The sequence below is a fragment of the Hordeum vulgare genome, chromosome 1H (genome assembly GCF_904849725.1).
Source record: "Hordeum vulgare subsp. vulgare chromosome 1H, MorexV3_pseudomolecules_assembly, whole genome shotgun sequence".
Classification (NCBI taxonomy): Eukaryota; Viridiplantae; Streptophyta; class Magnoliopsida; order Poales; family Poaceae; genus Hordeum; species Hordeum vulgare.
The window spans coordinates 24,241,941-24,313,486 of record NC_058518.1 but is presented as its reverse complement, the minus strand read 5'-3'; the positions used below and the strand labels follow the sequence as shown (position 1 = coordinate 24,313,486).

The 71,546-nt window shown below is 45.8% G+C and overlaps 4 protein-coding genes and 1 long non-coding RNA gene across 7 annotated transcripts in view; 3 read left to right on the top strand and 2 right to left on the bottom strand.

Moving 5' to 3' along the window:
• The window catches only part of LOC123396690 (ABC transporter G family member 1-like), a 2,357-nt gene extending 842 nt beyond the window's left edge, over positions 1-1,515 (top strand). Inside the window, exon 1 of the mRNA XM_045091579.1 lies at positions 1-1,515. This exon is cut by the window's left edge and continues 842 nt beyond it. Within this exon, the coding sequence (XP_044947514.1) occupies positions 1-1,352 (1,352 nt within the window). The 3' untranslated portion in view covers positions 1,353-1,515.
• Positions 1,516-19,308: 17,793 nt separating this feature from the next.
• On the top strand, positions 19,309-28,033 carry LOC123396597. 2 transcript variants are annotated; one of them, XR_006609923.1, is made up of 11 exons: positions 19,309-19,561; positions 19,712-19,768; positions 19,858-19,941; positions 20,029-20,337; positions 20,451-21,143; positions 21,251-21,318; positions 21,992-22,124; positions 22,226-22,295; positions 24,054-24,132; positions 24,334-24,414; positions 27,350-28,033. It is a non-coding gene; the product is annotated as an uncharacterized LOC123396597 (long non-coding RNA). The 2 variants fall into 2 exon arrangements; XR_006609920.1 differs by having other exon boundaries at positions 19,310-19,561; positions 27,355-28,033.
• Positions 28,034-38,585: 10,552 nt separating this feature from the next.
• LOC123395949 lies at positions 38,586-40,286 on the bottom strand. The gene has a single exon (XM_045090976.1). It carries the CDS (start codon positions 40,284-40,286, stop codon positions 38,586-38,588), a length of 1,701 nt encoding a protein of 566 aa, XP_044946911.1.
• A 6,326-nt stretch (positions 40,287-46,612) lies between these two features.
• On the bottom strand, positions 46,613-47,633 carry LOC123405395. Its single transcript, XM_045099098.1, has one exon. The coding sequence runs from the start codon at positions 47,584-47,586 to the stop codon at positions 46,753-46,755; it is 834 nt and encodes a 277-aa protein (XP_044955033.1). The 5' UTR covers positions 47,587-47,633; the 3' UTR covers positions 46,613-46,752.
• Positions 47,634-52,106: 4,473 nt separating this feature from the next.
• Positions 52,107-62,249, top strand: LOC123396434 (nuclear pore complex protein NUP107). 2 transcript variants are annotated; one of them, XM_045091445.1, is made up of 25 exons: positions 52,107-52,437; positions 53,143-53,483; positions 53,994-54,063; positions 54,312-54,427; positions 54,509-54,540; positions 54,650-54,775; positions 55,593-55,751; positions 56,184-56,276; positions 56,356-56,523; positions 56,705-56,803; positions 56,921-57,123; positions 57,204-57,261; positions 57,673-57,761; positions 57,851-57,982; positions 58,297-58,419; positions 58,811-58,909; positions 59,017-59,208; positions 59,522-59,693; positions 59,824-59,980; positions 60,155-60,357; positions 60,559-60,700; positions 60,794-60,954; positions 61,078-61,194; positions 61,326-61,427; positions 61,831-62,249. In XM_045091445.1, exons 1-24 carry the CDS (start codon positions 52,340-52,342, stop codon positions 61,401-61,403), a joined length of 3,228 nt encoding a protein of 1,075 aa, XP_044947380.1. In that variant the 5' UTR covers positions 52,107-52,339; the 3' UTR covers positions 61,404-61,427; positions 61,831-62,249. The 2 variants fall into 2 exon arrangements, with proteins under 2 accessions (XP_044947380.1, XP_044947332.1); XM_045091397.1 differs by having other exon boundaries at positions 57,842-57,982.
• The last annotated feature ends 9,297 nt before the right edge of the window (positions 62,250-71,546 follow it).

Sequence of the window (71,546 nt, the reverse complement as noted above, 5' to 3'; positions counted from 1 at the left end):
CCATCGCACGAAGCGGCAGCGTCGTCGTCATGACCATCCACCAGCCCAGCGCGCGCATCCTCGGCATCCTCGGCCGCCTCCTGCTGCTCTCGCGCGGCCGCACCGTCTACGCCGGCACGCCCGCGGGGCTCAAGCCCTTCCTCGCCGAGTTCGGCACGCCCATCCCGGACAACGAGAACCCGGCCGAGTTCGCGCTCGACACCATCAGGGAGCGCGAGGGCCAGCCCGACGGCACCGCGGTGCTCGCCGACTTCAACGCCAAGTGGCAGGCGACCCACAAGCTCATGGACGGCAACGGCGCCAAGAGGGTGAGCCCGATGACGCTGGAGTACGCCATCGCGGAGAGCGTGGCCCGGGGGAAGCTGGTGGCCGGGAGCGGCACGGGGACGGTGTCGCTGCAGATGCCGACGTACGCGAACCCGATGCCGGTGGAGGTGTGGGTGCTGATCAAGCGCGCCTTCACCAACACGCGCCGCATGCCGGAGCTCTTCGGCATGCGCCTCGGCACCATCATGGTGACGGGCCTCATCCTGGCGACCATCTTCCTTCGCCTCGACGACACGCCCAAGGGCGTGCAGGAGCGTCTGGGGTTCTTCGCCATGGGCATGTCCACCATGTTCTACGTGTGCGCGGACGCGCTGCCGGTGTTCGTCCAGGAACGGCACATCTACCTGCGGGAGACGGCGCACAACGCGTACCGCCGCATCTCGTACGTCCTCGCCAACGCGGTAGTGTCGTTCCCGCCGCTGGTGGCCTTGTCCCTGGCGTTCGCGGTCACCACGTTCTTCGCCGTGGGGCTCGCCGGCGGGGCCTCGTCGTTCCTCTACTTCTCGCTCATCATCCTCGCCTCGCTCTGGGCCGGCAGCGGGTTCGTCACCTTCCTGTCGGCGGTGGTGCCGCACGTGATGCTGGGGTACACGGTGGTCGTGGCCATCCTGGCATACTTCCTCCTCTTCTCGGGCTTCTTCATCAACCGCGACAGGATCCCCGACTACTGGATATGGTTCCACTACATCTCCCTCGTCAAGTACCCGTACCAGGCCGTGCTCCAGAACGAGTTCGGCGACGCCACGCGGTGCTTCGCGCGAGGGGTGCAGATGTTCGACGGCACGCCCATCGGCGGCATGCCGGAGGCCATCAAGATGAAGGTGCTCGGCGCCATCGGCAACGCGCTGGGCACGCGCATGACGTCCCACACCTGCGTGCTCACCGGCGCCGACGTGCTCGCGCAGCAGGCCGTCACCGACCTCGGCAAGTGGATGTGCCTCCTCGTCACCGCCGGGTTCGGCTTCTTCTTCCGCGCGCTCTTCTACGTCGTGCTGCTCGTCGGCAGCAAGAACAAGAGGAAGTGATAATGGCTCGATCCCTCGATCGGCATGCATTATGTTCCTGTATCTTATTTCAGTTTTCGTTTTCATGTAGTCAAAAAGAGGCCGATGAATCAGTGTACATGTATCAAATGTTAAGTACTATTGGCTCGTTTATGATCATAAATTCAGTGTATTTGTTCAGTCATTCGAGCAGTGACAGCCTACTGTTAAAAAAACCACTCTTCAGTTTTTTTTTTGAACTGTCAAAAAATTATATCTTCAGGAGATCTTGCTTACTGCATCTGGATGGTCAGAGTAAGACTGAGACCTGTGTCCGAAGACCTTACTTTGTGACTATAAAATCTCATGTCTGCAAATCAACGACACCTGAACCCAACTCCTTTCTAAATCATAATCTAATGACCCTCGCTTCCAGTTTGAGCAGCACCTAATTTTGTACGTACCCAGCTGCTACATTGTCTTAACCAGACTCCTGAAATTTCCAGACAACCTCCTCTGCTCTGCTCTGTTCTGATTCAGGCAAGAACCTTGGAAGCATATGATCAAGTTAGGCAACCGAACTTCCTGAATCGTGCTGCCACGTATCATAGACAAATCTACTTCCTAGAAGATTCGCAAGCCTCAGCAAATCCAAATACTTACCGCGCTTTGTTGACAGTGAAAAACACTGTTCCTCGGACACGAGGCTGTAAGAAAACTCTGCAACCGCAGGCAGTATCTTGTACTAGTTGCGGTGCTTCACGAAATGCACGTACGTGGCGGTGGTCAAATACCTGTCCTGACACTGACAGCAACACTGGGAGACCATTGCCGCACTCGGCATCTCTCTTATTGTTACCCGTCAAAGTCAAACACGAGGCAGGCAACCCATAACATACGCTTCAGGCTGAATTGGGTGCCGGTTTGGCCTGAAATCACTGGGAAGATGTGAGGACAGGTGACAAGATGCCAAGGCCAGATGGAGAGATTGTGATCAAACATATATCTATCTGCCTACCTACCCATCTACCTTTCTCTCCATCAGAGATATCTCAGCTCATCACGCTTCTCCATTGGGATTGGCTCCAATTGGCTGCGCCCTGCTTGTTGGAGCGTTTGGGCTACCTCTGATATGGCCTCTGCAACCAACATGGCCGTGTTATATTTTTATTTTTATATTATTTTTCTTGGTCTCAGGAGGGTCTTAGTACTAAGCAAGATTCTGGCTAGTTAAATAGTGAGAAAATTAACCTGGGTTGATAAGATGTCAACAAGCGCAGGTGTGTCCCCTTGTGCATATCGATCGCTACTACTCCTAATCACGGTGATGTTGCTAGCTTGTTCTTTTTTTTCAAGAACACCTCGGGAGGCATTGAGAGGAAGAGAATTGGTCAAGTTTATAAAAAAACCGGATTCGAAAACCTAACATTTTTTTATAAGGGGTCCATTTCTTGACCTCGCGACTCCCAGACCCCGTGCGGCCGACGCCGGGCCGCACCGGGTTGTCTCCAACCAACTCCCCTCGACCCCCGCGCATTTCACTCCCTCTGCCGCCGCCAGCAACGTCGTCGGGCGAAGGCCCCGTGGCGCGGCGGCGGCGGACTTCCTCTCGCGTCCCAGAATCTAAGACGGCGGCGGCCAAACCTGGACCCCTTATGACGAGGATGGCGGGCAACAGTTGTTGGGGAACGTCGCATGGGAAAAAAAAATTCCTACGCGCACGAAGACCTATCATGGTGATGTCCATCTACGAGAGGGGATGAGTGATCTACGTACCCTTGTAGATCATACAGCAGAAGCGTTAGTGAACGCGGTTGATGTAGTGGAACGTCCTCACGTCCCTCGATCCGCCCCGCAAACAATCCCGCGATCAGTCCCACGATCTAGTACCGAACGGACGGCACCGCCCCGTTCAGCACACGTACAGCTCGACGATGATCTCGGCCTTCTTGATCCAGCAAGAGAGACGGAGAGGTAGAAGAGTTCTCCGGCAGCGTGACGGCGCTCCGGAGGTTGGTGATGACCTTGTCTCAGCAGGGCTCCGCCCGAGCTCCGCAGAAACGCGATCTAGAGGAAAAACCGTGGAGGTATGTGGTCGGGCTGCCGTGGAAAAGTCGTCTCAAATCAGCCCTAAAACCTCCGTATATATAGGTGGGAGGGAGGGGGCCTTGCCTTGGGGCTCAAGGAGCCCCAAGGGGGTCGGCCGAGTCCAAGGGGGAGGACTCTCCCCCCCCCAAACCGAGTTGGACTAGGTTTGGTGGGAGGGAGTCCCCCTTCCTTCCCACCTCCTCCTTTTTTTTTCTTTCTCTCTTGATTTTCTTTCCCTTGGCGCATAGGGCACTTGTGGGCTGTCCCACCAGCCCACTAAGGGCTGGTGTGTCTCCCCCAAGGCCTATGGGCTTCCCCGGGGTGGGTTGCCCCCCCCGGTGAACTCCCGGAACCCATTCGTCATTCCCGGTACATTCCCGGTAACTCCGAAAACCTTCCGGTAATCAAATGAGGTCATCCTATATATCAATCTTCGTTTCCGGACCATTCCGGAAACCCTCGTGACGTCCGTGATCTCATCCGGGACTCCGAACAACATTCGGTAACCAACCATATAACTCATATACGCATAAAACAACGTCGAACCTTAAGTGTGCAGACCCTGCGGGTTCGAGAACTATGTAGACATGACCCGAGAGACTCCTCGGTCAATATCCAATAGCGGGACCTGGATGCCCATATTGGATCCTACATATTCTACGAAGATCTTATCGTTTGAACCTCAGTGCCAAGGATTCATATAATCCCGTATGTCATTCCCTTTGTCCTTCGGTATGTTACTTGCCCGAGATTCGATCGTCAGTATCCGCATACCTATTCCAATCTCGTTTACCGGCAAGTCTCTTTACTCGTTCTGTAATACAAGATCCCGCAACTTACACTAAGTTACATTGCTTGCAAGGCTTGTGTGTGATGTTGTATTACCGAGTGGGCCCCGAGATACCTCTCCGTCACACGGAGTGACAAATCCCATGAGTGATCCATACTAACTCAACGAACACCTTCGGAGATACCTGTAGAGCATCTTTATAGTCACCCAGTTACGTTGCGACGTTTGATACACACAAAGCATTCCTCCGGTGTCCGTGAGTTATATGATCTCATGGTCATAGGAACAAATACTTGACACGCAGAAAACAGTAGCAACAAAATGACACGATCAACATGCTACGTCTATTAGTTTGGGTCTAGTCCATCACATGATTATCCTAATGATGTGATCCCGTTATCAAGTGACAACACTTGCTTATGGCCAGGAAACCTTGACCATCTTTGATCAACGAGCTAGTCAACTAGAGGCTTACTAGGGACAGTGTTTCGTCTATGTATCCACACAAGTATTGTGTTTCCAATCAATACAATTATAGCATGGATAATAAACGATTATCATGAACCAAGAAATATAATAATAACTAATTTATTATTGCCTCTAGGGCATATTTCCAACAGTCTCCCACTTGCACTAGAGTCAATAATCTAGTTCACATCACCATGTGATTCCAACGAATCCAACACCCATATAGTTATGGGGTCTGATCACGTCTTGCTCGTGAGAGAGGTTTTAGTCAACGGTTCTGAAACTTTCAGATCCGTGCGTTCTTTACAAATCTTTATGTCATCTTATAGATGCTGCTACTACGTGCTATTCGGAAATGCTCCAAATATCTACTCTACTATATGAATCCGTTTCACTACTCATAGTTATTCGGATCACTGTCAAAGCTTGCATCGACGTAACCCTTACGACGAACTCTTTAACCACCTCCATAATCAAGAAAAATTCCTTAGTCCATTTGTTACTAAGGATAAATTTTGACCGCTGCTAGTGATTCAATCATGGATCACTCTCTGTACCTCTCAACAGACTTTGAGTCAAGGCACACATCAGGTGCGGTACACAGCATGGCATACTTTAGATTCTACGGCTAAGGCATAGAAGACGACCTTCGTCTATTCTCTTTATTCTGCCGTGGTCGGGTTTTGAGTCTTACTCAAATTCACACCTTACAACGCAACCAAGAACTCCTTATTTACTGATCTATTTTGAACTCCTTCAAAAACTTGTCAAGGCATGCATCTTGTTGAAACCTCTATTAAGCGCTTTCGATCTATCTCCATAGATTTCTGATGCTCAACGTTCAAGTAGCGCAATCTAGGTATTCCTTTGAAAAACTCCTTTCAAACAACCTTGTATGCTTTACAGAAATTCTACATTACTTCTGATCCACAATATGTCAACCACATATACTTATCAGAAATACTATAGTGCTCCCACTCACTTCTTTGGAAATACAAGTTTCTCATAAACCTTGTACAAACCCAAAATCTTTGATCATCTCATCAAAATATATATATTCCAACTCCGAGATGCTTGCACCAGTCCATTGAAGGATCGCTGGAGCTTGCATACTTGCTAGTATCTTTAGGATCGACAAAACCTTCTGGTTGTATCACATACAATGTTTGCTCAAGGAAACCGTTGAGAAAACAATGTTTTGACATCCTACGTGCAATATTTCATAAATAATGCATCAACAACTAACATAATTCTAACAGACCTTTAGCATCGCTACGAGTGAGAAAGTCTCATCACAGTCAACTGTTTGATCTTGTCGAAAACATCTTTGCGACAAGTCGAGCTTTTCTTAATAGTGACTTATCACCATCATCGTCTGTCTTCTTTTAAAGATCCATCTTTACTCAATAGTCTTATGACCATCAAGTAGTTCTTTCAAAGTCTACACTTTGTTTTCATACATGGATCCTCTCTCGGATTTCATGGCTTCCAGCCATTTGTTGGAATCTGGGCCCACCATCGGTTTCTCCATAACTCGTAGGTTCACTGTTGCTCAACAACATGACCTCCAAGACAGGGTTACCGTACTACTCTGCAGCAGTACGCGACCTTGTCGACCTACGAGGTTTGTAGTAACTTGATTCGAAGCTCAATGATCACCATCATCAGCTTCCACTTCAACTGGTGTAGGCGCCACAGGAACAACGTCCTGCGCCCTGCTACACACTGGTTGAAGTGATGGTTCAATAACCTCATCAAGTTCTACTACCCTCCCACTCAATTCTTTTGAGAGAAACCTTTCCTCGAGAAAGGATCCGTTTCTAGAAACAAACACTTTGCTTTCGGATCTGAGATAGGAGATGTACCCAACTGTTTTGGATACCCTATGAAGAAGCATTTATCCGCTTTGGGTTCGAGCTTATCAGACTGAAACTTTTTCACATAAGTGTCGAAACCCCAAACTTTCAAGAAACGACAGTTTAGATTTCTCTAAACCTCAGTCTATACTGTGTCATCTCAACGGAAATACGTGGTGCCCTATTTAAAGTGAGTGTGGTTGTCTCTAATGCATAACCCATAAACGATAGTGGTAATTCGATAAGAGACATCATAGTATGCACCATACCAAATAGTGCGTGGCTATGACGTTCAGACACATCATCACACTATGATGTTCCAGGTGGCATGAACTGCGAAACAATTTCCACATTGTCTTAACTGCGTACCAAAACTCGTAACTCAGATATTCATTTCTATGATCATATCGTAGACAGTTTATCCTCTTGTTACGACGAACTTCACTCTGAAACGGATTTAAACTTTTCAACATTTCAGACTTGTGATTCATTAAGTAAATACTCCTGTATCTACTCAAATCGTCAGTGAAATAAGAACATAATGATATCCACTACGTGCCTCAGTACCCATTGGACTGCATACATCAAAATGTATCACTTCCAACAAGTTACTATCTTATTTCATCTCAATGAAAACAAGGCCTTGCTCATGTGGTATGGTTTGCATGTCACTAGTGATTCTAAATCAGGTGAGTACAAAGATCCATCAGCATGGAGCCTCTTCATGCAATTTATACTAACATGACTCAAGCGGCAGTGCCACAAGTAAGTGGTACTATCATCATTAACTCGTATCTTTTGGCACCAATATCATGAACATGTGTAACACTACGATCGAGATTCAATAAACCATTGAAGGTGAATATTCAAGAAAATAGAGTAACCATTATTCAGCTTAAATGAATAATCGTATTGCAATAAACACGATCCAATCATGTTCATGCTTAACGCAAGCACCAAATAACAATTATTTAGGTTTAACACCAATCCCGATGGTAGAGGGAGCGTGCGACGTTTGATCATATCAACCTTGGAAACACTTCCAACACGTATCGTCACCTCGCCTTTAGCTAGTCTCCGTTTATGCCGTAGCTTTATTTCGTGTTACTAATCACTTAGCAACCGAACCGGTATCCAATACCCTCATGCTACTAGGAGTACTAGTAAAGTACACATCAACATCATGTATATCAAATACACTTCTTTCGACTTTCGCCAGCCTTCTTATCTACCAAGTATCTAGAGTTGCTCTACCTCAGTGACTGTTCCCCTCATTACAGAAGCACTTAGTCTCGGGTTTGGGTTTAATCTTGGGTCTCTTCATTAGTGCAACAACTGTTTTGCCGTTTCACGAAGTATCCCTTCTAGCCCTTGCCTTTCTTGAAACTTAGTGGTTTTACAAACCATCAACTATTGACGCTCTTTCTTGATTTCTACTTTCGCAGTGCCAAACATCGCGAATCGCTCAAGGATCATTGTATCTATCCTTGATATGTTATAGTTCATCACGAAGCTCTCACAGCTTGGTGGCAGTGACTTTGGAGAACCATCACTATCTCATCTGGAATATTAACTCCCACTTGATTCAAGTGATTGTCATACTCACACAATCTGACCACACGCTCAACGATTGAGCTTTTCTCCTTTACTTTGTGGACAAAGAATCTTGTTGGAGGTCTCGTACCTCTTAACAAGGGCACAAGCATGAAATCACAATTTCATCTCTTTAGAACATCACTTATGTTCCGTGACGTTTTACAACGTTTTCGGCGCCTTGCTTCTAAGCCATTAAGTATTTTGCACTGAACTATCGTGTAGTCATCAGAAACGTGTATGTCGGATGTTCATAGCATCCACAGACGACGCTCGAGGTGCAGCACACCGAGTGGTGCATTGAGGACATAAGCCTTCTGCGTAGCAACGAGGACAATCCTCGGTTTTACAGACTCAGTCTGCAAAGTTTGCTACTATCAATTTTCAACTAAATTTTCTCTAGGAACATATAAAAACAGTAGAGCTATAGCGCAAGCTACATCGTAATTCGCAAAGACCATTAGACTATGTTCATGACAATTAGTTCAATTAATCATATTACTTAAGAACTCCCACTCAAAAAGTACATCTCTCTAGTCATTTGAGTGGTACATGATCCAAATCCACTATCTCAAGTCCGATCATCACGTGAGTCGAGAATAGTTTCAGTGGTAAGCATCTCTATGCTAATCATATCAACTATACGATTCATGCTCGACCTTTCGGTCTCATGTGTTCCGAGGCCATGTCTGCACATGCTAGGCTCATCAAGCTTAACCCAAGTGTTCCGCGTGCGCAACTGTTTTGCACCCGTTGTATGTGAACGTTGAGTCTATCACACCCGATCATCACGTGGTGTCTCAAAACGACGAACTGTAGCAACGGTGCACAGTCGGGGAGAACACAATTTCGTCTTGAAATTTTAGTGAGAGATCACCTCATAATGCTACCGTCGTTCTAAGCAAAATAAGGTGCATAAAAGGATTAACATCACATGCAATTCATAAGTGACATGATATGGCCATCATCACGTGCTTCTTGATCTCCATCACCAAAGCACCGTCACGATCTTCTTGTCACCGGCGCCACACCATGATCATCCATCAACGTGTTGCCATCGGGGTTGTCGTGCTACTTATGCTATTACTACTAAAGCTACATCCTAGCAAAATAGTAAACGCATCTGCAAGCACAAACGTTAGTATAAAGACAACCCTATGGCTCCTGCCGGTTGCCGTACCATCGACGTGCAAGTCGATATTTCTATTACAACATGATCATCTCATACATCCAATATATCACATCACATCGTTGGCCATATCACATCACAAGCATACCCTGCAAAAACAAGTTAGACGTCCTCTAATTTTGTTGTTGCATGTTTTACGTGGTGACCAAGGGCATCTAGTAGGATCGCATCTTACTTACGCAAACACCACAACGGAGATATATGAGTTGCTATTTAACCTCATCCAAGGACCTCCTCGGTCAAATCCGATTCAACTAAAGTTGGAGAAACCGTCACTTGCCAGTCATCTTTGAGCAAAGGGGGTTACTCGTAACGATGAAACCAGTCTCTCGTAAGCGTACGAGTAATGTCGGTCCAAGCCGCTTCAATCCAACAATACCGCGGAATCAAGAAAAGACTAAGGAGGGAAGCAAAACGCACATCACCGCCCACAAAAACTTTTGTGTTCTACTCGAGAAGACATCTACGCATGAACTTAGCTCATGATGCCACTGTTGTGGAACGTCGCATGGGAAACAAAAATTTTCCTACGCGCACGAAGACCTATCATGGTGATGTCCATCTACGAGAGGGGATGAGTGATCTACGTACCCTTGTAGATCGTACAACAGAAGCATTAGTGAACGCGGTTGATGTAGTGGAACGTCCTCACGTCCCTCGATCCGCCCCGCGAACAATCCCGCGATCAGTCCCACGATCTAGTACCGAACGGACGGCACCTCCGCGTTCAGCACACGTACATCTCGACGATGATCTCGGCCTTCTTGATCCAGCAAGAGAGACGGAGAGGTAGAAGAGTTCTCCGGCAGCGTGACGGCGCTCCGGAGGTTAGTGATGACCTTATCTCAGCAGGGCTCCGCCCGAGCTCCGCAGAAACGCGATCTAGAGGAAAAACCGTGGAGGTATGTGGTCGGGCTGCCGTGGAAAAGTCGTCTCAAATCAGCCCTAAAACCTCCGTATATATAGGTGGGAGGGAGGGGGCCTTGCCTTGGGGCTCAAGGAGCCCCAAGGGGGTCGGCCGAGTCCAAGGGGGAGGACTCTCCCCCCCCAAACCGAGTTGGACTAGGTTTGGTGGGAGGGAGTCCCCCTTCCTTCCCACCTCCTCCTTTTTTTTCTTTCTCTCTTGATTTTCTTCTCCTTGGCGCATAGGGCACTTGTGGGCTGTCCCACCAGCCCACTAAGGGCTGGTGTGTCTCCCCCAAGGCCTATGGGCTTCCCCGGGGTGGGTTGCCCCCCCGGTGAACTCCCGGAACCCATTCGTCATTCCCGGTACATTCCCGGTAACTCCGAAAACCTTCCGGTAATCAAATGAGGTCATCCTATATATCAATCTTCGTTTCCGGACCATTCCGGAAACCCTCGTGACGTCCGTGATCTCATCCGGGACTCCTAACAACATTCGGTAACCAACCATATAACTCATATACGCATAAAACAACGTCGAACCTTAAGTGTGCAGACCCTGCGGGTTCGAGAACTATTTAGACATGACCCGAGAGACTCCTCGGTCAATATCCAATAGCGGGACCTGGATGCCCATATTGGATCCTACATATTCTACGAAGATCTTATCGTTTGAACCTCAGTGCCAAGGATTCATATAATCCCGTATGTCATTCCCTTTGTACTTCGGTATGTTACTTGCCCGAGATTCGATCGTCAGTATCCGCATACCTATTTCAATCTCGTTTACCGGCAAGTCTCTTTACTCGTTCCGTAATACAAGATCCCGCAACTTACACTAAGTTACATTGCTTGCAAGGCTTGTGTGTGATGTTGTATTACCGAGTGGGCCCCGAGATACCTCTCCGTCACACGGAGTGACAAATCCCATGAGTGATCCATACTAACTCAACGAACACCTTCGGAGATACCTGTAGAGCATCTTTATAGTCACCCAGTTACGTTGCGACGTTTGATACACACAAAGCATTCCTCCGGTGTCCGTGAGTTATATGATCTCATGGTCATAGGAACAAATACTTGACACGCAGAAAACAGTAGCAACAAAATGACACGATCAACATGCTACGTCTATTAGTTTGTGTCTAGTCCATCACATGATTCTCCTAATGATGTGATCCCGTTATCAAGTGACAACACTTGCTTATGGTCAGGAAACCTTGACCATCTTTGATCAACGAGCTAGTCAACTAGAGGCTTACTAGGGACAGTGTTTCGTCTATGTATCCACACAAGTATTGTGTTTCCAATCAATACAATTATAGCATGGATAATAAACGATTATCATGAACCAAGAAATATAATAATAACTAATTTATTATTGTCTCTAGGGCATATTTCCAACAACAGTTGCCGGGGCGCGTCGGGGGGACTCTGCTGCAGCCGGCGGGGTCGGTAGGAGAAGTCGACAGCGGCGGCCGGGATACGTCCCGGGCTCGATCTATGACCTTTAGGTCCAGGCGGGCGGCTGCATCTCGTCCTCAATCTGCTGCATATTGTTGGCTTCGGCGACGGCTTGCGGAGGCACTCCGGGTCTGCATCGCATCACGAGGATTATGGCGGTGGTGGTCATGTCCTACGTCGAAGGTGGTCGGCCTGAGGCTGGTTATCGAATCTCCAGATCTGCCATCTAGTCCCGGCTGCGAGTCGGGGAGACATAGTTGCCGGTGAAAATCGAACCGACGGTGGACGATGGCGGCTTTCTATGCCGTTACCTTGATGAAGGCTTCGTCCTGTAACTATTCTCAATCCACTCGTGCCGCTTTAGGGAAAACCCTACGATCTGGTTTTCCAGATCGGACGATGACGGCATTGCGGTGTCGTTTCTCTCTAGGGAGCATCGTTTGTGGAGCAGCCCTGGAAGACAAAGGCAGGAGGTGGAGCGTCTTCGTCCTGCATGGAGCTTCGGTGCTGATGTCAGGTCATGCCTGGCCGACAGGTGCTATGCTTTGTCATGCCTGTTCGGCAGGTGCTACGCACGACAAATCTTACAGACTTTCCACGTCTGGATGAATAAGCGCAGGGAGGTCGATCCACTCGTGCTGCTCCATGGGAAACCCTAGGATCTGGTTTTTCAGATCGGATGATGGCGGCATTGCGGTGTCGTTCCTCTCTAGGGAGCATCGTTTGTGGAGCAGCGCTGGAAGACAGAGGTAGGAGGTGGAGCATCTTCATCCTGCACGCAGCTTCGGTGATGATGTCAGGTCATGTCTGGCCGACAGGTGCTACACTTTGCCATGCATGTTCGGCAGGTGCTACACACGACACATCTTACAGAGTCTTCGCGTCTGGATGGATGAGCGCAGGGAGGTGGCGCCGTTGGGCGCCGTGGTGGCGTCGACGGATGGCCGGACTGGCATGAATGATGCGGATTTCTCTTCTGAAGATGGTCCAGCGGCCGGATGGCGGCTTCTAAAACGTGTGCATGTGGTGTACGCTTTATGTCTGCTGCACCGGTTGTTAGTTCCGATACGTTATGTGGATGGATCGACGACGACACCGGTTTTAGATATGAGAAGTGAGAGTACTTCACATTATCGCGTTTTGTAGGTGTAAGTGAGGGCTTTGGGTGACTTGATGTATGTTCTTATCAGACCTTTGTAGAATAAGTAATAAAGATGGATGTATGCATCGATTGATACAGAGGCCGGGGGTCTTAACCTCTTTTTCTAAAAATAAAAAAAACCTAACATTTTAAGCTAGTTAGAGAAAACCGAATGAAAACCTAAAAACAAAAAACGAAAAAAAGGCAATAGAACTGGAAGATAGGGACGAGACACTGTTATTAGCTTGTCGATGCTGTGCGGCTGTGAGGATTAGGAAGAGCTTTGAGCAGTGTGATCTGAGACCCGTCATGGGTGGAGCTGGCGGTGGCGGATTGATTGATTAGGGAGTTATGGTCGCGTTGAAGAAGAGCGGGAAAAGCGAACAACATGTCCGGATGGCATCTTAATAATCTGAAGATGGGAAGAAATGATTCCAGCTACGGCTGAATTAAGCACCCACAATCGTCTGCGCTCTTCAGCCATCATTTATATACGGCCGCTGATGGAGGATCAAACCCATGAACTTCCCCTCCCACCAATCATCGTTTTCTTTCTATCCCACAAAAATTCGATTGATGAACAGAAAACCCCGAAAAACCCTTACGTTGAAACCTAATGTATGTTCTCCCTCATAATCTTCTTCCGGAGCCGCCGCATGCCCCTTTCCTTCCCTCCTCCCTACCTCCTCGGCTTCTCCCCTACCGTCACTACTCCACTCCGGCCCTGGCCCTCAACGCGTGCTGCTGGGCCACGCTGCCGCGTACCGGGTCATTCGGTTCCTATACGCCACTCCCTCTGCCACGGCCACCCGTCGCGTAGGGGAGGGGCGTCCATCCAAGGCATCGGTGAGGGAGTGCAACTGGATCGGCTATATCATGGCGGCCACCGAGAAGAGAATGCCCGCGCTTGGGCGTCGGGATGTGGTCGTCACATGGTGCAGCACGATCCAGGCTCTGTAGCTGAATAGATGCTTGGTGCAACACGGTTAGATTTTCATCTATACCCTCGCAGACCCGGTATCTATCAAGATTGAGGAAACGTGAGAGATGAGGTAATCTTGTGAATACGATGAAGGTACTATCGCGTACATGGTACACACGATTCAGTGTTGAGCTCACTTGTAGCTACATGCTCGTACAACCATGGGTGTCAAGTACGGCCCGGGGTAATACATTATATGCAAGGTAACATACAACTCTCTTAGAACATATTTGTATTTTTTTGGAAAGATCAAGCGCCTGAACTCAGGATCGAATATGTCAGGACCAATGAGGGAATTGAGGACCTTCGTATTAAATATTTATTTCCTTCTTGCCTTCTTCAATTTTCTACAGATTACATGCACTAGGTTTCTTCAAGTGTCTGCAGACTACAGAAAGTAAGTTTCTTATATTATATTTAAAGTGCCTACATATTGTGTCATGCTGTGTCTTATGTATATATAGGCGTTCGTAGACGCGGTCATATTAAATTTTTGACAATCGTACAGAGAACCATACATGCTACCTTCTCAAATCAAATGTGTTTATTCAAATGTCAAGAAATTCGTTAACAAAATGTGTCCTACAATACTTGATCGTCGTCATGGTCGTTCATAGCAGCCATTCATACGAAAATATTATAGAAATCGAGCACTATATCAATTTGAAAATCCAACCTTCAATGCAATTTATTAGCTAAAAACTTAATTACATGCATGATTAATTAGGTCCATTTAAATGGGAATGAGAAATAAGAAGATGAGGCGTAGATGGCGACTAGACTAATGTTGACGTGCTGCTGGTTGGCGTCAATGAAATGGGTTAATGAATAGGCTAGGAGTAGAAGATGTAGGTTAGGATGAGTAAGATAAGAACGATAATTATCCCTTCTAGCAATGAATGATATGTGGAATGAAGGTGAAATTTATTGGTGACTATACTAATACGTCCACGTTGCCACTTATTTCTAATGTCGTTGTTTTTCCAATGTCGATGACAATAATTATTTGTTGTTTCTAATATTATGTATTATTTTAACTCACTCTATTATAGTGTTAACATAAAAACATTATCGTTATTACAATGCACGACGAAGATGAGGTAGACGTCCTTTGAATTCAAAAGGAGATGCCTCCAGCGAAAAATGTATCGCTACGTCGAAAAGTCGAGCGGGAGGGGAGGTTCTGACGGAAAAAAAAGTATGTCATGGAATGGTGATTTTGTGTTAAACTTAGATGTTAAAGAGAACATGTCACATAGCGCGTAGCAACGCAGGGGCGTTATGTTAGCGTAGTTAGGAGATAGCAAGACCACGATGGCATCACCGTGCAACGCGACGTACAGGTGCTTTTCTGCCACGTATAGACGGTACAGTATACGTACGTGCAAGGTCAAGTTGACCTCAGGAAGAAGGCATGCGGTCTGAACCCCCGTATTTTCCAACAGTCTGTTGAATTAGGCAGGCCGGCCGGCCAGTAAAAAATCAGGTCAGGTCTACTACGTTTGGCTGCTAATCTCGCCTGGATCCGCGGCGCGGCGGGCGGTCGGAGTCAGCCGCCCGGACAGCAACCGGTGCAAGCCCATACGCACGCACTCGTGGACGTGGTCTCCGGCCTCTTGTTTCCTCCACGGCCAAGAAAATGAATGATCAGTGTGGATGGATCGACGTCGGAGTCACGAACCATACCGCAGCTAGCCGTTCTCTTGCCTCCATAACTCCAGTCCACATGGAGCTCGGTATCCAGCCGCCAGATTTGATGCTCCGCATGCACCGGCGCACTCACCAGTGCCGGTGCCGCCGACCCATGCATGCATCTCCCGGACAGGAACAGTTGCCTGAACCCATCCACCTGCCGAGAAAGAGACCGACAGGCAGCCAGTCACGCACCGGCAGTCCGGCAAGAATGAACGCTGAGACAGACGAACCAATCAACTATACACCTAGTCTAGCTTGTACAACTACCACCAGTACGTGTGAGTGTAGCGGTACGGAGATTAGTACAGTAGAGTGGTTGGCGGCAAGCACATGCCAAGGAAGAAGAGAGTTAAACCGAAAGGCGTGCGAGCGTGTGCTCGCGCATTCATTTGGCATGCACCACAGTCGACAGGGTAGCGTAGCCCGCCACGACGCCTTCTCATTTCCTCCTTCTTGTGTTGGACCCTCTACGGAGTACATATATGCTTCATGGGTACGCTGCTGCATCATAATTCTTGGTCAATTAACTGCCCATCCAATCCGATCTGAACATGGCAGTAGCTAGGAGTGATTGTCCACAACAAGATTGACGTTGATGCAGTGAAGTTATTAGGCAGCTAGCTAGCTAGCTTTATCGCCATCATCGCCTCATTAACGAGAAGGTTGGTTTGGAGGACGGCCAGCGCGGCTTGGGTTTGTCTTCAATTTGACGTGATGGATCGATTTATGTGCTCTGTTTATACTGCTAGTACATAGATTAGACATAGCACATCACCTTGGTTACAACCGTATGTGGTTAGATCAGGGACCCAGCCATACTGTTTGTTCGCATTCTTAATTATCTGTACATGCGCCCACGCCGGGGTCAATCCTACTTTTCTAAAAAAAAAACTAGCAAAATGTCCCAACGGAAGAAAAAAACAGCACGCACTTTTAATCTTAAAAAATAGTCTATAATTTGAAATTTTGTTACTGTAAATCAAACAAAGATGATCTTAATCTGCATGATGCAGTTTAAGATTTTACAAGTTTCTTATTTCAATACGGCTTGCATGTAGGTTTAATACCTACATAAAAAAGGGACAAGTGACCACCCGCAAAGAAAGGAGGCAAGTGATCATCTATTTATCCATGTCATGTGCAGAATGGGATGTTGTTACGGCTAAAGAAAAACGACAAGAAAAGACTATGACACATTAGCACAATAGGAAGACATGTGTGCGTCATGGACGGTTTTCGGTTTAAGCATCACCAACTTAAGCTCATGGTTCCGCTCCATGACCTCTACCTCATCCCAGCGCCGTCATCCTAAGCTATTCCTCACTTCATTTAAACATCGACTTGAAACTCCGCATGCCTCCTCTGTGCTTACCCAGTTTGGTTCGCCAACATAGTCATTATGATAATTTACCCACCCCTTTGTCAATGGGTCTCTTGGCTTTTTGTTTACAACCTATCCAAAAGAAGATGTGTGTATCACATTTTTGTCCTCAAGCCCAGCAATCGTCATATATTAAGGTTGGTTTGGATCTAACCACATACGGTTGCTATGTATGGATATTATGCTATTGATTAAGGTTGCACCCTAAATAATATGTTTTTAAATGGTTAATAGGCAAAATAATATCATATTTAAAATTTACATATTTTTAAATCAAATTCAATATATAACTTGTTAAATTTGGATTTAGGATTTAAAATATATGAATATTTTAAAAAACAGTTGATATGTACTATGTGTGGAAATATTAATAAATGTGATTAAGCCACTTATGGTAAGATTAATTAATTTAGATTTGGTCTTTAAAGATTTACTAGTTAAATGCCCGTGCGTTGTCATGGCATATGAAATATTATATGAAAAAATTACTTGATAAAATAACATGTAATTTGGCTGTTTCGTCATGTTAGTTTGTGTCAGTATAGAAAACTTCAGAAAGAAAAGGAGGCAGAGAGAATGAAAGCATGTCAGTATAGAAGAATGGCTGAAGAAAGGATGAATCATAGTGACAAGGCTCTCGAGACCGTGAAAGAAGTCATGCAGCAAAAGGAACTGGAGATCTATTATCTCAGGAACCAACTGCAGGTGTATAAACAAAGGTCACTCGGTGTTGATATCGATGATTGCGAGATCGTAGACGAGACAAAAATAAAAAATATACCTTTGTCTAAAGGGAAAAATTAAATAAAGGGAAACATCTTAATATTGTACGTGAATTAAGGAGGCAAAAACCGAAAGTACTTCCCGAAGTCAATAATGAGATTTTATTGGCACTTTCACGTCTATATAAGGAATACCATGGTACAGTAAAAAAACCTCGTAGTATTTTCTTTTACCCGTTGCAACACACGGGTTTACATATAACAGAGGTTATTTTTTCCCTCGCCAAAACATATTGCATCATAAAATTAATATTATAAATATATAGCCACAACATATGACAGAATACAATAAACAAATCCATGGAGATGAACAAAAAAAATTCGATAAAAAATACAGTTTGAGTATAGCTATGTAGAGATAAGTCCACTTTTATTATCTAGATTACTAACTCCCTACTTGAGGCACTTGAGAATTTGTCGTACATCATACGAGATGTTGTCTTCAGCTTCATTCATGCGTCGAGCAAGTATATCAAAAAATTCTATGTCAGCTCATAACCATCCTGCATGAGCAATGTATCTCATTAACATGCGATTATGCTTTTTTATTGAATGCCCGTGCGTTGCCACGGCATACGAAATATTATATAAAAAATTTACTTGATAAAATGATAGCATGGAATTTGAATATTTTAGACGCTCGTTTTTTATATTGACTTGCATAGGCAAAAATTCAGCTAAAATAATACAGACTTGTTCGATTTTTTTAGGCAAAAAAAAAAAACACCCTTGTACGATTTTTTTAGGCAAAAAAAATCACCCTGGCCAAGTCTGTGCCCGACCTCACTCTATCTTCACTCACCGGTCACCACGTTCCCCATCCCCTCACACTCCCGTGCTATCCACTCATCCCCTCACACTCGCACCGCTATCCACTCTGAAGCTCACTTGTGCTGCCGCCGCCGCCGCCCCTCCTCGCCCCGCTCACGCACGCCTCTTGCTCCCATGGTTCGCGACTCCCTCCCTGCTCCAAACCCTAAGCCCCCGTCCCCCTCGCGCCACCTGCTCACCTCTCCCCCTCCATCTCTCGCACGACTCCTCCCCGGCCGCCACCACGGCGTCCGCGCCGACCGCGGCCTCCGCCCCGTCGCTGGAAGACTGTCTCCGCCTCCTGTGCGGCGAGCGCGACGAGCAGAAACCCTAAGCTCCCGTCCCCCTCGCGTCACCTGCTCACCTCTCCCCCTCCATCTCTCGCATGACTCCTCCCCGGCCGCCACCACGCCGTCCGCCCCGACCGCGGCCTCCGCCCCGCCGCTCGAAGACTGTCTCCGCCTCCTGCGCGGCGAGCGCGACGAGCAGAAGCTGGCGGGTCTCTTCTGACGGGCCTCTTCGGTCTCGTTGTTTTTAGCCTGCACTCTTTGGCTGCCTTTACTCCATGATTCCACAATTTTGCCTAGTAAAAATCTCAAAGGATGTTGTTGGCAATAATTTGAGAAATACATATCGACCACACTTGTCAACTCGTAAGTATCAAACCATGCATTCCTTATAATTTCAAAGAAGTGGGGGTATTGCTAGATGATATAAAATTTCTGGATCCTGTACAATGGTGCAGTTGGCTGCCTGGTTATCTTAATAGATGTTTAAGCATGCACAACCTTCACTCACTCATTCTCCAAAGTTTTGTGTTATATATTTTGTGTATTCCGTTTTATGCTCAATATTGACACCAAGTTATTTCTTTTTTTAGTGGATCAGTACATGTGATAGTTATTTGCACTAATATTTTTATTCCATGTAAAACACAGATACTGAAGACCGGTTTCTTCCATGCTGATCCGCATCCTGGAAACCTTGCCATAGACAAGGATGGCTCTCTAATATATTATGATTTTGGAATGATGGGTGAAATCAAATCATTCACTCGAGATAGATTACTCTCCTTGTTCTATGCTGTGTATGAGAAGGACGCGAACAAGGTATCTTCATATCTTCGTATGAGTGGTGCACACATAATAGTTTTCTGTATTCACCTAACATCTTATTTTTCATGGTGTTGAGTAATTTAAGATGCTCATTTTTTGGGCAGTTCATCTATTCTCCTTTTCTCAGCCAGCTCTATCTTACAGGTTATAAAACCTTTAATTGACCTGGAAGCTCTTCAGACAACAGGAGACCTCTCACCGGTTTGTAGGACATGCTATTTCCTGGGCAGAAAAGTTATAACAGAAATTTCATTTAAAAATTATTTTCTGCCTCCTTTTTTGTTATACAGGTAAGAAGGTCTGTACAATATTTCTTGGACAATCTGCTGAGCCAGTCACCGGATCAACAGCAGACTCTAGCTGCAATTGGAGAGGTTGCCTGACCTTATAATTTTACAAGAATCAGTTTGCATGTAAAAAAACTGAGATATTGAAGTTAATCCTTTGTTTTACCTTCACAGGACTTGTTTGCAATTGCTCAAGATCAACCGTTCCGTTTTCCTTCCACATTTACCTTCGTCATAAGAGCATTCTCAACCTCTTCACCTCACCCAGAGTGGATGAAGCTGCATCAAGTTCAACAAAAGATGCCTGGTGAGTCTTTTGAACAGTAGGCTCTACCCCATCCTTGACTGTAAGTTTTGTATGATGAGACATAACCACGACTTTTTTCATATGTTTTGGCAAATACTGTAAGAAGGTCTTTGTAGTTCATGGGGGGTCTGTGTAGAGATTTGGCACTTTCCAAACTAAGCTGTAAATACTGAGTTGTGAGTACATCGTTACAGAAGCTACAATGTGTTTTTATGTGTTTTCTTTACTTCTTTGATTTGTTTTCCTCTTAGCCTTCTGACCGCTTATGTAGCTTTAAACTCATTTGCAGATGGTGTTTGACCATGATGGTGAGCTCTGTGCCTGTCTCATTCATAGAATTCCCCTAACTCATTCTTTTTAATCTTTACTCTTGGAAAAATTCCTTTAATCAAATCCTTGCTATTATGATTGAATGCACATCCACTTCATATAATGTCAATTTGCATAGTTTTCAACACAAAGTATTCACTCCAAATTCTGTTTTCTTTAAGCATTTGTCTTATATTACTATTCGTATTTGAACATGTTTCTATTTGTATTTGGACATGTAACGCCCTCTCCAAGTTCATCTTTCTTGCCATGTAGCGTTCTCCCCTAGTTGACCGTTCCTGCCCATGATTTAATACTCTTCTCTGGTTTATTCTTTTAGTTGTCAAACCAAATAAAGTTTATTCTTTTAGCGTCTTTTTGCGAATATGTGCAAACATGATATGTCTAGTGGAATTCACATGGATAGCACAATGTGTTGGGAGAGGAATACCTCTCTGTAAAAGCTAACAAAACTAACTGTTGTTGTCCCTGTTGCGTGGACGAGAAGCCCCTGCTGCTGCGGCTGCTGTTGTCCCTGTTGTGTGTGGTAGAAGCCCGTGCTGCTGCTGTTGTTCGCCCCGAACGCGCACCGGCACCAGCCACCGACACCTCCCGGCGGCGGGCTGACGCCTTCTTGCCAGAGTCTTGAGGCACGTAGAGCGCGGAAGAGGAGGTAGGCGCCGCCGCGGACGGTCTCGTTCCAGGCGCTACAGGAACTCCTCTTTCTCTCTCGTCAGACAGTCTACTTGAATATAAATGCACACATATCTTGATTTCCAGGTATCACCATGTCATTCTCATGTCCATCCAGTGGTGGAGCTAGAGAATTGTACAAGCCTGGGCATGCCGTAAGCTAAATTTTACTTTGATCTATCAACACCACAAGTATCACATATTTAGACAAACCTGGTGTGTAGTATACACACAAATATTTCATACATTATAGAAATGAATGAAAACATCATTCAGAAAAAAAAGAAAAAAATGAAAACATGTTCTATAATACTAAATGAAAGTCCAATCTCTGATTCTCATCCGTGTGCACACATGAGAATCTACAAGATACAACATAATTGTTATAATTGTTATAATTCAGGTTGGTAGAAGATAGAGCAGTCTCATGTTGTTATAATTGAGGTTGTTATAATCTATCATACACTCTGTCTCACGCACTAAACGACGTTGATCAAATAATAAAATTTGCATTGAATTGAAGTGGGAAAACAAATGTACAGGATGCAACACATTATCAAACTTTTGATCCTGATTGTCGCTTGCTGGAGTCGTAGTCTGATTAGAACCGACCGTGCATCATCTCTTGCATTCTTGCTGCCACCGGTAGCCGCCTTCAACTGCCAGAGTTGCTATAGCTCAATATTTCCTTGGCATATCACATGAGTACCTGCTGCAAATATCATGTTACTATTGTCGAAGTTAATATTATGCAATAAACTGGTTGTCTATATTATTTAGTTTATCATTGTCTGATTGAGAATGACCTAAGGGTTTAAAGTTTAACAGGAATATTCCCAGTCTAGCAGATTTGGAATGGTATGGTGTCGGTGCAGTGGTGCCGGGATGAAGGTGCGGTCGTTGCAGTCCTGGGCAGCGCTAAATGTTGAGTGGATTGCTTCGTAGATTTCTTTCGCAACAGGTATCACTTGCTTTACAGATATATTGTACCACCTATTTGTTGTATCCTTCATCTATAGCAATGCAGATATAGTTCGTGACATAGTTACTCTCCTATTATAGGCTAGAGTCAAAAAGGTCTTGTATGAGGGTCTCATTCAAATTCAGTGGCTTTAAACAACATGATTCACAGGTTAGTAAATTTCTTGTTTTCTGGAAGACATGGATGTTTTTAGCATGGTTGGCAATGTGTTAAGCCACTTAATCCTACTTCCATTTTCACTTTCAGAATCAATTAGCCTAAGTCTACTGTGTTAATCCTGTTGATAATTTGCAATGCCAGAATCCTTTGAGTTTGTGGTCTAGTTTGGTTTGCATCCTCGCTATGTTGTGCCTGGCCTGGAGCCTCCCTAAGATCTGCCTGCTATTTGTTTGGTTGGAACCCCTAAAAATATAGAGCTAACCTGGCCTGGATAGCTCAGGCAAATAGTTAGTCTGTTAGGCGTCAGATTCTAAGAGTGCTACTCTGTTCCTTCTCTTCTGATGTCATATGTTGCCCAGCTTCTCTTTGACGGGAATTCCTCTCCTCATCTGTCTTCGTTTTCCTAGCTGCTCTGCGACATGCATTGATTTCCTCCTTCTGTTCAGGTATTAACCTATTTCGCCGTGCTATATATTGGTCTCGTCTTTTCTGCTTTTTGTCCGATGTAATGACTGCGTTTGAAGCAAGGTGTTCAGGACCAGTCTATGAGGTGTTGAGCCTCAACGCTATATATGAAACAATATCATGCTCAGCGCTGCTAGGTGTTCCTCCAAGTGATACACGATGATCATAGTAGGTGGCTTCACGAGAATGATTTCCTGAAGAACCATTTGATGGACCACTTTGGTTATGAATTGTATAAATGCTAACGGAAAATACGTTAGTGGTCAAGGGCGATACCACTTGGGGTTTCGACATGCTGCACTAGCCGAAAGGCCGTGAGATTGCCGGCTATGGGAACCATCATACGGAGTTGAGTGGGCAGATTGTCATTATCGTCGGAAGACGAAACACTGTTGTTAGTAGTGTCCGTTTGGCCGCGAATGGAAAAACCAGAAAGTGGTCGGTGGGTAATGGTGGGTTGTAGCCTCGGTGTCCTCTCATATTCAACAACTGATAAGAATTAATGTAGGAAAAGTTGTGAAAGAACACTGTATACCTTATATGCAGACATGTGATGGGCATAGACATACCTCTTTTTCCTTTATCATAAAGATTCCCTCTTTCGTGTGACATCTCTATCTCGTATATGTTATTCACTAAAACTGCATTCATATGCCGAGATACAAAATTAAATTAGGGGGCGTGATGGGTTAGATTTTATACAAAATTAAATTACTGGTTTTGATGGGCCAATTTGTCTTCTCCAAGGCAGAAAATTAGAGGGTGTGATAACTCTTGGATAGTATAGTCCTTATGATACAATGAAACATAAAAGTTTCTCTTAATGGCTTATTGCACTGGTCATAATAATGTAAATGTTCAACCAAAATAATGGACGAATCAGGCTGTACTCTAGTTTGCACGAATTAAATATAATGGTGGTGGCATGCAGCAATCAAGAGAACAAGGTCGAGCCAGGCTTAGACTTGATGACAAGCATAATTAGATTCAGATGGTTCCTTGCATCCTCCTTTCAAAATTAAACCTGAAGGTATATTTTGTTTGAGTCTTCTTGCTTGTGCGGATTCAAGAATTTGATTCTTTGTTCTAGCTTTTTTAATTTGTGCATTTGGAGTTCACAGGTATCTAAGTTTTTATGATGTATCTAACAAGAGTTTGACACTTTTTGCACCGGAAGTTTTTGGGCAAACATATTATCCAAATCATAAGTAGACTACCTGAACAGAAAATATAGGACCAGTCTTTGTTATTTTCTCAGAAACCTCTGATTTGTTATTTGAACAGGTGGTGGATTAATCAAACGAAAATTATTACGAATGAAGATGACATGGGCAAACAATAAATGAGAACGAACGACCAGCAGGTGAAAAATTATGATTTTGGCTGTTGGGCGTGATTAGTGGAAGTAGGTTATGCGATTTTCCATATAATAAGAATGAACTTAATCTTCAACAAAAATCCCCTCTTTCTGTAATCTTGTCAGATCGTTCATTCTTTTGGTGAAGTTCATCCTCCTATATATCTCTTCCCCACACTCTGATTTCTTTCTCTGATTTGTGATTAGAAAAGAGGAACTTGGAATTTTGTTGATTACTCGCAAGCAGCACAAAAATCACCCAGTTTCTAATTTTCTAGCCATATCCAGGTACCTTGTTACATACCTTTCTTAGCAGTTTTATTTCATTAGCACTGTTCTTTTCTTAGTTGAAATACCACTGTTCTTAATTTCTTGTATCATATGTTTGTGGTCTAATTAGAAAAATTATTGTTAATTTAGAAACATGTGCATTGCCACGGAAAAAATATATGAAGCGCTGCGTCATAGTGGTTCTTAAGTTTTGATCATGTATTTTTTTTCCTGTGAAACTGTCGGTTTTCCATTATAAAAGGATTGGACAAAGGTTCAGGTAGAAAGTATAGATCTTTTTGGATCATCTATTGACAAACACGGTGTCTTCCTCCCTGCTCCTATTTGACAACAACTTTTATTCCAATAACAACCAGGTGTTTTTAGAGGGTTTATGTTTGCTTTTGTCTCCAACCATTGTCCTAGTTCCTTCTCATGTAGCTTGATCCTTTCAGTAGAGAAGGCCAAATGAGTCTTAAAACTTCACAAAAGTTCACATCCATGTACCTATACCAACCAACCTCCATGTTTTCTGAAAAGGCAATCTCAGGAAATTGCTCCTTTTGAAGAAATGATTCAGTGTGACTTAATTGGAAGCACTAAGATGGCCAAACATATGAACCAGGTACAATATTCTCAGAACAACATAAGTAGAGCCAAATTATTGATATCTTGACAGCTAACATAAGTTCAGCTGACTCTGCTCAAAGTATATATCTGTTGAAGTTTGACTATATTTAGAAAATAATGTCTACTAAACAAACCTCTGTTTAAAAATTAAAATTGACAAAACAATGTGTACATTAAGATATTTTTGTAAAAAGTAGTGACACTAAAGCTATTGTGTTGCAATAATAGCAATAAAAGATGAAGACATCTTAATGTGTAAAGAAATCTGATTGATCTCCTTGGCATCCTCGTATAGCAGGAACATGTATTAAAATTAGAAATCTCTATTACCCATCATTCAGAAAAAGGCACAATTACCTTTGCAAAAAGCATATCCCTATGCGGAACTCTGTAGTGAGGCTTTGCCTGTTGTACGGTGCAAATTCTGTTTTCGCACCAGCAGCTTGGAGTATGCTGCTGAATATGCGAAGTCTTTCTCCGTAGTCCGTACAATGCTTACTTCAACCACGTGCTTCAGAGTTCCGTAGCAAAAAGGGCTCCTGAATGCATAGATTTGCATCATGTACATATATAGAACTATAAAGCTATTAGAAGCATTGTAGTGGCATACTTGCTTCCAGCAAATTAAAATCCACCCTAATTCTTTCACTTTTTTCTCTAATAATATATCATCCATGTCGTTCTCTTACATTGTACATAGTACGTCAACACCTACAATCATGCTATAAATGCAAAAGCTACATGCTATACATGCAAAAAAACAAATGTGACTACCGTGAGTTCTTTTCAAGGGCCTGGGTCACTTCCAGTTAGATATAGCTTGTAAAATGTGCAAAACAAAAGTATAGATAACTTCCACCCTGTAATAATGGATATATTTTTCTTTGAACAGTAGAATGTTAATACCAATGCTAACAACATTGAACCTGAAGCAAAATCGGAGTGAATTGGGTCATGCCGATAGGCTTAGGGAGTGACTACACCATTGTATTTCCCAGAACCTCATCTTGCTATCCCCTTCTTCCTTACACCAATGCAGCTACTTAGTTTCCTCCCACTTCTCTATCATTCTTTCTGCGCCACCAGTACTACGCCTCTTCCTTCTCTGCTGCTAGTAGGTGGCATGACCATCACCGCCACTTTTGAAACACCACTTAATTGTTAAGTATACCATGAGTAATGCATTATCTCAGATATTTTGGTGCAACAATAGCAATAGAGTTCTGATTGATCTCCTTGCCATCCTCATATGATTTGCCTCATCCGACCATGATGACACCATAGGCTGCTAATTATAAGCTAGCTCTACCCGATGGTGTTCACATTGTGAGAGTTTCACTATCTTCCTAAGCCTGATCGGTGAGGGGATGGTATTTTGCGGTCAACACCTTTCGTCAATTTTATCATATTCTTAATATGCCAATTGAACCACACACGGATGAAAAATCCCATAATAACAAATTCTCTGTCCAGAAATGAGGGATGATTGGATCCCTCGTGATCACTAACAAGAATGGAATGTTCCAAACAGAAACTGCTGGGATCAAGGTAAAAGAGAACACCAACCCTGATAATGTAGCTTGTAGCGGCTGGAGACCCCTGACACACCTGCGCCGTTGGTCAACCACGGGTCAGCCACGCCGGTGCGTGCCAAGCGAAGGAATTAAGAGACCGATGAAAGAGTTTACATGTGCGAAGAAGCTCTGGTGGAGGGAGCCGCAGATAACTGTTAGGCGGAGGATTGGCTTTGCACAGCCAGTCGTCATGGCCTCCTTCCATACGTGACGGCAGAGGGTAAGATGGGATTTGCACCGTTGCTCGCCGCTGCCTCCTTCTATCCATGATAGTAGAGTGTCTCGGGACGTCGGGCGGTCGTCGCCCGGGGGCTCTTCGATGCCTCTCAGTTATTTCCTTCCTAGCCGCTTTTGTGCTCTTCTTTGTAAGAAACAAAGAGCAATACATGGACTTGCGGCTCTTCGATGCCTCTTAGTTATTTCCTTCCTAGCCGCTTTTGTGCTCTTCTTTGTAAGAAACAAAGAGCAATACATGGACTTGCGGCTCTTCGATGCCTCTCAGTTATTTGTGCTCTTCTTTGTAAGAAACAAAGAGCAATACATGGACTTGCGCATGGCTAAAGATGTGACAGTGCAGCCTCTTTGCCTCCATCAGTATTAGGTGGCAGAGTAAAAGGGTGTTGTGGTCAAACTCCATGGGTCAGTACATATTCTGAACTGTGCGTGTATAAATCAGTTACTTTTGAAAATCTGTCTTTTTGTGATTTGCTGCCTAATGACTGTTGTTCTACCAATTTGTTTGTCATAAGTGCAGAAGAGCCTGGTCCTTAGCCCTGACGCGGCCGTGGAGGAGGAATAGGAGTGGAAGAGAAGGAGTCGGACGCATGCCCGAAAAGAACTAACCGGACGAGCAGGGCCGACGAGCAGCGGAAGAACAACAGCAGGGGCAGCGGAAGAACAGCCGGCAAGCAGCGGAAGAACGGCAGTGGTGACGTGCGCTCAGGCTGGGCGATCGCTGGCCTGGGCGCAGGGGCAGCGGAAGAACAGCCGGCGAGCAGCGGAAGAACGACAGCGCCGACGTGCGATCGGGCTGGGTGATCGCTGGCATGGGCGCAGGGGCAGCGGAAGAACAGCCGGCGACTGGCGGAAGAACGGCAACGCAAGCGGCGGAAGAACGGCAGCACGGACGTGCGCTCGGGCTGGGCGATCGCTGGCCTGGGCGACGTGGGTTTGACTGCGTGCGTTTTTTTTCGGGCTGGGCGATCGCTGGCCTGGGCGACGTGGGTTTGACTACGTGCGTTTCTTTTTTTGGGTTTCAGCCGGTGGTAATTGTATGATGAGGGAACGAGACTTTGGTTGGCTAGTTCGCTGGCCTGGGCGACGTGGGTTTGACCGCGTGCTGGTTTTCTTCATTGAACCGTTTGGTTTTCGCAGGGTTGGGAAAAAATCTGTAGGAGGAAAAAAAGCTGTGCCAGGAGGACGTGGGTGGGAGCGATAGAAGGGGGATCGCTGGTTGAACCATCACGACGACGACAGATCCCCTTTAATAGTGGGATTGAATCACATAGGAATTTTTCCTATGGAATCTTTTGTACTACGTTCCATAGGAAATCTAACAACCACTCCAACTTTTTTTTACAATTCCTTCGTTTTTCTTATGGCATCAAACACTCCTTACTAATCCTATAGGTTTTAAATGGACATGCCACTTCAATCCTCTATTTTTCCTATTTCTGCATTTTGAAAATCCTACGAATCAAAGAGACCTGCCGGCCACGAGACCGTCTCTACATCCCGGTGCACCGCGTGCAGTACTATTGGCAATACCGCATGACGTTGCTCTGGCGCAACGTCAACCTTCCCGGTGCCCCGTGATTGGCACCTCGACTCCCACAACATCCTGGAGCCGGCGATGCGGCGGTCATTGTGCATGCACGCGGAGGAGGTGTGCAAGTGTCGTGCCCACCTGACGCAGAAGCAATGCCGCGACCCATCATACGCATCGGACACCCCCAAGTCGGAAGTTTGGTTAGTCACCGAGCATGACATGCGCTGCCACGACGCCGTCCAACTTGACGAGGGCTACACACCACTGCACCCCGGTGGTCGCGCAGGAGGATGGAGAGGCATAGACAACATACGATGCCGCACTCGAGGAGGCGCTCCAGCGTGCCCTAGAGGAGTCTCTGCCCGAGGAGGACACACGCTGGCCAGGAGTGATGGAGGCGCTGCAGCTGTCAACTACGGGGGACTGCGTCTACCCTCTGCCATCGTCATCGGCCATGCCCAAGGTTGAGCACACGGAGTCCGCTTCCAAAGCACCGGCCTTTGAGGAAAAGTACGTGTGGACTGACGTCCTCTACGAGTGGATGAGTGTGTCGATCGTCGCGCTGGGAGCGATGCCGGAGCAGGAGGCGGCGTATCTCGAGCACTGGAGGCAGCATGCGCTAGCGGAGGAGCGGGCCGCCGGGGAGAGCCAAATGCATGCGGAGCGCGAGGGGGAGGAGCGTTGTGCCCGCTGGGCACGGGAGGAGGAGGAGCTCGGGAGAAGGAGGTTGAGGAGTGTGCGCCCCGTGCAGTAGAGCCGCCGAGGCAACTGTAGACAACGGAGAAGGCGGCGTGGCGTCGGGCCTTCACATGGGAGGGGCTGCCTCCGGACTTTATCGACCTCACCGTCTCTAAGGAGGATGTCAGCTCTTAGGATAGCGTGTTAGCCGGCTGGGTGGTGTATGTTTTTTAGTTTTTAAATTTATGTTAACTAGTAAAAAATGATGTGTGTTGCAATGGAAGAAAAAAACCATCCCTCATACACACATCTGACAACATCAACAAACAATATTCTAAAAAGAATCTTTATGGACATAATTTCAAACAATATGAAAATCAACTTTAACCCACTGATTTACGTAAAGCTCGTATCAGCAGTTTGATGTGCATGATCATATACGGGTTGGTAGTGCAATGTGCGAAATAGAGAAGAAGATCATGTACCTGTTTTAACCTTTATGACATGGTAGTTGACAGGAATCAACGTCCCCTATGGTGTCAATAATAGATGAATTCTTTTCCCTAAATGAACCAAAGCAGATGCGATTTCTGAAGGAAAATAAACAAATCATTTTTTAACTTGTGGACCACGTTAGTGAGTAATTCACGCTAACTTGGAGAGTAATTTAAATGAAGGTGAGCGAGCAGAAACACTTCGTGCTTTATTATTATTAGATACAAAACATTTTTAAGTGGACTTTGATCGTGGTTGACTGGTTGTTTTAATGTTTAATTCTTTTTTATTTATGCGCATGTTTTGAAGTTTTCATATGCCCACGCGGACAATGCTTCAGCCATCATTGGACCCATCGACTCATCCAAACAAAAAGACGGATACGTTCGCCAGTTTGATTGATCCAAACGAATAAAAATGCAAACATAATCCGCGTTCGTTTACGTTGGTGCATTGGAGTTGTCACGCATCGTTAAGGGTGTAACGACCAACATCTGGAATGTGAACTGTCAAAAAGTAACACAAATCTCAAAGCACCCATGGACGGTGAATCCATGATGAAATATCCCATGAACAGTCGAAGTGCCATTAACAGGATGACCTTTAATTTCCCTGTCTTTTAATGAAGATATAGGTAGCGCCTTGGTAGCGGTAGCACCGTGGCAGCAAAACTCTTGGCGCAATAGCTTCTCTCGCTTCACGGATCTCTATCTTGGCCTATCTCTATCCCATATCTGCCTTGTGAGCCATCACCTCTACATGTGACGAAGGTGGTGGGTTGATGCTAGTCATTGTCCCGATCTTGTACCCTATTACTTCAGGGCTTTTTCAAAAAGAAAGATTACCATCGCACTCTGCATCACCTTATAATTAACTTCGTGCCTTCATTTTCCATGTGTCCGCTTGATCATAAATTAATTTGATGGTCAACAAGGAGCTTTCTTGTGGACTGTTGAGGGCACATGCTCCGCGAGTACTCGATCTTGTATTGCTTCGGACAGTATTTACATCTGATCCCGAAGGTCATCAAGGTATTAACAGCTTGCATCTGCTCCAAATATTTGCCAACCACTCATTTTTGCACTTGCTTGAAGAAGGTTAACATACTTAGTCTCCGTACTAGTATATTGGTGTGAGTACACAAGAGCCAATTGATCCATTCATGAAGACGCCCTCTGGCTCGCTCTCTTGACAGGCAGATCAGACGCCATTAATCCCACACCTTAAATGCCATCAGCAACCAATGACTACTGCTCCTGGAGAAGACGGATGGAACCAGATGTTGGTTGCTCCGACTCAGTCGTAGTACAAGACAGTTGTTGTTGCTCTTCTAGCATCAGGGTTGGCGTCTGTTGCTGTTTTTGCCGGTGGACGCGTGTCTGACGCTGCAGGGAGGGCCGAGTCCGACCGCCGCCCGCCGCGCCGTTTATTGTGAAGAATGGGACGTCGCGCGGCATTCACTTGATCTGGGAAAAGCAGACATGTTTTCTTTTCATGATCACATGAGTACTACTCTTTCCGTTCCTAAATATAAGACCTTTTAGATATTGCACTATGAACTACATATGGATGTATATAGACATATTTTAGAATGTAGATTCACTCATTTTGCTCCGTATGTAGTCTCCTAGTGTAATCTCTAAAATGTCTTACTCCCTCCGTCCCAAAATAAGTGTCTTAAACTTAGTACAACTTTGTACTAGCTCTAGTACAAAGTTGAGACAGTTATTTTGGGACGGAGGGAGTACCAAGCATGCATGCTGAATGCATGGATGAATGTGCCGGCAATAGCACGCACTCGTTTCTTCGCTCCCACACACAGCATGTGCTTGCATTCATGGCGGTGCATACGTGTACACGCACACCCTCTCGCTCGATCGCTCTCTTGACAGGCGGATCGGACGCCATTAACTCGTTTCCTTGATTGCCACCAATCTCAGCTGCTCGCTGCTACTGGAAGCGAATCGTTTGATTGGGCGGCATGCGTGTGGAGTATAGTCCAGTTGCTGTTGAATGCGTGGACGTGTGCATCGGCAGGCATCAGGGGTTGGTGTCCGTTGCTGTTCTTGCCGGTGTACGCGCGGGCGAGTGCGGCGCGGGAAGGGCCGAGTCAAAGCCTGCCTGCGTCGCTTGGCAACGGCCAGTCGGGACCGCCTCGCCGATGATCGTCGAGAAACCGAGGAATGTATTAGAAAACATGATGGGGACAATAGAGATAACACAGAGATGTAAAAGTAAATACAATTGTTATCGTTGATGATGGGATAACACATATATAGCCCGCGAATGGGTAAGCCCGAAAGGACATGAGACAACTACCTCGGTTAGGAAAATTAGGAATTTATAGGATTAATTAAATCCTAACGCCCTCTAATCCATGCTTGTTAGTGTAAGCCTTGTCATCTTGAAAACTCCTCTAAAATCGTGTGGGAAAAATGAGGTTATATGTGTTTGAACTAAAACTTCTTTAAACCCGGTGAGAAAAATAAGAAGAAAACGATCCAAAATATACTCGTTATTATCTCTTTTAACTCAATATGAGAAATTCGTAGAATTTAGAAGACAATAAATATGTCATATATATTTTCCTAAAAAAGTCTGGTGGGGAAAACTGAAAATATGACATATGATCTTCTTGTATTGATATTACCACATTGAAAACCTTCATGAGAAACTATGAGAACCTTCATGATATTTTAATTGTATAACAATGCACATACAAATGGTTCACGTATTTAAACTTATGCTCATCTGATTAGAAAAATAGAATTCTAAAAGTTTTCATGTAATTATAAAACAGAAAGATCACACAGAAAACATGAAAACGGAAGGGATGGGTAAATCAAAGTCATGCGAGACGTTCTAACAGTATATAGTCGGTCAATCGCCGGCCAATTTTTTGGGCGGAGCGCTCAGGTGGGCAACCATACCTTGATTTTGGCCCAATTTTTTTTAATAGGCATATTATTAAGTAGTTGGGCCGCTCCAACGCGAACGACACGAGCCAGCAACAAAGCGACGATACGGGCACGAACCCTAGCGACGTCGGCGGCTGGTCGCGACCAAGCGGGCGACCGAGAGGGCAGCCAACGTGGGGCGGCGACGGCAGCGGCTCCAACTGCGGCGGCGGCAGCAAGGGGCGGCGGCGGGTGTGGCGGGCCAGCAAGCGGCGGCGGCGGCAACAAGGGCGGCTCCAGCTGCGGCTGGCCGACGAGCGGCAACGACTCCAGCTGCAGCAGCGGGTTAGCAGCTTGGCTCTTCTGCAGAGTTGAGATTTCAGGTATTTCTTCAGAGTTCAGAAGTGGTTCAGACTTCACTTCAGAGTTCAGATAGCAGCAGCAGCGGGTTAGCAGCTTTAGAGTTCAGATTTCAGGTAGAAAATGGAAAGAAATGAGAAAGGTCTAGCAAATCCAAAGAAAAGACGAAGATGTAATCTTTAATTTTTCTGAAATTTAAAGTGGTTGGTAGTGGGAGCAGATTGTATTGATATATTAATGTTGTGATTGCAGATTTTAAAAAGTATTTTGAAGTGCTTGGTGGTGACAGCATCTCAAAATCGGATCAAGCACCCGCGAAAGTGTCAATATTTCAGCACATGATTGTCATCAAGATCAAGTGATTTCCATGGAAGTGGAACAAACTACAAAATTCCGTTGAAGCTATAGTGGAAGAGAATGTAGAAGTTTACAAGGGTTGAAGGTATAACTATTTTTAGTGAAGATTACATAAATGGTGATCCAGGACTTCGCATCCCACTTGATTGTTTTGCCCCCAACATTAGAGATGATGTTAGATTTGCTTATATACGAATGGATGCAACTCAACCAACAAGTTGCATCCCCCCCCCCCCCCAAATAGAGATGGAAGATGCTCCCGACCACAATGGTATAAAGACTTTGCTTGGTTGAAATATAGTGTAACAAAGCATAATGCTTGTTGCTTCTGTTGTTTTCTTTTCAAGCATGACCGAATGGATAATAAATTTGGCATGATGTCTTCTCCAAATTTGGTTTTGACTGTTGCAGAAATGAGGAAACATCCTTAGTCTAATCTGGAGACACAAGATGGGGATCTCATTACACAACCTTATCTCCAGAATCAATGTGGGATGCAGTCATAGAAGTTTTGAGCATTGTTGAGAATGATTTGCGTGTTCCATGTAGGGCAGGAGGTTTGGTTCATCAAATGGAAACTTTTAGCTTTGTGTTCATCCTGAAGATGATGTTAAAAATCCTTCGTATCACAAATGATTTATTTCTTCTATTGCAAAAAAGGATCAAAATGTTATTCACGTATGTGATGCATCGTGTTAGATGTATGTAGTATGGTTGATATATTTAGTTCATGTCAGCATACATGAATCCAAAATTATAATTATCTCATTTCAGGCAATGTCATTGGTTACGGGTGTGACAACACGTTTGATCAACTTGAGAAATGATGGTTGGGAGCCACTATTGAAAGATGTCAAAGCCTTTTGCACCAAAAAAGACATTCCAATACCAAATATGGATGAAATCTTTACATAGTGGGGTAAATCAAGAAAAGGTCGACGAAACAATGTCACAACTGACCATTTTTTCCGTGTGGACACCTTCTATGCTGCTATAGACTCCATCACCACAGAGTTCGATCATCGTTTTAATGAGGTATCTTCAGAGTTGCTCCAGAACTTCTCTTGTCTTGACCCAAGAAACTCCCTTTCTAGGTTCAACCTGCATAAGCTTGCTAGACTCAGAGAGATTTACCATGATGATTTCTCTGATTATGAACATGAACCTATAGAAGATACCATTGATCTATTCATTATCCATATGAGAAGAATTGAAGACTTTAGATCTTGTCATGATATTGCAAGCCTAACTAATTAAAATGATGGTTGAACTTGAAAGGTATGTCGTGTTTCCTACTGTTTATCGCCTCGTTGAGTTGGCATTGCTACTATCGGTAGCGACTACAAGAGTTGAAAGGGCCTTCTCATCAATGAAAATCATCAAAACTGAGTTGCGCAACAAGATGACAGATGGTTGGCTTAATGACTTGATGGTTTGTTATATTGAGCGAACGATCTTCAGAAGTATTGATCTTGGTAAAATTAAGAAAGATTTTCAGAATGACGGTAGGGCATTGCCATTACCTGGGTCTTCTAAACGTCATTGAAAGCTTCATCATCGGTATGTTTTAAGTTGTTTTTCTATTGAAACATGTCTACATTTTTATTGTACGTATTTGGTTTCCATTTGTAATGTGTATTGACTCTTTCGATTTGCATCAAAAGAATTCTTTCCTTAAAACTTCACCACATCTTAAATTTTTTTTTGTCTTTCGCTGCTAGTATCGTGTACGTACGTAGTTGGGTATTTCTGCCGTGGAGCACATATGCAAAATGTCGGCTATTTCTGTCGTGGAGCACATATGCAAAATGCGACTAGTATTACTCTCTCCGTCACGGTTTAGAAGGCGTGCATGGAAATTATCTAGAACCTAGGTGATTATTTATTGACTATGAAATGAGTTAAAAAAAGCATTCACACTACGTATGCCTATAAAAGCAATACTCCGGAGTGCTAATTAGAAGCTAGGAGTAAATGTAATGTGTCTTAAACCTTATTTATTATGGAAATGCATTTAAATTTAACAGTGCTTTTTAAACCGTGACGGAGTCGATGCATGCCGAATGTATGAATGTGCCGGCAATAGCACGCTCCCACGCTCAGTACGTGCTTGCATTCATGGCGGTGCATCCGTGTACACGCGCACCCTCTCGCTCGCTCTCTTGGCAGGCAGATCGGAGTCCAAGCCTGCCTGGGCAACTTGGCAACGGCCGGCCGGGGCCGCCGAGCCAATGATCGTTGTGAAACGGAGGAATGATGACAGGACAGCACTCCGCAAGGCACGAGTGCGAAAAGTGGTTGATGGAATGACATGTTTTTCTAAATACACGATGATAATAATAATAATAATAAAACATGCGACCGAAAACATCTTGCCACATTCGTTCCCTTCCGGCTACCAAAAACCCTAGCTAGCCCGGACGTTCATCACGGGGTTCTTCAACAACAACGTCAAAGACAAGTGAGAGTTCGACACCGGCGCTGGCTCATCCCATGCGCCGCCGCCGGACATCCTTCGCGGTAGTTCCGCTAGCGGGGAGGGCTTGCCAGCCATGAGACCGTCTCTACATCCCGACGCACTGCGTGCATTAGCACTCGTATACGTAGTACCGCGTGCCATTGTCGTGGCACGACGACTCATCAACTTTCCCATGGTTGGCACATCAACCCCCACCGCATCCCAGTGTTGCGGTTGCCACACAACATTTAACCATGGGGATGCAAAACGCGTTCAAGTATTGTTGAGGGTGTGGTACTTGTTAGTATCATAGACTGTACATCAGTGTTCTGCAGATGTACAACACATGTATATTAAACTTTTCAACTTCAAGTGCAGACAGTATATGTCGAATCGCTACTTTAGCTACACATCATGTCACGATGTAGTTTTTGACTATGGCTCTGTTTGGATCTTAGGATTAGGTTAGAGTTGGTTAGATTAGAGCCATCTAACCCTCAAAAATCCAAACAGAAGAATTAGAGTTGATTAGATGCATCTAACCCACTCAAAAACTCTAGCCCGCCCAAGAGGTGCTTTTTTGGGTTAGAGTTAGGTGGGGTCCAAGGAAAGAAAAAAAATCACCATCCTAGACGCACCAGATCCCACCCTCCCCACCAACCCCGCTCCTGCTCCCGTTGCTCCCATCCACCCACTCCCGTCCCTCCCCATCGTATAAAAAATGAATTCGATATGAATAGATATATGAAACAAAAAAAAGTTAAAATGATTATTTTTAACCCCAACCGCTATTCTTTTTCCGCCACGTGGGTCAATTTTCATAAATTTTCCACTCCCTATCTTTCACAGTATAAGGTGTATTGGTTTGTTTCAAAGTCAACTAATTTTGATCGAATTTGGACGGATTCCTTGCCCAAATTTACGCGCAATTTTGCGTCGGCGTTTGCGGAGGAGATCCGCTAGTGGCGTGCCAAGCTCACGCCGCAGAAGCACCGCAACCCGACCTACACAACGATTCCCTAATTTTGTGTTGGTGAATAACAGTATACAATGGCACCTTGCTTAGAGCATCTTCAATAGCCGTGCTAAACAAGCGTCACGTCGTAAATTTATCCATTTTAGCGCGCGCGCAATCGGCAGAGTGTCTCCAGCGGGCACAATAACCGCGCGCGTGGCATGTAGAGTTGGGCGCGCGGTTCGAATCGCCATCGCGCGCTGCGTATTTGGGGCGTCCGCCTCCGCACGCGGCACACACGAGCGCTCGTATCGCACTCTCTCCACTGCGCCACCTTCGCCCCGCACACGCCGGCGCCGGCGAACTGACCCGATGGACGCGCGCCGGCTCCCCCCTCACCCCATCCTACAGCCGCGAACCCTCCGCCGCCGCCAGCTGAGAATAATTAATAAAATGGATGCATGGATCGGCCGGATGCAGAGGCTGGAGTAATCCTCCGTTTCTAAAAACAAAATATAAGTATATACTTCACATCTGTCCAATATTCCATTGTGGGTGCTTGCATGAAGCGCCTCACATAACCAATGAAATATAATACGCCAAGTCCGGTCTTGTGCCTGTATGAATGTGTAGAATTTAGGTACATTTTATAGATGATTTTTCAGAAGAACACGTGTGTAGTGTACAAGATTTATGTTATTGTCTACGCCATCGTTAGAAACAGACTAGAGCAAGAAAATAAAAGGGGCGCCCCAACGAAATTTGATCAAGATTACTACCTAGCACCAATCTCACAAGAGGAGGCCTTTAACAAAAAGAAAAGTTAGCGAATTACACATTTAAAGGGTGTTTGTTTCCAGGGACTTAAAAAAGGTCCCTATAAGTCCCACCTAAACCAAACACAAGGGACTTATTGGGACTTATTGTGGTGATTTGGGACTTATCAAATAAGACTCTCAGGGAGAAGCTTATTGGGACTTATCCCAGGCCGAACCTACCCCGCGTCGCTCCAGGCTCGTTCCCCGCACGCCGCCCCGCCTCTCGGTCTAATTTGTTCCAAACAAACAGGTAGGGACTTATGACTTATAAGTTGGGACTTAAAAAAATCCTAGAACTTATGAAACAAACATGGCCTTACTAGTAGTATCCCTGTTGTTCAAGAACAGAAGTGGGACCAACTTCTTATCACGACTAGTTACAAATTTCTGTTGGTAAACAACAGTATACACTGGCACCTTACTTATTAGTACTTCCTCCGTTCCTAAATATAAGACATTTTAGAGATTTTACTATGGACTACATACGAAGTAAAATGACTGAACCTATACTCTAAAGTATGTCTATATACATCCGTATGTAGTTTATAGTGAAATCTTTAAAATATCTTATATTTAGAAACGAAGGAAGTATAACATAAAAATATTAGAGAAATAATTCGAGAAACGATGGAGACATACACCGACTGAATACAGGAGGGTACAAACAGAAAAGCCCAAAAAGAAAGGAAATACATACATAGACGAGTAAAGAAGAGAACATGAAGCATTTACGGCTTGGCGAATCTGACCTGCACGAGAGGCCGACGGTGCAAAAGCTCATAGTACTCCCTCCGTTTCTTTTTACTCCACGTATAAAATTTGGTCAAAGTCAAACAACGTAAAGTTTGACCAAATTTATATAAAAAAATAAAAATATCTATTATATTAAAATTATATAGTATGAAAATATATTTCGTGGTGCATCTGATAATATTGATTTCATGTTGTAAATGTTGATATTTTTTAATATAAAGTTAGTCAAACTTTATAAAGCTTGACTTTAACCAAACCTGACTAAAACGAAACGGAGAGAGTACATGATAGCACAAGTAATTAGGTATTTAAATCATGTTCTCCATTATTTTATGTGAAATTAGGCATACTTGTTTAACAACACAAGTAACAAATAAATATTCTGACCGATCTGACCTACACTTCAGGAGAATAGCACCATGTCGGCGTTGGGCAGGGCCAAGAAATCATGGAGCAGCCAGAACCTCCGATGCGCCACGATGAGCCAGGTCGACTTCCTCCCCCTCCTCTGTCCGGTCGAGCTTCCCTGACAAGGCGCCACCGTCAAGGATGCTGCCAAACATGGCCGCCTCGTACAGGTAGTTCACCTGCCAGGCGTGGTGGCTCGCATGGGCGAGCAGCCAGGTCATTTCGACGATGAGACCCTTGGAGTAGAGCTGAGCCAGTTGGAGGCGCAAGGATTCGGCGAGGTGCTCCTCGCGCTGCCCGTCCACCTCGCCCTGCCGGACGTACTCCAGCGGGCCGGTGACGAGGGACCACCAGAGGGCGCCGAGCATCTGGTCCTCCTCGTCCCGGTGGTCGAGGAGAAACCGACGCACGTAGTTGCATGTTTCCTCGCCGTCGCACGCGTACTCGGGGTCCAGGGGCCTGCTGAAGCCGGTGGTGTGGAAGTCGGCGTCGAAGACCTCGTCGAAGTCTGCCTCGCGCTGGGGCCATGCCGGCGACTTGCGGGCCTTGGGCCATCCCAGGAGGGCGCGGCGAAAGAGCATGTGTCGGTCGTTGGTGATGTGCCACGAGTATTCATTGACAACCATCCGGGCTGAGGGTTCGTGCCACCTCTGGGTGAACGTCCGTGCGCCCGTGGCGGCGTATGCATCGTAGATGGCCCGGAGCGCCGGCTCACTCACCACGCCCGAGGCGGCGATGTCCGCCACGTTGAGGAACGAGTTCATGATCTCGGAGTTGACCAGGTCGGAGCCCACGTCGATGACGTCGTGGCTGTTGTTGCTCAGGACGAGGTCGCTCATGATGGCGCCGACGTCGAAGCCCCGGGCCGTGGCCTCGGCTCCAACGCCGAGCACGCTGCTGTCGAACAGGTAAATGACCTGGGCGGCACGACGATCCATCTGCGCGGACCGGTCCTTGAGGTGTGTCTTGTGCTCCACCTCTAGCGCGACCTTTTCCTGGATGTACGGGAGGCCAACGGCGACGGCCTCACGACGCTCTCGGCCGTAAGGGGTGCCCAGCGCGTGCGCGTCGGCGATCCCATCTTGCACCAGCCCTTGGAGCGTGGGAAACACGTGCATGTACCCGTACTCGTAGTGAAAGGCTATGTCGATCACATAGTTGGAGAACATGGTGCGCACGTCGACAGCGCCAATGAGCATGTCTGACATGAGGCCGCCGAACACTGCATTGTTGGTCGTCAGGGCCTCGGGCCAGTCGGCGGCGCCCAGCTGGGCGAGCACCTGCGGTGAGGCTTGCCTCAGCGCCTTGCCCTTAGGGGGGAGCACGTTGCCGATTGCGTGTTGGGTGCTTTTCCACAGCGCGAGCTCATGCGATAGCCGCAGATGCACCACCCTGGGCCGTGCCGCTGCTTCATGGTCATCTCTTGACAGCTCGTCCCTGCCGACGGTGAGGCTAGCAAACATCTCCGCCACCATGCCTTGTGCCTCGCGTGACAGCCTTCTCAGATCCTCCGTGGCTCCCTCACCCATCAAGGCCCTCGCCTCCGAGTATCCCGCGTACACAGGGAAGCCAAGCTCGGCCTCGGCCTTGGCCACCAGACTCTCGCCCCAGAAATGCGGAGGAATTCTAATGCCACTGCCGCCGGGGAGAGCGTCTTTGTCCAACCCCGCTCGGGCCGTAATGTTGAGGCCTTGGAGAGAGCAGCTACCCCATCGAGGGGAGGATGCGTCCGCCCCCATGCTTAGCATATAGTAGAGCAGTATAAAGGAATGCTGTTCCCCAATCCTCGTATTCCTCAGCCAGCATATATAGGAGCAAGCTCGCCGGCAGCAGCAACACATTTATTTAATGACAACTAGGATTTTATTCATGGTTTAAATCAAAAGGTATACAAGCGACCAACGGCAAAACACATAGTCACAATGAATAAGCCCAATGAAAAAGACCCTGTTGAATATATATTTGTGTATTTATATTGTGCCATAGGCCTACTTCCTAGTTTTTTGTATAGTTAAGAAAACTTCCAGCTCCTTTTGCTAACGAGTGGGCTTCGAAATTATTTTCTCTAAACTTAAAATAGGAATCTATAAAAGAAAATTTTCTAGACCTAAGATCAATGTCCTTCACAACTTGAGCATATAAAGGTAAAGCTTCTCTCTTGATATTTCGGGCAATCAGGTAGCTGGCACCGTTCACTCATTTCAACAAACACAATACACGCACTCACTCAATTAAAATAATACTTTCAGAAAAGTGATTTCTCTCATTACAAAAGATAGATTTCACTATTTTGAAAAAACACATTGCACTAATTCAAAAGGATCGATTTCTCCAATTTTAAAGACCACACTACACTTACGTAAAAAACTATATAGATTTCACTCATTTCAGAACACATTACACTCACTTACAAAAGATATATTTCAATCATTTCAGAAAACACATTACACTCATTGACAAAAGATACATTTCACTTATTTCAGAAATAATAAGTTTACTAAAATGTTGAAATTTAAACATGTTTGAAATATATCCAAGAATGATCTTGTTATAAAGGTCTTGACCCAGAAGTTCAATACATAAAAAGTTTCAAAAATACATCTATGGATTAAAATATAGGCATGATCGAAATTGCCAAAGAGAAAACAAAACGCATGTATGCTTGATAGGTAATTGTGTGTCACGAAAAGATGGTCATACATGCATGTGTCTTTTATCTCACATGTGATGGGTCCTAGACCTGAAAATATACAACATGCAAAGCTGGAGGAAAGAATGGAATGCCCCTCCCGTATATGGATGCTTTATTTGCTGTCATATGCTCATTGCCTAGCTGGTTGTCAGTAGATACGGGAACCGGTAAAAAGATCTTTGTGCCGTGTAGAAGCAGCCGACCGCAAATTGGTACGGCCGGCCTACTTGTACCGCATATGGGTCGCCCCAACATGTATGGATTAAATTGTGGAGTTTTTATTCATTGATAGCAGGCAATCATATAAAAAATTGCCCGAGAAATTTTCAATATTTTCATTTTCAATCATGATAGTATTTTTTGTTTTTGCGCAAACAATAGAGTTTTATTCCAAAATCATAGGGTTACAATCAAGAGGCAAGAGCTCCTCAATACATCGTGGACCTCGACCTAACCATACAACAGTGGTATTTTTCGTACGACTATACAGTGTCAAACGATCTGCAACCCTATTCTGAACACAACTAATCTTGCAAGGAATAAACTCTCCATCACCCAAAAGAAGATGAATCTCTGCAACAATGTGACCATATGCAGACCGAGACAGGCTGTTACCCAACATGGACTGAAGGGCCACCGAGGAGTCAGACTGAAGAATTATAGGCATCTCAGAATGCTGAATAGGGAGAGCCATTCCTTGCATTATTGCATGCAACTCAGCTTCCAGGGCATCATTACAATTAAATATGCAACGATATTCTGCAAAGCTAACACTTCGGTCATTCCATCTCAGAATCATCCCAGCCGACGTTGACCCATCATCAGGCGGATCATAGGCACCATCAACTGACAAGGCAAGACGATCAGGCGGTGGTCTTGGCCGATTTTCGTTCACAACAATCTTTGGAGACACCACCGGTGCTTCCAACAGCATAGGCATTTTCCCTTTAATAATCTCTTATGTTGAATATCTCCTGGATAGGTGTAAGGATTGCATATAACTTTGCAGGTAAATTACAGTAGCTCCCACTGAAGGCACATCCTTAGCATGCACTAAATCAGACCGAAGTGACCAAATACGCCGCAACAACATGATCACACATTCCCTCATTAAAGAGTCACAATTAGCTAGCAAATTCAACAACCAATCCTTCCCAGTATCTTGCATCAACTCCTGAGAAGGCAATTGCCAAACTTTCCTCATATATATCCAGATTTCATGTGCGTGATCACATGCAATAAGAGCAGGAAATCTAGTATCTTGCTCCTTAGCGCATAGAGGACAAGAGTCTCGAGTTGAGAGATGGCGGAATTTCTTACACACATTAGTTGTCACGGCGCCCGAAACAACCCAGGATTGTTGATATTCTCACCAATGTTTTGGTGCACTTGAAGCTTTTGGAGAAGCAACACATGATTGAAGTTCTAATTGACAACTAAATCACATTATGTTTAGGGGGTATGTGTGAGTTTAAATTGGAGTTCGAGTTTGTAACAAGATCATCGATTTATAAGACGTTCCTTGGGTTATCCGAGTTCTTTCGAGCTTGAGATTGTTTTTGCTCGAAGAGTTCTACTATAGACAAACCAACAAAAAAATGAAAGTAATTATGGTACCAAAATCCCTTCTCTCTATGATTTATAGGGTTTAGCATGTTTTACACATGTGCTCATAATTATCATATGATATATGATTTTGCAACAACAGTTTGATCTCATTGTGCAAACAATATCATGTTCTTTTTTTGAGAATAAAAGAAATCATGTTCACCATGGTATAAAAACATGAAAACCAATTATCACCACATAAGATAACACGCACAGGAAAACAAAGTGGAGGTCAACTACATATGCATGGATGATCAGCTTGTTGATAGTGTGGGAGAATTTTTTGGATTTGAAAAATAATTCAAAAAATTACTACTATGTTTGATTTTTGAATGGTCAATTCTCGCATATTTACCACTACAAACATTGTTTTTTTATTTTACGAGCATAAAACACCATCCCTAACCTTGTAAATATGATTGCTTGGTCGCATATTGTTTCCGACATCGCCACATAACCCCTAACTCACCACCTTTTTTTCGTCAGGTTTCCGGCTTTGCTTTGCGCCAACTCCCACTCCACCTTGGAACCCCTATCTCGCCACTTGGTCAAGCCCGAGGGGGACTCCAAGTGGATGTGCGGCGCGTCCGACTAGTGTCCGCATGAATGCAAATCGGATGCCAATTTGGGTCGGGAATGTGTGGAGACGTAACATCGAACGGAAGAGGTTTGGGTTTACGTCCCCAAGTTAGGTCGGTTTGTTCGTCCGTTTCACCCAAGCAGACATAAGCGGACCAAATGCATCGACGTTTTGGTGTTGCGTGAAGCGTCGACGTTGGACATGACGCTCTTGGGACCCAAAGATGGCGCTCAGCTTTGCAAGGTCATCGGCTGCACTGTCACGGACGGGTGCATGCGCCGAATGAGAAGAGAGAGAAAGGGTGAAACGAGTGGGCGGACGGCCAAGATTTTGACAGGGAGGGAAAGCGATCCGTGTGCTCCTCTGTGACTGTGATTTTGACAGGGACGGGTGCATGCGCCGAAGAAGGAAAAAAGATTCCATCGCTGTCTCTCGACACAACACAAGCTAGCATCCCGTTTCGCTCCGGTGCATCCCTCACTGTCTTGACGGGCAGATCAAGCGCCATTACTTCGTAGATTGCTGAATGAATGAATGGATGGGTCGGCAATAGCATGCATGTGTACGTACGTGTCCACGCGGTACGTGCATGCATTCGTGCATACGTACGTGTCCACGCACACCCTCTCGCTCGCCCTCTTGATGAGATGCAGATTGGACGCCATTAACTCGTTCATCTCTTTTCCTAGATTGCCACCAATCTCAGCTGCTCGCTCTCTTGGGCTGTCGGGCTCGCTCTCTGTACAGTTGCTGTTGGCTGCGTGAACGTGTGCATCGGCAGGCATCAGGGGTTGGCGTCCGTTGCTCTTCTTACCGTTGTACGCGCCGGAAGGGTCGAGCCCAAGCCTGCCTAGACCACCAAGCCGATGATCGATCGTCGAGAAACGAAGAGGACGGATGATGGGACAGACACTCCGCAAGGCACCGACTGCTAAAAGTGATTGATGGGAGGACATATTTTTCTAAACACACGGATAATTAAAGAAAAAAGTTGCGACCGAAAACATCTTGCCACACTTGTTCCCTTCCGGCGACCGAAAACCCTAGCTCGCCCGCACATTCACCACGGGGGTTTTCAACAACAAAGGCAAGGGCAAATGAAAGTTGGACATTGGCGCTGGCTCATCCCACGCGCCGTCGCCGGACATCCTTCGCGGTAGTTCCGCTGGCGGGGAGGGCTCGCCGGCCACGGGACCGGATCTACATCCCGACGCATCACGTGCATTACCACTGATAGTACCGCGTGCCGTTGCCGTGGCACGACGTCAACTTCCCTCATGGGTGCTACCTCGACCCCCATCGCATCCCAGTGTCGCACTCGCCACAAGTACACACGGAGGATGTCGTGCCGCCTGACGTGGGAACAATGTCGCGACCCGGCATGTGCGCTAGAGACCCCCAATTGGGAAGTATGGTTCGTCACCGAACACGACGTGTGCTGCCACGGCGCCGTCCTGCTGGACAAGGGCTACGCATCACTAGTACTAATAGTTTCAGAACTTATATGAAGAAGGTCATCTAGGTATTAAACCAGAAGGATTACTACTAAACCAGATTGTCAAGCACGAGTGCATGGCAATCATCGTATTCTTTTGTCACTTGCATTTCAGTCAAGAAAACAAAACAAAACGTTTCAACCAAAAAAGCAATAAACTTAAAGCTGGGCGGTTTTGACATGGGAACAACGCCGCCGACCCGGCATACGCGCCACACACACCCAACTAGGAAGTGTGCTTCGTCACCAAGCACGACGTGCGCTGCCACAACGCCATCCAACTTGACAAGGGCTGCAACTCTCGGTCACCAAGCACGTCGTGTCACCAAGCGTTGGCCAAGAATGAAGGAGGCGTTGCAACTCTCGGCGAGCACCGAATGCAGACCCAGCGTGAGGGGAAGAGCGTCGTGCCCGATGGCACAAGAGGAGGAGCTCCAGGAGCAGGAGGTGAAGGAGCATGTGTGCCATGCAGAAGAGCCGTCAGCATACGTAGTAGACGGCCGAGGGGGCGGCACGGGAGGCGTGGCATCAGACCACCCGGACTTCATCGACCTCAGTGGTTCTACGGACGATGGCAACCGGAGGAGCATGTTTTCTAGTTTTTCAATTTATTTTTAATTATGTTTAAATGAAATTTGTTCGGTCGATTGACAATGTTTAGCTATTTTTTGTTTATGCACATGTCCGATTTTTTCTTAATTTCACGCGCACAATGTTTCGGCACAGGCTGACCCAAACAAAAAAACTGACATGTCCATTCGCTCACCCAACCAAACGGATAAAAATGGATAAAATCCGTGTCCGTTTTCGTTGACGCGTTAGAGTAGACCTTAGAGCATCTGCAGCCGGACCCCTCAAGCCCGCCTCAAACGTCCAGACAGCCCGCCCGATCACAAAAAATTGATCCAGTCGGACTCCTCATATCCATCTCAAACGTCCGGACTGACCGGCACCCCTCATATCCATCTCAAATATGGGGATGATATGAGGGCTCGTGGACGTGTCCGGGCATGCCCGGTCATCCCGCCACAGAGGACACAACCCCACCCGGACCACCTTTTCTCTTTGTTTTTTCATTCTTTTCATTTTCTCTTTTTCTCCACCAACCACGTGCAAGTGACCAGAAATATGAAAAAATATCTGAAAGGTGCGGCTACTCAGAAGGTTGTAGGATCCGTCCCTGCTACGTGATTGATAGAAGTACGTTGTAGCTAGCTAACTACTGGCTCCCTTCTTAAATATAAGACATTTTAGAGATCCTATTGTAAACTATATGTGGAGCAAAATTAATGAATATATACTCGACAATATGTCTATATGCATCCGTATGTGATCTTTAATGTAATCTTAAAAATGTCTTATACTCCCTCCGTTCCTAAATATTTATCTTTCTAAAGATTTAACTACGGACTACATACGGATGTATATAGACATAATTTAGAGTGTAAATTCACTCATTTTGCTTCGTATGTAGTCCGTAGTTGAATCTTTAAAAAGACAAGTATTTATAGAACGGAGGGAGTAGTCAGTAACGCGTGCATGCATGTGCCTTTATTACGTGTAAAATTCATGTGCACGTGCATGACCATCATCGTATTCTTCTTTCACTGACAATCATCATACTCTTTCGTCAGCTGTGTTTCACTCTAGAAAACAAAACAAACTTGAAGCTGGGCTGTTTTGAAATAAGGCGACCCTGATATCATACTTAGATGTAACATAATTACATCACATCCAGATAACCTAGACACACCCATTAGAAAGAAAGAAGAAAAGCACCATAACATTGCGCCGCACCAAATCATGTCTCAACGAGTTTGATCATCGCCGTTACAAGGAGTATCCAAATAATGAATCGAAGCACGATTTCCCCTGGGGCAGCGCGTACAGGTGACCGGCTTGGTAGGAGGTGCCGTCCCTGGGATGTTTCATCTCATCGCCACACGTGAGGCAGTAATCCAAGGGCACGAGCCACGGTTGAGCTCTGGCAAACCAGTTGCCGGCGAGGCCGCCAACCTGACCGTCTCCTTCTCCGTCGAGCGAACAGAGGCAAGTCGGAGTTCGTATCCTGGCTCCACTAGGGCCGCGCCTGTATTGATCATGCAGTTCGGCGAAGAAGAAGCGTTCTTCCGTGGAGGAGGAAGAAGAAGCATCCTCCTCGTTCATGGCCCTGGCGAAGAAGTTGACATGGTGGTACGGGCCCTGGCTGTTCAAAAGACTGACGTATCTCGTAGCCCTGGTCAGCTCGAACTTGACCTTGTTGTTGCCATCGGCGTTGTAGTGGTGTAGCGCGTCTTGGGCGGCCGACGTCGCCAGGCTCGTCTCGAGGTGCTGCCGCGCCGCCGGGTCGAGTCGTGGTGCATACAGTGTTTCCTCGTCGTATGGATATGGTTCTTCCAGCTCCGGATCTTCTTCTTCTTCGTCTTGCGGTGGTTCCGGCTGCTCGGCCGCCGCGGCCTTCCATGTGCGGGGTGACATCGGCGGCCGGAGCCACCCGGAGCCCAAGCATGGCCCAGGAGGGTCGCCGCCGGGAGACGTTGGACAGGATAGCCATTTTTCTTCTTCCTCGTCGTGCTCGTCTAGCATGTAGTAGCGAACCGGCGGAAGCAGTGGGGCAGGGGCAACATGGCTGCTTGACGTTGACGACGGGCCCTCCATCTCCATGTGCGACGACACTGATCGGATGTTGGCCTTGCGTTGCGTTGGACTGGAACGATGCTCCCTCTATTCCCCGCTCCAGGTTAATATATAGCCATCAAGTGATGGATGCGCCAACCAAACTAACCAATCCGTTGCCCGATCCAAGTCGGCACGCCAAACCACAGGATCCGCACGCAGTCGAATATCAATCGGTTGGGTCGTCTGTTGGATCACGCATCTGGACAGACTTGTGACATTGTCATGCATGTGGACATGGTTCAGGACTTTCAAATTGGACATGCATGCATGCATGCGCTAGGCACCGATCCATCGGTATTTACTGATCCCTTCCACACATGCATGCAGAGCAGACAAGAAGCCACCGATCCATCCTTCATAACAGCAAGCGTACGTGCTTTCACGTCAAAAGGAGGAGTGGATTGATCTCCGTGCTTCCTCTTTACGTACGCCTTCTTTCCACCGTCCTCTGGCTTTCACAGAGACGCCACCCAAGCGACTCCCCTCTTCCGCCGTTTTTTCATGAGGAGGATGGAGCTTTAATTCCTCTTCATGCGACAGCATCACCTGTCCCTGGCTACATGCATGAGTGCGGCGGATCTGACCATGGGGCCCAGGCGCTGACTGCTGACATGTGTGGTCATGCATAGGCCGATCGTGGCCATGCGTGGTATGCCTTCCGCTGGTGGTGAAATGGACACAGTTGACCTGTACACGATAGTATTTTACAAACTGAACTGCACACGCCACATCCCCGACCATGCTGGCGTCCGTGACAGATCGACCCCACCCAGTAGTGTAACGCTGTGACGCCCGTAGCTTAGGTCGGTCCTCCCCTAAAATAGCTCCTCTCCTCCTGTGTGGGCTCACTGCCGGAGGAGGCAGCCAGGCAGTGTGCAGGAGGAGCTTATCCATGGAGAGCAAGAAGGAGCCGGCGACGAGCTCGTGTGTGTTGTCGGACACGAAGGGGGAGGTCGCGGTAGTGACGAAGCCAATGATGGTGGTGGGTGCCTGCAGCGCCTCATGTACGTGATGCTGTCGGGTACGGCGGAGGAGCAGCCCAGGTGCCCCCGGTGCAAAAGCCGGCGCCGGCGCCAGCACCAACAGGCAGCACTTCCTTCGTGGCACCGTCGCCGGCGCCATCACCAACAGGCAGCAGCCCAACAAGAGCTAGCCAGTCAGCCAAGATGCCTGCTCGGTCCTATCCTAAAATGCTAAGTACTTCAAATTGATTGTGCTCCCACCCATCCATCAAGGAGCCAATCTCTCGCTGGCTGATCCAGCCCGAGTCAAATCTTAATGATGGAAAACGGAGCTGGAGCCAGCAGGAGGATGAAACAAGCAGGGGAGGAGGAAGGGAGCATTACGGGATCGATCCACTGGTGTGAATACTCGGTGTACTCAAGGCGTGGTCCATGAGCAGCTCCTCCTTGAGCACGTCGTAGTTCCGCGCGAACGCCGCCTTGGTGTCCCCGGCCCCGCTATTCGCCATTGCCCCGACTCAGACGCAGCTCGCGGGGAAACATGGGAGGGAGAAATCGACCGCGATCTGGATCAGTACTGCAGTGTGGCGCCTCAGCCCTGGGTGCCACATATAAATTTATGACGCCTTTGATTTAGGCGTCACACCACTAGGGGTGGGGTCGTCCTGTCATGGGACGCCAGCGTGGTCGGAAGTGTGGCGCCTTTGCCTAAGACGTCACACAGTGTAATGTGACGGCTGACTGTCGGACGTCACACAAAAGGGTCAGTTGAGTGATTTTTTTCGAACACGGTTTAGTTTGTAAAATATTATTATCATACGTCAATTGTGTCCATTTTGCCCCGCTGTTGGGTGCTCCGTCGCTGGTGCTGCAGGTGGGCCCAATCTGATGCCTCGCTGGCCTTCAACCGTTCTGCATGGTGGTGGTGCGGATCTCTTCGTCTTCGACGACCCGACGACTTGCACATGGTGGATCTTGTCGTCGTTGTAACGGTCATGTTTGTTTGGACCTATGTTTTCTGGTGCCCAGCTCGACGGTGTTCCTCCCGTAGCGGCTTTGTCCCCGGTGTCTAGCTAGAAGATGCGCTCTTTTTGGCTTCCCGGGCTCAGTTGTGGTTTGGCATGCAGCTTAATTCGGCTTCCTCGATCCAAGTCTGTGTTCACCGTATCCTGGCTCACTGACGTGGCGGTTGGCGGCGCGTATCCTGTGTGTTGGTTTGTGTTTGCCATCTCGTCGCCTCTCCAACCTCTACCGCCATCCCTTGCCTCGCCACACCTTTGCCATGTCCAATGCTCACGCTTCTGGTGGCTCCCGTTGCCACATTCTGCGGCGAGCATATGTTCCCGAGAGCCAAAACGACGCTCTCAAAACGAAAACAAAGGGAGTAGTAAAACTGAATTTTTTTTGTATACCGAAATATTAGCTCAGAATTTCATAAATACAATTTTAGACCCTTCTTCTCAGTTTAACCTTTGAAACCCCATTGTCTCGCGGTGCCACCTCCCCTACATAGAGAGTACCAACACAACAAAAATCGACTTGCTCGTTGCTTTGCACACTACTGGCAACTAGCAACGCTAACTGGCGGTGCGTCCACATAAGGCTTGCCGCATGCATGGCTCCATGCAAGATGTGTGATTCCTCCTTCCTCTTTCTCGTTGAAGACATGAAAAGAAGCATCCTTTCTTTGCATTTCCTCAGGCATTAGCTACGGTTAGACGAGAAAGGATCCGGCTTCTAGTACTTCAGTCTACACTTTTTCTTTGAATTAGAAATCAAACTCCGTCTTGATAAGCGTAGAACACACCCCTAACCAGCCATGCATCGTTCTATCTTTACCTTTCAACCATGATTTTTCAGCACTGGTAGCTATATAAAATGCCACCCCTATATTCTGTACACATATAGCGTAGGCCAATACCACCTCCTTCCATCGAACGGTTTCACCGAGGTTGTTCACCGACTGAAACTGATTGATTTGACCATGACTCCACCAATTACTTGATGTTCCTTTTTTCCTTTGGGAATTGCTTGATGTTGTCTTTTTCTACGTAAAGGATCAGATCGATTATAAAGATTCATCGGAAATACAAAGCGTCACAAAAATAATAAAAATCACATCAAGGTCATGGACCACTGCTGCCGTCAGAACAAGTCGTCAATGTGTCGCCCGAATACGGGAGCTTGTTTGACCTCCTCATTATTAGACGAAAAAATGGATTGATATTTCGGACAGTTTTTTGGTAGCATGTCCTTTATTTTTCTTCCTTGTTTTTATTATTCCAGTTGGTTTTTTTAATGCTCACAATTTTTTTAAATGATTGTTAATTTGAAAAATATGAAATTGAGAAAATGTTCATGATTTTAAAATAACATACATGAAAAGGTATATATTTCATTGGTCATTTAATGTGTTTATAGGATCAAAGTGTTGCGGATTCAAGCAACAAAAAAATTGAAGGCTTCCCAATGAATACGTAGAGAGTCTCGCACCAATTTTCTTCATGCAGAGGCACGGTTTTTAGAAAAAAAAATAAAAAAATGTGAATAAACACATTTTTTCTTACTTTAGAGGCATGATTTTGCTTCCGCAAGAGGCATGATCGTGCCTCTCGGAAATGAAAAAACGTGGTTTTCCCTTCTTTGAGAGGCACAATTGTGATTCTGCGAGAGGCATATTTGTTTCGACGAGAGGCACAACCGTGCGAAAAAAGGCATTTTTCCCTTTCTCGAGAGGCATCATTTTGCTTTTGCTTGAGACACGGATTTGCTTCTGCGAGAGGCACAACCTCTTGGAAACGAAAATACACTTTTTTTCTTCCCCGAGAAGCACGATTTTGCTTTTGCGAGAGGCATGACTGTGCCTCTCGAAAACCAAAATATCACGTGTTTGTCTTTTTCTTCCTTTAGAGGCACGATTTTGCTTTTGCGAGAGACATGACTATGCTTCTCGGACCGTGTCTCTCGAAAACGAAAAAAAACACATTTTTTCATGAGAGACACGTTTTTGCTTCCGAACAGTGAAAACGGTTCGAGATTTAGACACGTAATTTAAGAGGTAAAACATTTTGAATAAACTAGCCTAAAAAATGTAAAACTTTAATGTTGCGACAAGTGGCACACATGCAGTGTGCCACTTATCACAATGTGTGAAGATTTTCTTAAGGATCGCAATGAGGCTGAAAAAATGGGAGTGGTCTTTGGAAGATTTTTTTAAGACAATACCTCAAAGCTTTACAAATGGCCGAGGCTCCACAAATGTGCCTTTCTGGTCCCTACAAATCACATCAATGGACCCAAAAGGCCAAAACCATGCCGGGACACTGCAGCATCAGAATTAGGGGATTCGGGCCCTTTTGTCCTCAGCGTTTCTCTCTTGGGTCGCGTTCTTGGCCTGGATTTCACGGGCCAGCCTTCTTCGGTCCCTTCTAGTGGATGGACCTGGGCCGATGTCCAGGAGTGGGCCACGTCAAACAGTCTCGGCGCTCGGCCCGCAGTCCCCTCCTCAGCCATCCATCGCTCTTAGGCCTGGCGACGAGCTAACCCCAGCCGCCACTGCCCGACTCCCCGCACCAACGCCGGCCATCCCCACCGCCTCCGGCCGCCGCCGCACAACTCCATCTCCCAAAGCAGAAGAAGATACAAAAAACCGCGGGCGCCGGAGCGAGGCTGGCCGCCGAACAAGGCTGCGAACCGCGCAGCGGAGTCGAGGGTTCTGGAGAGCGGAGGGCGGCTCTAAAACCCTAACCCCCTCCGGATCCGCGCCGCGCCGGCCCATGGAGGTGGACCCGTCGCCGTCCCCTCCGCCAATGTCGACGCCGGGCTACTTCGACCCGGACTCCTCCCGCCTCCGCGAGGAGTACCGCCGCTACAGGTGAGGGATGATGCGCGCCCCTCTTCCTCCTCCGCTGTTTTTTTTTTTTGTTTGAATGGTTCCTCTTCCGCTTCCCGAGCTCGAATGCCGGCTTTGGCTGGTCTGGGTGGTTCGGTAGAGCGGTCGAGGCGAGCGTGGTGGCTCTGACTCGCCGCTAATCGAGTCGCTGAATGGATTCAGAGTGAGTGGGGAAATCGGTAGAATTCAGTCGTTGACGCTCAGATGTTTGGTACAGATGGTTTATTCGTTGCAGAATCAGCTCATATGCCACTCACTGCTCATCCCACCCTGGCAGCATTTTTAGAATATCCGCTGTGGTTGGATAATTGCGGCGTGTTAGTCATTTTCTCAAGTATTTTAGTCGCCCTGTCGTGATGCCATCATATAATTGGATGGATTTGTGGAGTCAGGCTCGGTTATTTGGTGTCCAGGAACACACCAGACAAGCAGACAACCCAATTGGTGGGTTAATATTGCCATATTTGAACACCCACCTCGGTGCTTGCAAGTGCTCGATGTCCGAGCAGTTTGTGCTATTAAAGGTCTCTGCAATTCAATGCCAGTACCTATTGTAGCAAAAACATTCATCCAAGGGTTAATGTAGCCTACTTGTGTGAAATGTGAGAACATGCCACTTCAGTATTTCTACTGGGACTAGTTGCTACGCTAGCTGATTTTGTTGTTTTCCCTTTGTGGTTTACTCAGAAAGAGACTATCTTCTTCAAATGACTCCCCAATGTTGGGGACCTCAGTCTCCAGATTCTCAGAAGCAAGGTCGTTGCATGATGGAAGCAGCATACCTAGGCGGCCCAATGCTGGTCTACTACTTGAAGACGTCAAGCAGGAGGCTGCTGATTATTCTGACATTGATGGCTTGAATGGACCGAAACTGTTCGGATCAGCAAAAAGGACATCGCTGAATGGTGGTTCAGGTAGGAGGGCGGCAAGGTCAGCGTTGAATCTGGTCAAGCTGGAGGACGATATGCCACGAGAAGGAGAAACAACTTCTACAACGTTTGCATCCCTTCTTGATTCAGCGATACAAGGTCAGTTTAGCAACGCCGTATGGGTAGTGATGCTTATAATCTAGCATGCTCTTCTGTTGCTGACAGTTATTAATTTGAATATTTGTATTTACACATTGTAGTTATTATTATTATCAGCCGTTGTTTGTATATGATACATTCCATTGCGTTCCCTTTTGTTTTCTTTAGTTTTCACTAACCAATTAGTTAGTGAAAAAGGCTTCCCACAAACTAAGCTGCACAAACCATCAAGTAGCAGCGAATAGTGAAGTAAAAGGTGACTGAGTCATGCTCTCAACTTCAGTGAAATGCGCCTTCTCCTTTTTTTCCCTGAGAGCAGAGGACTTGGCATAAAACCACGACAAAAAAATATGGAATGGAGGGAATACTAGAATTTTTTTTGAGGGAGTACTAGATTAATAGCATAGAGAAACCTGTACTTTTGTTTGCTTACCAGAAATCTGTGAACAGATATTATCTTTCTATATCCTTGTGATTATTTGTGTTTACTGATGTGTTCTTTTGTTGCAGGATTGATGCCCTTCCCAGACGTGATTTTACAATTTGAGAGGACATGTAGAAACGCTTCAGAGTCACTAAGGTTTTATATTGCCTTACACTAGTAATAATGCTCCATTATATGACTTTGTATGATTGGCATATTCTACTGCTGACCAATTCTTGGATGCAACTTTTTTCCACATTACACTTTCCTGATATACACTACCATCATAATTTTTTCATCACGTGAAGATGAATAATTATTATGCTCCAAGTACTTTATTTTCAAGGTAATAGATGCCTGTGCTGTAGCTTGGATGCTAATGTGGGGTTGTTTTTAATGTTCAGGTATGCCGCCACAGGAAACATTCGGATGGTGGAGGATAAACTTATGCAGCAAAAAGCAAAACTATTACTGGATGAAGCTGCTTCATGGTCCCTTCTTTGGTACCTCTATGGGAAAGGTAATAACTCTTATGATACAACGTTCTTCTAAGTAAATTGTTTGCGACACCGTGCATGAAATTCCATGTGTTACATTGCAGCAAATGAAGAGCTTCCTGAAGGACTATTCATGGTAAACTACATTTCTAATCGTGAATGTCTTAAAGTCTTTTCTTTCTGTCTACACTTCGTGCTTGTATATGTGGATTTATCTGAAGGATCTATTATTTTTTTGTTGACAGTCACCAACTACATCCCATCAGGAGGCTTGCCGCTATGTTGCAACGGATCTTACAGCACAATTGTGTCTGCGGATTGTACTTTGGCTTGAAGGACTTGCTTCTGAAAGTCTTGATTTGGAGAAAAAGGTAAGATAACCATGTTATGTTTTAGTAAGACTTTAGTCTTTCCTATTTCCTCTTTGATACGTGTGAGCCCTGTAGTGGAACATGATTGATTGATTCCATTAGTGAAAGAATTAGCAAAGTAAATAGATACATCTCTCCACGATATGTTAACTTAAATATTTGAGTTGAAAAGTATTAAGCTACAATGTACTAGAATTGTCTAAATTGCCCCTAATTAATATTTGTCAATACATCCAATGCAACTGCTCATGCTCTCTGTTCCACCATCACCTAATAGCACCAGCATCATCAAATAATCTGTGAAAGGAAATGCATGCATGCATGCATGTGCAGTGGCACTTGCATGCTTGTATGTGAAGTGTCACTCTGCCTCCAGGCGCTGCATTTGGGGCACTGAAATCAGAACTCGGGCAGCCAGAGCAGGGGCAGTAAGAGCGTCATTCCGGCGTTTTCATGCAAACAAACATTAATGGCATGCAACCGGTGCATAACAGAGGAAAAATGAACAAAAGTATATGGAAGAAAGTATGTGCCTTGTAATTGTGGTCAAAAGCCAAAATGGAAGACGCTTAGTAAAACTGGATGGAGGCAGTAAATCTCATGTGTAGATGGCTCTTTCATAAAGATCTATCCTGATCATCTACATTTCATTAGTTATTTTTCTTCCTTGAATGACCTTGCTTTGGTTTTAATCACACAATGAGCTATGGAGTAACTGAGTATTTAACAAATAGGTGATGTTTTAACTTACTATTCATGAGTAAATTGATGATACAGGTACACATATTTCTTGTGGTTTTATATTTCTGTTCTGTAGGTGAGAGGATCTCATGTTGGTTCATATCTACCAAGTTCTGGTGTTTGGCATCGTACACAGAGGCACCTAAAGAGAAGGAATAATGATTCTAATATAGTGAAGCATGTGGATTTCGATGCTCCAACTCGTGAAGTAGCCCAACTTCTTCCTGATGACAAGGTAGGCTATTTGGTATCTATTTCGAATACAGTGTAAAGATCCTGTCATAAAGCTGCAAATAATTTATTATGATATTTAGAATGCTGCAAGTATGTTTTTTAATTGGTTCTACTTGACCTTTCCAGAACTATATACTCTTTATGTGATAATAGGCCATCTTTCACCTCATAATCTCACTTTAACAGAGGGTGCCTTGGATAACTGTGCAGTACCTAACCTTCAAATTTAAGTATTATTAATTTAGAGTTGATTTTTCACAGTTATCCAAGGTTATCCAAGGTTAGGTAATTCAATTACAGCACTGACATCACTATAAAGAAGACTAATCTCTTTCAGTTGTTAAAGATCTCTTCTCATTAACCATCTCTGGTCAAGTAACTAGAATATGCCTCTAGTAAAATCAGTACTCACCTTTCCTTTATGTATAAGCAGAAGCAAGATGAATTGCTTTTAGAAGATATCTGGACTCTCTTAAGAGCTGGAAGATTAGAAGAGGCATGTGAATTGTGCCGATCTGCTGGACAGGTTGGTCAGCTTTTATAGGCCTATGTATTTCTTATGATGTATCGCCTCCACTTGATGCTAACGCATCAAGTATATTCAGTCATGGAGAGCTGCCACTCTTTGCCCCTTCGGTGGCGTAGACCTGTTTCCTTCCCTGGAGGCCATGCTCAAGAATGGAAATGCTAGAACACTACAAGCAATTGAACTGGAAAGTGGTATTGGACGGCAGTGGCGTCTTTGGAAATGGGCATCCTATTGTGCTTCAGAGGTAAACTCCCGTGCTGTACTCGTGTTGTTGAACTATGCTGCTTTGCGCTTTGCTGTTATATTTAACGCGGTTCTGTAAATGTTACAATGGTTTTGTCTTCATATTAGTTATGTGTGTATATGTTGCCAATACTTAAATACTTTTGTGAAAAATCAACTCTAAATTAATAATACTCTTGCAGAAAATTGCTGAACACGATGGTGGCCAGTATGAGATGGCTGTATATGCTTTACAGTGCAGTAACTTGAAGCGTACCTTGCCAATCTGTACTGAATGGGAGGTATGTTTATTATTCAATTCATTTCTAATCCTGCCTTTCTAATCTGATCCAATGATGTTCTCCCTGATGCTGGTTTCTTACCTCCATGTGATGCATCTTTTTCCTTCCATCTCTTAGTCAGCTTGCTGGGCAATGGCTAAATCCTGGCTAGATGTTAAAGTGGATATAGAATTATCTCAATATCAAACCAGCAGACCAGAAGAGAAAGAGTTTGATGATGAGATGAATGGGACCCAGCTTGGCCCAGAAAATTGGCCATATCATGTTCTTGATCAGCAACCTCGTGATATAGCTGCACTTCTGCAGAAACTCCACTCAAGGTACTGCTGTACTAACATTGTTTAGTACTTCCACAGATCTACTGCTTGCCTGCTTATTATATGTGTCCCTTGCGATGCAGTGACCTTGTTCATGAAACTGTTTCTCGAGCATGTCGGGAGCAGCATCGACAAATTGAGGTAAGATACATTTCCAAGAGTGAAGAATATGCAATTTCTCTACTAAGTTCATTTGATGTTTTCTAGTATAGCTGGATAATTTACTGGACATTAGATAACTGGAAACAGGCAGTAATTTGCAGCTAATATACTATTTGCCAGTTTGATGACTAGTTTAGACATGTTTTCTGATTTTGTAGATGATTGTTCTGAAAACCAAGTATTTAAACATTATCTTAGTTACCGTTCTACTAAATCTGTATTTTGCAACATTTTTGTGACTCAATCAAACATTCTGGTGACTCATGCTATTAACTGGATAAGCACAAATACTTGAACCACTTTCCATGTAAATGGAGTTCTCCAATAGCTGTACAATTGAATTTACCATCGTTCACTTGCCTAACCATTTCATGTTTACTTATCTGGTAGATGAATCTCATGAGTGGAAATTTAGCTCATCTTCTTGACCTTCTATGGTCATGGTTGTCTTCCATCGAAGAGGGTCAAAATGTCTCAAGGTATTGCTTTTATGATTTTAGTGGAGATAACCCCAATATTTAATTTTGCTTTATTATATAACTTTTGAGTAACTTCTTAGTCCAATTAGGCCCCGTGATGATTCCGACATGATACGTTTTGGGGCACATATTGTTCTTGTTTTGAGATACCTTCTCAGCAATGAAATGGAAGATGAGTTTGAGGAAAAGCTGGTTACTGTCGGTGATCTCATCATCAACATGTAAGTATTGTTTACTAATCGTTGTGTGGCTTTCAGCCTTTTTAGCCTTTTGGAGTAATGTCATGTTAAAATGGGAGCTGTTTGGTAAAAAAACGGTCTTTTTGGTGGAGGTTAATATAATTTTATTATGGTATTCAGTTGCATACGTAGCTTTCTTTCTTTTTGTTGGGTCACTTCTATTATTCTTTTAACTAAAGGTTAAACTTGGTCATTGATCGTCAGATGCATCTTTTATTCCTATTTTCTCCATATTATGTTGGTACGTTGCCTGTTTCTTAATCTTCACAGCAGGAAAAGCTAATGATTATTTCCAGGTACGTGAGGTACTTGTTTTCAGAGGGGCAGGAAGAGTTGGTTGGAGTATATGCCTCTCAGCTTGAACGTGATGTTTGCATTGATTTGTTTGTGGACATGATGGAACTAAGGTTAAATAGCAGGTATTACTTCATGTGATTATACCTGTTTATGTTTTTGCAATCTGGGAAATGTAATGTATATTAGTATTCTGTAATCTTGTGTGACATATTAGTGCATGATGTACCTGTTATTGACTTTTCATGTTTGTTATATAATTTTTACTTGTAGATTTTAGTTTGTGAGCTATGTGTCTTCGGTGCAGCCCCCTTTAGTCTTAGATTATGACAAATCCATATAAATTATAAGTACAATACTTGCATGTTCAACCTTTTATGTTTACCCATAAAAATTTGTGCTGGGAATGTTGTTCTTTCACACTGAAATGTTCTCAAATGTGTTACTGCTGATGGTTTGTTTTGCTTCCAAGACTGCGGTTAGCTGGCATCACACCTTCTTTTTTTCCTGCAACAGCTTGCATACCATGTACAAGCTTTTCCTCTCTGCTGTGGAGTATCTGCCATTCTCCTCTGGAGATGCATCCAAGGCTTGTTTTGAAGAGATACTTGAGAGGTTCGGTGATTGTGGGGATACATATAACAATGGAATACACCAAATTTCACATATTTAACTTATCTTTATTTGTGGACATGTTCTGACAAGATTTTAATTTAGTGCAGGGTTCTTTCAAGGTCTCGAGAAATAAAACTCCATCAGTACAATGAAGATTTTTCTGATGTCGCGGAACAGCATCACCTGCAAGCACTTCAGAAGGCAATGATCATTCAGTGGCTTTGCTTCACACCACCATCCTCAATTCCAGGCTTTGAGATGATCACAGGGAAACTTCTGATACGGGCATTGATGCATAGGTAACTACATCTAATTTGTTCTTGTGCCAGAGAAAACTTTGCTAGTCATACATGCAGCCCTCCTGCATGGTCTTGGAAACATTTATCCTCTTATTGCACTCCGTCCGTATGTTTGTTGCTGAAATATATCAGTAAACAGTACTCATTTGTCTTTTCTTCTTTACCATTGATTCATCTTTGATCGCTAAAACAGTACTCATTTATTTTTCTCACTTTGTGAGCCTGGAACTTATTCTGGTTGATGAAATAATGATATTTATCCTCCTTTATACTTCGTAGCATTGTAACTTACCATCAATTTCTTTATGATCAGCAACACACTATTCAGAGAGTTTTCCTTAATATCAATGAGGAGAGTCCCTGACCTACCAGTAGGACCACATAAGTTGCTTGCCATCCTTGCTGAACCATTGAAACAAAAGGAAAATTTATTTTCGCTGGAAGATCAAGAGGTTTCTGATAACTTAGAAGAGTTTGAAGATTGGGTAAGATCTCGTTTTTGTCCTAATGTGTTGTGCTTCTTCTCTTGATGCTTTCAGTACTGGAATTTCCACTTAGAGTTTAGTCAGTACCTTGGTATTCTTGACAAAGTAATTGCTGTTGTGGTGGGGACAGCACGAATATTACTCCCTGGATGCAACATACCGGGGTTGGCTTAGATGTGAGATGGAGAATTATTCCGTCCCCCCTGAAATGCTTTCGGCAGAAGAAAAGGATCAAGCTGTTGCTGCAGCGATACAAACTCTGGAGTTAGCATTCTTGTTATTAGAAAGTAAGTAATAAACTTTCATGGAGACACAAACCTCTTTTCTTGAAAACAAATAAATGTTTGTATCAACATGGCCCTTTAGCCTACAAATGTGCTTTTTAAATTGCTAAACTTGTGAAAGTATACGGTGGTGAATTTGTTGCCATTATTTTATATATTCTGGTTTTCTGTAATCAGGGGAAGAGAGACCATGGTTAAATGCTATCGAGACAAGCCCATTTGAGTCGTCAGAGCTTGTTTTCCTTGAGTTGCATGCAACAGCAATACTCTGTCTACCTTCTGGGGAATGCATGACACCAGATGCAACATCATGCACGGCTCTGACTAGTGCACTTTATTCAACTGTCAGCGAAGGGGATGTGCTGCATCGGCAGCTGAAGGTTGACTCCATCTCTCTTCTCCTGAAGGCCATATGCATATTATGCTTCAAGATATAATATGAAGCGTTTGCCTGTAGCTCGTTGTACATTACAGACCATGTCTTTGTGTTTATTAAGGATTATTAAAGCTTACATTTCAATTTCTAGTTATTGCTTGTCATGGTTGCTTCTGCAACTTCTGACTGTACAATTCATGGACAGGTGGAAGTTAAGGTCTCGTCTAAAGATCCTTGCTGTATTGAAGTTGCGCTCCGTTGCTTAGCAACAGAAGGTGATGGATTTGGGCTTCATGAAGCCAATGATGGAGGTCTTCTTGCTGCAATTATGGCTGCTGGCTTTAAAGGTTTCTAAAATTTAGAACAATAGTATGCTTCAGTTCTTTTTTAATGCAAATATTCGTTTGTGTTATAGTTATATGGATAATTTATTTTGGCAGGTGAACTCAATCGTTTTCAACCTGGAGTTTCAATGGAAATTTCACGACTTGATGCTTGGTATTCTGATTGTCATGGTTCGGTTGAAAGTACTGCTGCTTATATCATTCGAGGGCTTTGCCGAAGATGCTGCCTGCCAGAAACAATTCTACGATCCATGCAGGTGATCTTGTACATAGATTCTACAAGTATCTGCCCTACTACACCGAATATAGACGAAATGGTTGCTGTTTTGCTGTTTCAGTACACATATGCTATATTGATATCTGATGCTAATATTTTACAGGCATCCATCTCCCTTTCCGAAGCTGGCGATTCTCTAGACCATTGTGATAAACTTATCGAGTTAGTTGCTTCATCAGATTCTGGGATGATGCACTTGTTCAGCCAGCAGCAGTTACAGGTTACTTTACCTTCTTTAGTTTGTTCATCTAATAACTGCAGTGCAGATCTTACCTTCTTTAGTTTGTTCATCTAATAACTGCAGTGCAGATCTTTCCTGATATCAGCAAATGTCTTAAATTTCTTACTCAGGAGTTCCTGATTTTTGAGAGGGAGTGCTTCATATGTAAAATGGAGCTTGAGGAAGAGCAGATGCCTGCTGATGGCTAAGCCACTCATGGTTTAAATTATCAGGTGTGTCACCTGAAAGTTACTGGGGATTTTTCTGTTATTTCTTGTATATCTGGTACTGTGAAACGGTTCTTTTTAATCTGATTGGTCACAACTTTACTGTACCTCATAATCTTCCTGCTGCTTTACATTACCCTATCTGATGCTTAGCACTGTGCCTTTCCTGCTTTGTAATTGCTTGCTCTCAGCTGATGGCATCAGCAGACGGAAATTAACTCACTTTAGTTGGACTATATCATACGGTTTTGGTAAATCTAATAGAAAGAGGAGGCAACTTGGAAACCTTCTGCACTTTTTAGCTGCCCTGATACACATCTTCGTTACAGATTTGATGCACGTTTCGTACAATTATGCAGCCAAAGAGAATGCGTCATCTAACTTTCTTCACACCACTCATGTGCAACAGTTTATTGAAGCCTGAATCTCTTCCACGGTCTTGCCTTTTGTCTCTGGCACGTTCTTCACAATGAACAGAATAGCCAGGGCACAAACAGAGGCAAAGAAGCATGTTCCAGCAAGATCTCAAGGCGAAGGAGAAGAATGTTCCTGCTGGATTTGCATATCAGTGAGATGTCCCTGGATGATTCATGTATTAGACAAAAACGATAGGGGTCCGATGTAGATTTGGCAACGGCGGAATGTCTGCGTCCAATCCGATTGACCATGTCAATGTAACAACCAATTTCTCAGTTTATAGAGATGTGCGTGCGTAAGCATCATTGGGTGTATTTGGTAGCTGTTCCCATTCCAACATAGTTGTTCCCTTTTGAAACATGCTAAGTCTGAACATGTTGAGTAGATGCATTTGTTGTTGTTTGATAGTAATGTATGTGTTGATACATGTTGAGATGAGACTTTGTTTGGTAGAAAGAGGGAGGAGGAAGAGGTGCACTGCGAGGGAGGAAGAGCAGGGGCGAGGGGAGAGGGTGAGGCCGTTGGTGTGCGACGTGGCACGGGCGAGGCCGCTGTCGAGGCTCAAGAGGGGCGCGGCGAGGCACGAGCAAGGCTGCTGTTGGGGCTCAGGAGGGGCGAGGCAAGGCCGTCATCAGGGCTTTGAAGGTGCGCGACGGGGCGAGGGTGAGGCTGTCAGAGCTCGGGAGGGGCGCTGCGGGGAGCGAGCGAGGTTGTCGTCGGGGCTTGGGAGGGGCGCGGCGCGACTGGGCGAGGGTGAGGCCGCCGAGGCTCGGGAGGGGCGCGGTGGGGAGCGAGTGAGGCTGCTGTCGGGGCTCGGGAGGGGCGTGACTGGGCGAGGGTAAGGCCGCCGGGGCTGTCGCTAGGGCTCGGGATAGGCGAGGCGAGGTGACCAGGGTGGATGGAGGTAGCTATGCTCTCCTCAGCTCGCCTCCGCGGGGGTGCTGGGTCAGCTATGCCGATGCTCTTTTTTTTTTTTTTTTTTTGCATCAGTTGATGCATGCTCTCTTCAGCCCCATATACTCTATCAAACAGTAAAAAATGGGTCGGAAAGGAAACTTTTAGGCTCATGCACACTCCGTGCAGGTTACCAAACACGCACGTTGTGTTTATACAAAAAAAAGAACTGTAATTGTAGATATGTTTCAGTTATACAGAAGAACTGTAAGTGTAGACATGTTTCAGTTCTACAGAAGGATTTAGCATGGACAAGAAGTTACTGTCTAAGTCAGCTTTGAGCAATGCAACGTGTGATGACTCGACTTGCTCCCGGAATATCCCGTGAATCTATGTCATTTGATGAAGTTTTCATACAAAAGTACTTCCTTGGTAAAGAAATATAAAAGCGTTTAGATTACTAAAATAATGATCTAAACACTTCTTACATTTTTTTTACAGAGGGAGTAATTAAAAGACGGGCATAAAAAGCACTAGCAGCTTGGAGTGCAATGCAATAAAAGTTTACCTTACATAATAGTCCGGGCGAAGAGTCCAAATCTGAAATCTGCAGACAGAGGAAAAAGAACACAAAGTTTTAACACTGGCATAGAAACAGGATCCTGTTGATCCCTGCAAAGTGCTGGAGAAGCATTAGACCGACGCCGATAATGGCAGGGCCGATCTATGACCTGCAGAAAAGATCCTATGGCCAGTAGCGAAATGCTTGGTGTTGAATTGGTAAAGAGTGAAAGCTAGACTACTGCATTCAACAAATTACCAGTTCATCGAGGAGATTCAGGAATGAAGAAGAGAACACAATATGAGAATTATGCATCGAACACGTCAAGCCAGAGGAGGAGTTTATCAGAGTACATGAAGATAGTTGACAATATAGGTGTTAGGGCATCTCCAGCCGTTGAAGCCTCCAAGAACACCACCGAATCAAAAAAATTGGTGTTTTCGGGGGCCAAATGCTTCATCCGGTCGAAATAGGAGTGCATGAGGAGGGCATCTTTTCAGCTACACCCCATCCCAACCAAAAGTCTGTGAAGAAAATGATTAAGTGGTTCAAAAAAAGACATGCGGAGAGACACGATTCGCCAAAACTTCCGTCAACACCCCCAAGCCCCCCCTGCGCGTTTGTTTTCGCATGAATTTGTTGGTGCTATTTTAACGCCCTAAGAGGAGGGGGGGGGGACGCTGGGGGCGTGGCTGGGCTGTTTTTCGCCGAAAAAGCGTCCCCGAGCCTAAAAAGTTGTCGGGGGGTATCCTGGTGGGCGGTTGGAGATGCTCTTAACAACCTGAAGAGCAATCATTCATAACCTCCCCTAGCGTAGGCTAGGGTTCCCGACTCCTTACGACGACTCCCCGTCGTAAGTCCACCTGTGCCGGCACCCCGGCGAGAATCCGCTGCTGCCCCCACCATCCATCGCCTTCCACCTTGCGCTACCCGCCCTCCACCCTCGCGCCACCCGCCTTCCCTTCGGCTGTGCAGCGTTCCCTCTGGTGCCCCAGTGGATCGCGTTTTCGATCTTACATGCGATAACGATGGCAACTACACCGTCCGTCGCTTTCATCGGCAATTCCCAGGGAAAGGAGGACGACCTTGGTGATTTTTTCGAGAAGCTTGATCTCCACGAAGATGAGTTCGACGATGTCGTTGTGGAGGAGGAGGCTCCTGAACTTCTGGAGGAAATCCGCTGGATTGCTCTTGCTAGGGTTCATACTTCCAAACTGTTTAGCCAAACCGCGTTCTACAAAGATATGCGAGCAACTTGGAACTGCTCACAACAAGTTCGATTCCGTCCCATCGGACCCAATCTGTTCGTAGTGCAGGTCTACTGTCTGGGTGATTGGGATCGTATCATGCAACAGGGGCCTTGGCTCTTTCGCAACATGGCTGTTCTGCTTGCTCCGTATGATGGATTCACACGGGCAGAGGACGTGCCGATGATCAAGATGCCCATCTGGTTACAAATTCACAAGTTGCCGGATGGCTATTGCAGGCATGATCTGATTGTCAAACTGCTGCGGTCTGCGGGGGAGGTTCTTGAGACTCGGATCAATGGGAATTCTAGAGGAGACTATGTGCGTGTGAGAATTAACCATGACATCCGAAAGCCATTAACCAAATTTATGAGCATTGTCAAGGAAAAAGTCCGCCACATCTTTGTTGTTCGATATGAAAAACTAGCCAGATTCTGCAGTGCATGTGGTGTAATAGGTCATGACCATAAAGAATGTGGTGATGGGGTGTTCGCAGAGAAGGATCTAAAGTTTGGTGCCTATCTGTACGCGGATCGGCCGGTCCGTGCCCGATCGGAGCGGGTATACCCACAAGATAACAAAACTCCCCAAAACTCGGCCGCGGCAACACAAGAAACTACTCCTCAAGGGATAGTTCATGAACAGCAAAACCCTAGCCCTCTCCTGATGGACCAGCTAAGCGACATGGAGCTTGACAAGCTTTCACGGAAGAGATTGATGGTTACTAAGGCTGCTGCTATACTAGATGCTGAGGAGGTTATCTCCCCTGGGGACGGGATCATGATGTTGACTGATAAACCCTTGGACGCCCTCGAAGAACCTACTGTCGCTGGGTGTAGTAAACGTGCAAAGGTGGGTACTGAGACTATAAATTCTGCTTCAAACTTGGCGGGCTCCGATGAGGAGTGCCACCCGTCCCAATGAGTCACTTGTTCTGGAACTGCCGGGGGGTGGGGAACCGCCGGACAGTTCGCGAAGTAAGGGCTCTTGTAAAAGCCCATTCCCCTCGCTTGGTGTTTCTTGCGGAAATGAGACAGCCAAGTGCACAAGTTGAGGGTTTGAGATGGAAATTAGGGCTGAAAGGCTTCTGTGGTGTCGACTCCGATGGCCGTGGAGGAGGTCTTGCTCTATTTTGGGATGAATCACTAACAGTGAGAGTACTCGAATCATGCAGCAGGTTTATTGATGTGGTTGTTCTAGATCAAGGAGTGGGGAAAAGTTGGCGGTCTACATTTGTGTATGGTGAACCCAGGGTCGAGCACCGTGAACGTATGTGGGATCACCTCGTGAGACTAAAGAGCACATCGTCCCTTCCATGGGTGTTAGGTGGTAATTTTAACGAAGCTATGTGGCAGCATGAACACTTCTCCCGTACTAGCAGGGCTGAGAACCAGATGGTGGCATTTAGGGATGCTTTGCAGCTGTGTGAAGTGGTGGATTTAGGTTTTGCCGGAGTGCCCTATACGTTTGACAACGGGCAACAAGGACAGGGTAATGTCCGTGTCCGCCTGGACCGTGCATGTGCCTGTGAAGAATGGAGAGAGTTATTCTCGTATGCTAGGGTACAACACCTTGTCTCCCCGAGATTAGATCATTGCCCTATCATGTTGTTCCTGGACTCATCCGAGGATCGTCGCCGCAAGGGGACTCCAAAGTATGAGATTATGTGGGAACGCGACAAGAAACTCTCGGAGTTTATTTCAAAAGCATGGGCTACGGCACGGTCTGGAGGCGATTTGGGCAATGTGGCGACTTCACTAAGCTCGGTCATGACTGCCCTACGTAAATGGAGCAAAGAAAACTTTGGGCATGTGGAGAAACAGATCGAGGATTTGCGAAAAGAGCTTGAGCACCTCCAACTTGCCAATGCTGACCGACTGCGAATTCGTATGAAAATGCAAAACCTTGATGAGCTTCTGTACCGAGAGGAGATGATGTGGTTGCAACGTAGCCGCATCTCGTGGCTGAAGGAAGGGGACCGTAACACGAAATACTTTCACCGTCAAGCTGTTTGGAGGGCAAGAAGAAACAACATCCGTAGGCTTCAAAAGGAGGACGGATCCTGGTGTCATTCTCCTACGGAGATGGAACGTATGGCTGCATCATACTTTAAGGAGTTATATACTAAGGATCCAACTCTGAATCCGGTTCCCGTTCTGGATACCCTCTTGCCAAAAGTATCCCGTGAAACAAATGATCGTTTGTTAGCCCCGTTTTCAGATCAGGAAATTTCAGATGCACTATTCCAAATCGGTCCGTTAAAAGCGCCAGGTCCGGATGGTTTTTCAGCTAGGTTCTTCCAACGAAACTGGGGCTGTCTCAAGGAGGATATTGTGCTAGCAGTGCATCGGTTTTTCGAGACTGGACAGATGCCCTCGGGTGTTAATTATACCAGTATCATACTTATTCCCAAGGTCCAACACCCGACAACGTTGAAAGAGCTAAGGCAAATCGCCCCTGACAAGCCAAATGACATGACGTCTTAGAAAAAGAAAGAATGGCGCAGTCTGTGGGGACAAAACACCCGACTCTCCTACAACACACCTGGCTGGGACGAAACGACGTTGTCCGTGTCCATGGGGTCGTCCCCTTGGCGAACCGGAGAGGTTGCAGAGGTAGCGACCCTGTCAAGTGAAATCCATTCAACTCGTAAACAGGGGTTCACTCGGATAACAGAAAGAGCCGAAAGCTAGATTCACTTACGTGGAGGTGACAGGGATAGCGACCCTCATTCGCGGCAGAGCCTTACGAGGCTTGGGCCCACTCGGCTTGGGCGCCCTGGAAGACTGACCTGCGGGTTCAGCGGCGGCGTCCCTGGCCCTCTTGGTGCCTCGAACACTCGGGACCACCGGAGCAGCAGGCGGAGCACTCGACGACGCAGGAGGAGCAGAAGGGACGGCGGGCTCGTGTCGGCGCTTTGTCCGATGCTCTGGTCGTGGAGGTGGCGAGTCTTGCTCTTCATCCTCTTCCTCTTCATCGCTGTCCTCCTCCTCCGACTCCCCGTTGTCGGAGACGTATTCGGCGCTCTCCACGCTCCCCTCCTAGCTGCCTTCCTCCTCTTCCTCCTCCGGATTCCCATTGGAGACGGGGGAGAACCAGTTGGTCCACGCCTGCATGAAGTTCAGTCGGAAACATTAGGCATCACACGGAGATATAAGTAAACGACTGGAATCAAGACAGTTCAATGCACTTGGCTAATGCTACTCACCTGATTCAGTGGAGGGTGGTCCGCGCTGTAGGGCGTCACTCGGCGGGCTCCTTTGGGGTTCTCACAAGGACCCGTGATTTGGAGCACCCACGAGGTCACCCTCTCCTCGGGTACGCCCACCACGTTGGTCCGAGTGGAATCCTCGGGCCCTGTGTAGTGCCACATAGCGTGGTCGCGGGCCTGCAGCGGCTGGATCCGCCGACCAAGGAAGACTTCCAGCAGGTCTATACCAGTGACCCCCCTCCTGACAACATCCATGAGTGCCTCAACCAAAGGCTGGATGTCGTTCTTCTCGGCCTTCGAGAGCGCGAGTTGCTTAGGCGGAGCGGGACGGTCTAGACTAAACGGAGGCAGCCCAGTCGATGCATTCGGACAGGCGATGTCCTGGCAGTAGAACCACGTCGACTGCCAGTTCCTAACCGACTCACTCAACTGGAGAGCAGGATAGCTGCTCCGACTCTTCTTCTGGAACCCTAAACCCCCACAGAGTTGGAGGAGGTGCGTCTTATCGTCCGACTGACTAAGACGTTTGATGGTTTGGGAACGGGCAGAGAAAATGTGTTTGAACAAACCCCAATGGGAGGGGCAACCGATAAAGCACTCGCACAAAACGATAAAGGCAGAAAGATGGGCGATGGCATTCGGAGGAAAGTGATGGAGTTGAGCTCCGAAGTGATTCATGATGCCTTTAAAGAAGGGGTGCGGGGGCAAAGAAAAACCTCTGTGAACATGGCTGAGGAGCAGGACGCGCTCCCCCTCCCGAGGCGCCGGCTCGACCTCGTCATCCGCCGGCAGCCTCCAGGACTTATGCACGAGCATTCCGTGCTCCACCAGCTCCAGCAGATCTCCCTCCGTGACCGTGGAGGGGAGGAAGTCTCCTTGGATCCACCCCGCCGGCAACGGCCGCTGCCGCTGTTGAGCAGCCGCCGCCTTGTTCTTCTTCTTCCTCGCCTCCATCTTGCTGGTCTGACCTTTGGTCATGGAGGCGACGGCGAGCCCTCGAGAAGGAGGAGAAGGAAGGAGTGTATAAGCGCAGGGGGTGGCGAGGAAGACGGAGCGGGCGAGAGCGAAAGATTCGGCGAGCGTAACCGAGGAGTCTCGTCGCCCAGAGTTAAATAGAGCGCCGACTGGGTCACTGGCGAATGGGCCCGAAATCTTATCCACCCGACCGGCCGCGGCGATATCAGTGGAGGAGTTGGAGGTGCGAGAATCGAGGCGTCAGGCGCTACTCGAGCGCGCTGGCGTCATCCCCGCTGAGCGCGCGGAACCCGAAAATTTGAGATCCCAGAAAATCCGCTGCTGTCAGTTGACCGGTCGCGTCAAAAGATGCCGCAGAAGCACTCGGTTCCCGACAGTCTGTTTCGCAAACACTTCCACTCGGACCGCTGGTCAGGAAAGATAAAATGGATAGAGGCAAGCAACGCCCCAGCTGGACCTAGTCTAGTCGGGTCTGAACCTCAAGCACCGCTTCGGCGTTTCAACCCCGATCCATTCGGGGACTAATTATGGGGCATAGTCCTAGGGTAGGGTCATAGGCCTGTCGTACATGTCCTACCCAAGGACTACCCCACACAAAGGACAGGACCCTAGGTCTTCCCCGACTGAATTAAGGAGTCCCCATCATCCAGTCGGTAACAGGCCCAGAATCATCCAGTCGGAGACTAGCATTCGGAGGGCACCAGGCCAACCGACTGGATACACTCGGTACATCGTAACCTCTGTGGAGGGAAACTGCCGTACGTTTCCGGGTGCATTTATTAGCATTTAGAGCATTTGTTACCTGTAACGTACGCATTCAATCGCCACTACTCCACCCCTGAATCCGAACCGTTGTGGAGGGCAGCGCACACTATATAAGCCGCCCTCCCCCACTGGTAAAAGGGTTAGCAAATCATTGTATTCCATATCACACTCGGTAACAAGCTCCGAGAGCACTGAGACGTAGGGCTGTTACCTCCACCGCAGAGGGGCCTGAACTCATACAACCTCGCCGTAGCTAGGACTCTGCCCATCTCATTCGTACCCTACACTTCTACTGTCAGGCTTATACCCACGACAAGCATTATATAAGCAATCAACATGTTTGGACGGAAAGATATGTTCAATGGTAAACTTGTTCCTGGTGTTCCATAATGCCCAATAGACCGCCGCAAACCCAATCCAAAACAGATGTTGTGTGGCCCCCACCAAAGGTGTTGCTAAAGTCCGTAGGTCAGAGAAGGAAATAGGGGGCCCAAGAAACATGAAGCCACGATCAAAAGTAACACCAAATAATTTTAGCCAAGACACAATGGAAAAAGATATCGATGTCTTCCAACTCCTCACACAGGGCGCAACGATCCGAATCCGGGCCATTGCGTTTTCGGATCTGATCCGCCACCGAAAGCCGGCCCCTGAAGGCTTGCCACAAGAAGATTTTAATCTTAGAGGGATACGAGAACGCCAAATCTGATTGAACTTATTCGTTGATGAACCCACAATAAACTTAGAGTACAAGGATTTAACCGAGAAAATGCCCGAAGCAGAGTGAAGCCATACCACCGAGTCCTTCGCCTCCGAGAGCGTGCGGAAAAAGGCAGCAAGACGATGCCATTGAACTAACTCTTCAGACGACAACGAACGTCGGAAGGCCAACTCCCAATACTGACTCATCGCAACAAACACAATGATAAAAACGGATTCAAAATTTAATGCTACAGTAAAAAAATTACGGATTTAAAAAAATTTAAAGCACCAAATAAATGCATGCACTACCTGAAGTTCTTAGGGATAGGCAATAGAATTAAATATTGTATAAGGAAAAAGTGCCAGAAAAAATAGCAAAAAAAATCGTCATAAACCGGACCTAGATAAGGCTAACGGAAAAAGGCGATTGAAATGGTAGAGCGCTGATGTTAATGGCCTGGATCATGTGTCGTGCGAGCAAATCTTATTTGATGCTGCACGCGCCTGCTAATGTGTTATTCTGCAAATGGGCGCTGCAGTGCCTCACATCTATGTTAACTTAGATCTTGTTCCTTCTTTAGTTCTTTCATTCCGTTTTTTTGTTCTTCACATCTATGCTAACTATGGATAGTATCGGGGATACTAGCCATGGTAAAGTGAGAATACAGTAATATAACATCAATCTAAATAGATATCAAGTTTACTACAGTACCTAAAGAGTGGTGGTTTGTTTTCTTATGCTAATGATATCACGAGTTTTTGTTTAAGTTTTGTGTTGTGAAGTTTTCAAGTTTTGGGTGATGTTCTCATGGACAATGGGATAAAGAGTGGAAAGAGCTTAAACTTGGGGATGCCCAAGGCATCGCAAGACAAATTCAAGGACACCAAAAATCCTAAGCTTGGGGATGCCCCGGGAAGGCATCCCCTCTTTCGTCTTCAATCCATCGGTAACGTTACTTGGAGCTATATTTTTATTCACCACATGATATGTGTTTTTCTTGGAGCGTCGTGTATTGTAGGAGTCTTTTATTTTTGTTTTGTCACAATCATACTTGCTGCACACCTTTTGAGAGGGACATGCACTCATCGTGAATTTGCTAGAATACTCATTGAGCTTCACTTATATCTTTTGAGTTAGGCAATTTAGCTCGCATGTGATTCACTTATATATTTTGAGCTAGATAACTTTGCTCTAGTGTTTGACTTAGATCTTTTTAGAGCACGGCGGTGTCATATTTTGAAGAAATAAGAACTCTCGATCTTTACTTATATCTTTTTGAGAGTGCTCTCTCTAGGTAACTTGGTAATTGGCGTGTGTTATGAAAGAGTCCTAAAGATGATAGGCATCCAAA

Bases quoted from the DNA above. Each gene is read 5' to 3' on its own strand.
- LOC123395949 (XM_045090976.1), bottom strand. From the start codon at position 40,286: ATGGGGGCGGACGCATCCTCCCCTCGATGGGGTAGCTGCTCTCTCCAA.
- LOC123405395 (XM_045099098.1), bottom strand. From the start codon at position 47,586: ATGGAGATGGAGGGCCCGTCGTCAACGTCAAGCAGCCATGTTGCCCCT.
- LOC123396434 (XM_045091397.1), top strand. From the start codon at position 52,340: ATGGAGGTGGACCCGTCGCCGTCCCCTCCGCCAATGTCGACGCCGGGC. The intron at 56,277-56,355 runs GTTGGTCAGCTT...AAGTATATTCAG, and splicing joins TGTGCCGATCTGCTGGACAG to TCATGGAGAGCTGCCACTCT. The intron at 58,420-58,810 runs GTATTACTTCAT...TTCCTGCAACAG, and splicing joins GAACTAAGGTTAAATAGCAG to CTTGCATACCATGTACAAGC.